General features: G+C 40.7%; 2 protein-coding genes across 9 annotated transcripts; one reads left to right on the top strand and one right to left on the bottom strand.

Moving 5' to 3' along the window:
* The first annotated feature begins 1,265 nt into the window (after nt 1-1,265).
* COG2 (component of oligomeric golgi complex 2) lies at nt 1,266-31,731 on the top strand. Of its 2 annotated transcripts, XM_065835724.2 has the most exons (18): nt 1,266-1,432; nt 2,208-2,369; nt 3,120-3,185; nt 4,067-4,147; nt 4,791-4,894; nt 6,176-6,284; nt 8,041-8,220; nt 10,026-10,150; nt 11,471-11,597; nt 15,401-15,540; nt 19,424-19,485; nt 20,728-20,879; nt 21,414-21,614; nt 22,460-22,532; nt 23,753-23,895; nt 26,190-26,329; nt 29,527-29,707; nt 31,282-31,731. In XM_065835724.2, exons 1-18 carry the CDS (start codon nt 1,361-1,363, stop codon nt 31,381-31,383), a joined length of 2,220 nt encoding a protein of 739 aa, XP_065691796.2. In that variant the 5' UTR covers nt 1,266-1,360; the 3' UTR covers nt 31,384-31,731. The 2 variants fall into 2 exon arrangements, with proteins under 2 accessions (XP_065691796.2, XP_071662426.1); XM_071806325.1 differs by lacking the exon at nt 4,067-4,147.
* A 3,646-nt stretch (nt 31,732-35,377) lies between these two features.
* Nucleotides 35,378-47,405, bottom strand: AGT (angiotensinogen). Of its 7 annotated transcripts, XM_065835955.2 has the most exons (6): nt 47,325-47,389; nt 46,263-46,443; nt 41,065-41,881; nt 38,569-38,833; nt 37,966-38,110; nt 35,378-37,113 (listed from the first exon to the last, which is right to left on the bottom strand). In XM_065835955.2, exons 2-6 carry the CDS (start codon nt 46,299-46,301, stop codon nt 36,922-36,924), a joined length of 1,458 nt encoding a protein of 485 aa, XP_065692027.2. In that variant the 5' UTR covers nt 46,302-46,443; nt 47,325-47,389; the 3' UTR covers nt 35,378-36,921. The 7 variants fall into 7 exon arrangements, with proteins under 7 accessions (XP_065692027.2, XP_065692030.2, XP_065692028.2 ...); XM_065835958.2 differs by lacking the exon at nt 46,263-46,443 and having other exon boundaries at nt 41,065-41,878; nt 47,325-47,405; XM_065835956.2 differs by lacking the exon at nt 46,263-46,443 and having other exon boundaries at nt 47,325-47,404.
* Nucleotides 47,406-53,893: the final 6,488 nt, after the last annotated feature.

A 53,893-nucleotide genomic window follows, 5' to 3' on the forward strand; every position in this document is an offset into this window, starting at 1 on the left:
GAGACTCATTGCCGTCTTCCATCCTAAGGTGGCAAAGAGAAATGCAAGTGATAGCAGGGAGGCTTTTAGAGCTGATTTTTTTTTTTTCACTAAGTCATAAGTTGTAAGGAGCCATTGAAGGAGGAATGTTGTTTTTACAAAACTGGGGACCTGTCACCTGGCCTCAGCAGTGGGGAAGGACCGAGAGACATCAGACTATGAATCCTTAATGTAAAGCAAAGTCTCTTCAAACTAATCCCGGAATGCAAATTGATTACTGTATTTAAAAAGTTAAGCTGGGGGAAAGGTAACCAAAGAGTCAGGAATCCATATTTTAAATAAATCAATAAGGGGAGGAGGTTGTTAGAATTAGATGAATGAGATAGGTAAACTGAGGCAGGCATCGGGTAGTCTGTAAAACCTGAAGTACCCAACCAATGGGGAAGAGGGAAGGGAATTTGTGGCTGGGATTTGGGGGAAATATGGGCAGGGGCTTTTTGCCCTAGTCCATGTGTCTACCTTTAGGTAGAACACCTGGTCTTGCAAAATCATTAATAAAATACGCTTTGCTGAGAGATCCTACCTGGGCCTATTAAATTGGCAAAGTGATAGTTTCCTACATGAGTGACTGTGAGCAATAGATTTTTGAAGGAAACAAGACCCTCACAGAAGACCCTGCTGAAAAGCAGAAGGATGGAGGAGATATATCACACTCTGGCTCGATTCCTGTTACTCAGGACCACATGGGCACAAACTACAATAAATTTAAATATAAGGAAAAGCTTTTTTTTGCTGTTGAGAGTGGTCAGACCCTGGCACAACTTGCCCAGAGAGGCAATACTCAAACCTCGAGGGGACATGGACCTTGGCCACCGGCTCAGGGTTGGGGGCCTGCGCCGTACCATCCCCTTTCCACCCCTGCAGCCCCAGGTTTCCACAGCTTGTGCCATGAGCCCTGATGCCATTTCCCGCAGCTTCATCTGATCAGGACAGTTTGATGCACTGGGGGCCACCATGGGGCGTCAGGCACTTCAGCAGCCCAGCTCCTGACTTCACCAAGCGACAGGAACCAGAGAAGTTGCTCCGAGGAGGCTGGGCAAGACAGCTTTAAAGGCCCGTGCTTGGCGCACACACATCCATCCCTCCCTTGCCGCCCCCCGTGCCATTTTGAGATTCCCGCCGTCCCCGCCCCCCCGCCTATTGTCGTCTGTAAGGGGCGCTCGGAGCCCTCCAGGGGGCGCTGTCGCGGCGGTGGGCGAACTCTGCGCCTCTCTTGGCGCAGGTTCCGGGCTGCCTCTGTGGTGCCGTGCTGGCGGGGGCGGTGTTGCTGTGGCAGCGGCGGGTCCTGCCGCCGCGTCGGGCCTGCCGGGCCGGTCCGGTCATGGAGGCGAAGAAGATGAACCTGCCGCGGGGCCCTGAGAACCTCTGCTTTGACAAGGACGAGTTCATGAAGGTGAGTGTGCGCGGGATGCCCCGGGGCCCTCCGGGGTGTGGGAAGAGGGTTCATCGGGCGATGAGAGGGGCCCGAAGCCTTGGTTGGGATCTTTGCTCCCCGCCACGGCTTCTTCCCCGGGCAGTGAGTGTGTCACTGAAGGGACGACTCGGGCTTTTAGCAGAACAGGACGACTGCCACCTCCGCGGCTGTGTCCCAGCGGGGCTTGAGCCTGAGTGCGGCCGGGCCCAGGCCTGCCCGGGCCGGCGAGTTTGCAACCGGGTGACCTGAGTTCTCTTGTCCCGGGCCGGGTGCTGCTGTCAGCGCCGAGGGCAGGCCCCGGTCGGACTGCCTCCGAACCATACTGTACGTGGCTTGGAAGCCAGGCTACAGATAGTCTGAAAACCAGCATTTGGGCCTCGTTGCTTGGAGAGCTTAAAGCAGTTCTTAACACTGTATTTTGGTTTCTCTTCGGTCGTTCATTTCGGTAGCGTTTTGTTGTCGGTTGGTTGGTTTGTTTGTATGCTTTTCAAAGTGTATACAGGTAACATAACCTCTCGTATTTCAGAGAGAGTGGTTTTGGTACTCCGACCCACAACCTTGTGTACTGTGGATTTATCTTAAAGACCAAGACTTAGGAACACTGAAAACTACTCCGTTAAGTAGCCTTTTTGCCCCCTAGTGCTTCAGTTTGGTGGGCTCCCTGGCATACAGAATACTTTGTTTTTGGGGTGGGACATGTTTCTGGCTTGAACTTTTAACTTACAGCCTTCTCTCTTTCCTGTTTCATTTTCAGCCGGATTTTGATGTCGATCACTTTGTATCAGACTGCAGGAAACGTGTGCAGTTGGAAGAGCTCAGAGAGGATCTGGAGCTCTATTACAAGCTCCTTAAAACTGCCATGGTAGAACTGATAAATAAGGACTATGCAGATTTTGTTAATCTTTCAACAAATCTAGTAAGTGTTACTAAATTGTACTGTGTACTTCAGACTTAATGTGGTGTAGTGTTTTTTTTTATTTTTCATATGAAAGGTATATGGCTTTTATTTTAGCATTATATTTAAGACATCTTAAACTGATCCCTTGCACTAAGAGAAGCTGAAAGACCATTCCTGTCGAACTTAGCTACTGTACAGAATTGCTGTTGGCCTGTAGAAAGTGTTTTAGATGTATGCTTTTTGTCTTGGAAAAACTAATTCATTAGAAAGTTAGACTCAAGGTCAACTTGTTTTTCAAACTGACAGTAGTTGCAAAATGGAAGGAAATAAATCATTAAAATACAATAGCAATGATACAAATAAGGCCATTCTGAAGAATTATTTTAGGAATCTATAAACAGTCAATACTGTACTTACTGTACAGTCAATACATCTTAAAAAAACCCAACCAACCTACTTGACTGAAAATTGTAATCACTTTCATATCAAAATGTCTTGTCCTCTGTGTCTCCTGCTCTTTCACTCCCATTCATCCAAGTTCCAATTATACGGGTTCTTGAAGTTTTCGCTTTGTGTGACAGGCAGCCTGATACCTTTATGCCTGTATTTGAGGTACCATATTTTTGCATTGCATTTAGAACTGGAGACTGTAAAGGGAGGTGTCTTTTCTCAGTTCTCTTTTAGTGTCTATAAAATGATAGTCTTTGTCATTAATTCACATAGCGATTTATCAAAAAAGTAATAATATTTTTCTGATAATTTCTTTAGGTTGGCATGGACAAGGCTCTTAATCAGCTTGCAGTACCCTTGGGACAGTTAAGGGAAGAAGTTATGGTATGCTCAAAACAATCATTATACACAGCTTGGTAAACTTCAGCTCACTTTCGTATGATGTACAGACTGTCTTTTACTCATGTTAATCATTATTATAATAACCTTCTCTTTGAAAACTGATGACTTAGATTGATGGTAAAAGAGGCACTGTGTTTTTTGAAGCAGTTGTAGCAGCAGTAAATTTCAGGCAAGAGATAAAGGACTCCTTAAACGTGGACTCCTGTGAAGACTAGTCTATGGAGAAATATTGAAACTGTTTTAATATATGAGTAACTTAAAGATGGTAGTAAATAACTCAAATGCAACACAGTCCTGTTAAGGACTTCTTTTTTTTGCTTAGTCCTGTGGCTTAACCATAAAAGATCACCCTCTGGTGGTTCTTGTTCTGGCTCTTCCACAGTGACTTGGTCTTTAGCAAGGGGGCAATTTTTTATCATCTTGGCAGACAGTTCAAAGGGACGTTTGCTGCCCAAACATGCCTTCAGAATATCAGAGCCTTGATGTCTAAAGCTGAAAGTAGGTTCAGGTAGCAGAGAAATATTGGTTATGTGAAAAATGCTACTTAAGTCTGATTTATTAAGATCATATTGGTATTATTGCCTTTTTCTGGGTGGAAGGCAGTTTGTTCTCTGTGGGGTACTAAAAGAATACTTCTGGTTGAAATTAAGCTGTGGTGGCAGTACTTAAAGAGTTGATTATACTTTCAGTTATTTAATTTTATTTCTGGCTTTTTCACTTAGAGGGCAGTTGATGTGCTATAGCTTTTATTAGTCCTATATTTTAATTAATTTGTGTCCTGTTTTAAGTTTAGATGTTTGAGTTAAGGTTTTTTAAACCTTAAGTGGGAAGCCAGCTTTACATGCTGACTTTCTCTCTTACAGAGTCTGAAGTCATGTGTCAGTGAAGGAATTCGAGCAGTAGATGACCGGATGACTAAACAAGAAGATATTAGAAGAAAAAAGGTACAATAGATAAATTATTGCCTTGAAATGATCTTGCTTAGAATGACTTTGTTTTTACCATTAACCCAGTGGAAAAGATATTCAAGAAGTTCTAGACTGTCTAGAGGCACACTGTGTAGGATTTTGTACTTTTAAAAAGAACTTGACATTTTGGTTGACTGACTTCATTTTTTACAGGATCTGGTTGATCACAAATCTTTATTTTACTTTATTTGCCCAAAACTTATATGCTTGATTTGGTTGGCTTTTTAAATTTGTTATTCTTGTTTCTGCTTGTAGTAGTATAGAAACTTGCTTGTTATTGATGTAATTGAAATACAGCAGTTTAATTTATAGGTGAGAGGGGACACACCAACATTTGTCTTTGTGCTTAGCTTGGAAAAAAATCAGGAATAAGAACAGTTATTCTGCGTCTGTGACAATCTTTTGTTTGTGGGTTTTTATGGACTTAAGTGAACCATACTTCAACTGAGACATGACTCAAGTATTAAGATGGAGTTAGTTACATCTGGGTGTGGCGGGGGGGTGTGGAAACACCAAAACCCAAAAAACAACCCCTACACCATCTAAAATATCTTCAAGGTTGTTAGGTAATGTAAATTGGGATTGGGGTCAGAAATGAAAAATCTTTCTTTAATTACAGATGTGTGTCCTGAGACTTATTCATGTTATTCAGTCTGTTGAGAAAATTGAGAAGATTCTACATTCCCAGGGCACAAAAGAATTGTCCTCATTAGAGGGAAACAGGTAAAAAAATACGTAACATTTAGTTTTGTTTGTAATTGATGAGACTAACTTAATTTCCTGGTATTGTTGTAGATTAATTTACAAGCATTAGGTTATATATTTAGAAATGTAACTGATGGAATAAGTGACTGTTATTTTAGTATTTTCTCAGTTTTAGTCTTCTGCAAACCGGTCATTCACAGAACATGTGATTCAGTCTCCAAAGTTCTGAACTACTTGTAGTGCTTTCAGTAAATGTGCTTTTTAAAGTTTATGTACAATTTTTTTTTTTTTTTCTTGTAAGTCACTAATCCTGTCATGTCTGAAATACTCTCTACGGTACAATTGATTCCAATATCATTTGGAATTAAAATGGGAAATAGCTTTTCTTGATTTCCCTGTTTACATATAACTGAAAGGACTGCTGGAAGAATACTCTAAGGCAGACAAGCCACACATGTAATACTTTTGGTACAAGAAAGATTTGTGACAAATTCCAGTCAGACTCCCATGTTTTGTTTTTTAACATCTTCATGTAGAGCATCCTCTGCCTTTGCTGAGGAATGGAAGATGTCTTTCAGCCAGTTTGGGAGCTGATGTATGAACCATGCGCTTGAAATAGTTGACTGTGATGCAAATGCAACTTAAGGTGAAAGAAAAGACAATTTGGTGAACCCTTTTGAACGTGAGACTGTCTTCAGTTCAGTGCACTGGATCACATCGTTGTGAATGGGGTGTAGTAGAGGAATAGGTTGATACTTAGAGGGACAAAGCTTATGCAGAGGTTTTCAGTCAGGGTGAGGCACTTTGCAGAATTACATTTGGAAGCAAGATTGTATTTGAGTGACTGAAAATTTGATTATTCAGACCTCAGAAAGGTTTCTAGAAATAGCTGTCATTAATTTTGCAATATCACAGAAAGGGGAGATAAGAAAAAAATCTGGATGTTGAAGAGCACTTACTGCAGTTTCTGAGCACTGTGTGCCTGACTTTTCCTGTGACAGTAAACAGCACTGCCAGATAGAAAACAGTGCATCATATCGCTGAAGCAAAAACTGATGTTCCTCTCAACTCCTGCTTCACACACTTTATATCTTAGTAGCTCCAAAACAACTCTAATCATGTAGTCTGTTCCAGATTATTATTGTATGATTGCAATAATTATAGTAGTACCTATCAGAATTCCACATAGTTAGCTTAAACCGCAAAAATTGAAGGATACTGTTATATATCTGCTGCAGATGAAAGGGAGTTGATTTGAAAGGATTTGTGTATACTCATTGTGTATCCTCTCTCTTCTAGCCCACTTTTAACTGGACAGGTTTTAGAGAGGATTGCCACAGAATTTAATCAACTACAATTTCATGCAGTGCAAAGCAAAGGAATGTCCCTTTTGGACAAAGTGAGACCAGTAAGTATTGCATGATAGCCAGCTTAACACTTGTAGGATCAAATAATATCAATATAATTGGAAGACTAATGCCTGTTTCCACAGAGTTTTATTGAATTAATTTATGGGGGGGAAAATGGGTCATTTTTATCAGTTAACTAGAAGTATTGCTTCTTCTGATGGTTTATGCTTTGTTTGGTAACTTCTTTAAGGATTACTTAGAATAAGAACAGGAAATATGGCAGATGTTTTTGTCAGCCTAATATGTCTTGCATCTTGTCTGCTTACTGGTATTGAGGCCTAGTTCTAGAGATTTATGTTGGTTTTGTTAGCTGCAGTGTACAGACCAGACTATAAATGGAGTGTGGCTACAGAGTGACTGGCTTGAATATATTCAGGTTTGTCTTTGGTGACATTTGTTGCCTAACTGGCTGTTCAGGTTGATAGGCCCACCTCCCTAATATCCTGTTCGTAATAACTTATCTACTATAAAAGGTGAATTGATATTTTGGTGGTGTTTCTTTTTTTTTTCCTTCTATCCATTAATTGGAGGCAGGGAACAAATTAAAACTGGTGCTTAAAGGTAGATATTATGAATATGGAGATGGGGTAAGGCTTTAACTTAGTTAATGTGGAGCTGTCATTCTTGATGGCTTTCAAGCTAGTGAGGTAGTTCATAGTTCAAGTTTTTCACTATGTACATATGCGTGTTGGCAATATAGACATGTTTCAGATCAAGACTTTCAAGGCACCGTGTTGATTCACAGGCAGTACAAGACTGTTCCAGCCACTGAGTTATGAAACATGGATAATAACAGGAGTAAGTGTGAGCAAGAGTAGTATTCAGGGTGGGAGAACCTTACTTACTTTGTTGTGGGACTTCCTTAATGGTCCTTGTCAGGACTTCTGTCCTGTGCATGTTGTGCTAAGGGTCATCTGATCGTAGGTTTCATGACTAGTCAGCAATTGGGTTACTGACTTTGAGTATTCAGAAGAAAATTCTGTGGAATCATTTTAGGATGGATGGACACAGTACAGCACACAAAAGGTCAGAGAAGAAATTTGGCTGGTTAAACTGGTAGTTCAGCTGTGACTACATTAATGTGTGTTGCTGAACTTACTTCAAATACAGTGTTGTAAGGGACTGTATTGGACCAGGATTATATCTGCAGGTAGTGTAGCAATGAGATGGATCTAGTGGAAGAGATGTAGCAGGATATCAGGAAAAATAGTTGGCAAAAGGGAGAATATATGTTGGCTGAAGCAGCTGTTGGGCAGAAGCCAGAAGGAATCTAATGACATGTAATTATTTTTTCCAGTGTCACTCAATGTCTTTGGTTTGCAATAATTTGAACAGTATTGCTGGGAACACACTATTGTTTCCGTTTTTGACAGTGGAGAATAAATGCCACAGGTATCTCTGGTGACTTAATGTAAAGCTTTTGTGATTATCACACATAGTGGTTCAGTTGAACAAGGAACAATTATTGACCTATTTCTTCAGGATGAAGAGGACCTTAGATAAGTTACTGCATAATGTACGCGTAGAGGAAAATAATTGCATTTAAACCATATTCTAATAAGTACTGTGTTAAATAGCATCAGTAACCCATTAAGCTTATGTTAATGTCCATTTGCTGACAGTTTTCAAAACTTGTGCACCTTTCAAATGAAAGTGGAAAGCTGAGTTAGGTATTTCTGGAAGAATTTACTTCAGCAATGATGGCAAGGCTTTGCTTTTTTTAAAATTTTTATATTTTGTGTCTCTTGTGTGTAGCGTATAGCTGGAATAACAGCTATGTTGCAGCAGTCTCTGGAAGGGCTACTCTTGGAAGGTCTTCACACTTCAAATGTTGACATAATACGTCACTGTCTTCGCACTTATGCCACAATTGACAAAACACAAGATGCAGAGGCATTAGTTGGTCAAGTGCTTGTGAAGCCTTATATAGATGAGGTAAGATAAAATCAAGAATCTTAAGAAAATGAATTGATTTCCAAACATACTTATTTTTCCTGTTAACCTCCAGCTTTCGTTAGCAGCTTCGAAATGCCTTTGTGGAGAGAGCAGGAGAACTGAGCCTCAACACAGTGTCAATTTGTTTGTTGTTGCTATTTAAGAAAAAAGGCTGAAGGAATTCTCAGTCTGCCTGTCACCAATTTCAAGTTATATCCCGCTGAGATTCTTTTTCTTGCTTACATTTTTCCTGGAGTGAGAAATCCAAAAAACAAACCTTAAACCAAGCATATGACTGGAGTAGGACCAGGGAAGTGGATCATATCTGGCATTTGCATTTCTCCATGGCTGGGTCAGTAGCAGGCAAATGCAGCAAAAATAGTTCTTATTGCAGTGTCCTTTTCTTCCCATTGTATGAAAAAGTAGTTTCTGCACTTCCCAACACTATCAGGACGTTAGTAAGAGCAGGAAGCCTTTGCTGTTGTTTGGTGGGAAAAATGTGTCAGAAGCCCCGTTTCTCAAATCATGAGAAACTGATTTTAGTAGACTATCAGTTTGCAGTACTAAGTAGTGATCAAATTTTCCGAAATGAGGGGACTTTCTGACATTTCTCTTGACTGCTCAGGCAGTAACCTGCTGTAAAAGTGTAGCAATCAGCAAGTCAGTCAGGTTTACTCAAATTTTCTTGCATGTCAGCACACATGCAGTTGCCATTAAAAACACTTCTAAGGACCTACAATTGTATGATGATAGCTCTAGTTTAAAGCTTTGAGTAAAAATCTAAAAGTTCATTTTAAGATACTTGATAGTCTGCTGTGTTGGAAATTACTTGATAAAATAGGTTTGTTATGTTTTTAATGAATCCGCTGAAGTGATGTTGTTGTAACAGCGAGACTTCTTTTGACCCTTCTCATCAGTGTGTTGGGAGTTATGTCCAGGTCATGTGACGATACCGTATAATTTCAGAGGATATTTGTTCCCTACTGAGATCTGAATCAATGCACTTTTACAGTGGAATTACGGTTGCTAACTGATTGCACTGTTGCAGGAAGTTTCCCTGGCTTTCACTGGATTGTCAGAGTATTTCATAAATGCATTAAATTCACATCCTTAAAGAAGAAATTAAACCTGACCAGCACCAGGGATATAAAGTTGTTGTTCTAAAACTCGCATCATGGATCTTTCAGCAGTATTAATTTTCTTGCTCCTCTGGGGAGAGAAAACTGTAAAGTACAAGAGCTGCCTTGGTGATTGCAAATATCCACTTGCTTGAATTTATGCATGTTGATAGAAGGCAAAACAGATCTTGCCCTCATCATTGCCTCTGTAATACATAGCACATTTCAGTGGCTTTGAGTCCCAAGTTATGCTATTGATGTATCTTTCCCTTTGCACAGAACATCCTTGGCTGTTGGCTTACCTGCATTTGGGATTGGACCAACAACATCTACGTTTAGAAGAAATTTTTTACTTTATTCTGAAGTTTGATTAGCTTTTTGCTAGTCACCCATATAACTTCACAGAGTGCTTCAGGTGACAATTATGTAGATGGGAGCCAGACATGGTGGCTGACATTTAAAAGCAAGGAGCTCATTCCCGTTCTTGAACTAGTCTTGCCAGTTAGAGTGCTATATTGAAGTAATAAGTTATACTTTGAATCTATAATATAAAAACAGAATATACTGACTATCCCACTATTTGAGGTTATAGTGTTAGGAGGTTTTTGAGTGAGTAAATTGTGGGTCTTGCATTATGGTATTTCATATTCACTTTTCTGACATTTATCATTGAACTCTTCCTGGCAGGTGATTGTGGAACAGTACGTTCAATCTCATCCTAATGGCCTTCAGGCTATGTACAACAGACTATTGGAGTTTGTTCCTCATCACTGCCGTCTCTTGCGTGAAGTAACAGGGGGAGCTATTTCTAGGTAAAAAAGTTGGGGTTTCTTTTGGTTAAACTAAAGTTACAGCCAGCATCATATAGTTTTGAAATGCTTTGCATAATTAGCTTCCATGCGGAAATTACTTATCTGGCCTTTCCTGAAGATTCATAGTCATGTTTGATTTCTCTTATGTGTGCGTTTCTCCAAACAAAACAGTGAACAAGCTTTCTTGGTGTTGCGGCCACGACCTTCAGAAGGAAAAAAGAGATTCCTATATTTCAGTAATAGAACTGAGTACTGTTCGTAATACAGTGTGTCAGATACCTTGGTTTTTTTGAGTCCATGAAATGTGATTGTATGCTTCATCCAAGGAGAAGAGCATAATAAAGCGGTTAAAAAATAAAAGTTCAAAAGTTATGGGATGGTTAATGCACATCAGAAAAGTGGGGTTGATCCCCAGAGATTTGACTGATTTATTGCATGTGCTGGAACTACAGGTTTAATTGATTTGGGCTTCCACTGTGTTTTCCAAAAATGCTTAATTCCTTATGGAATTAAATTGCCTGTTTTGAAGTTTAAATAATTCAGGTCTATTGAATTCTATTCATTTATTAATCTGTTTGCAGGCTGGTTAATATGGTAGGCTGCTGTAATTAGCAGAACTATGGATGTAGCCCCTAGGGACTGCAGAATTACTTTTCTAATTAGTCATCCATTGCTGAGCTTTTTATGACTCCTAAGTTTTGCTAACGTTTCAATTCTTCTAATCCCTCAGCAAGTGTTAATCTGTCTTCATAATAATGGAATGTTTCTACTTCTACTGTGGGGCACTGAACTGGAATTAAATGCTTGTATCTCTTCTGCTCTCAATTTACAAATTTTCATAATCAAGGTGGCTTTGAATCTTTTGTTTTGAAGCGCAATATCATGTATAAATACAGCTTGGAACAGTCATGAAAAAGTTCTGCTTCTTTCCATTGTATTAGTCCCATTACTGCTACTTGGTACCTCTTTGAAGTTTGGAGCTGTTAAAACTTGAAATATGCAAGTAAAAATAGGAGTTCTCAGCTGAAATTTACTCATTTTTCAGAACACACTTGCAAAAAATATAACTGATAAAATTTTTAACTTTGAGAGTTATAAAAAATACCTTGCATTTGATATGACTGTGGGATCAGATAAGAAACCTCAAAGGAAGAATAGTTTAAAGGAATCAGCATACCTATGTAAAAAACAACTTGATTACATTTTGATTACATTACATTTTGTCTAATCCAGTGCATGTCTTTTTTATTTATCCCTACTTCCAAATACAAGCCTGGTGGTAAAACATAAGCATGGATTAACTGCAATTTTTTTTTGCAGTGAAAAAGCAGATATTGTTCCCGGATATGATTTCTTGGTGAATTCAGTGTGGCCAGAAATAGTACACGGTTTAGAAGAGAAATTGCCATCACTGTTTAACCCTGGAAACCCAGATGTGTTTCATGAGGTAATTAAATTTGATTTTTTTCCATTTGTGATTCCTTAGACACACAAAAGAATTGAATTAGTCATGTTCTCTACCTTTTCTTCGTCTGCTGCTTTTGTGTAAATTCATGTTGCGTGGCTCAGAAGAAGAGATCATCTCAAATCTAAAATATTAGTTTTCATATAAATTAATTTCCCCTTCAAGTTTGTCAGGAAAGCTCATACAGAAGTTATTCAAAGCCATTTAGTCATGTGAATTTCGCTTTAGTATTTGTTTTAGGTGCAGATATTCTTTCCTAGTTGTAGAATCACAAAATAGGTGAGGGTGAGAGTGGATGACTCCTGTTTGCCCAAGACTTGGACTTCTCTATCACAGGGGCTGGCGTGTTAATTAACTGTCTGAGTTAAACTTGCTAGGTACTGTGGGAAGGTTAAAAAAAATACTTTGTTTCACTTCCATGTCTTAGCTTTTGCTCACTTAGAAACACAAGTCAACTGAAAGAAACAAAAATACTTGGAGGCAGCATGATAAGGTTTAGGACATAAAAGAAGTATTTTCTCTGGTATCACAATCAATTATGAAGCAAACTTACATTATAAAATTAATTTAAAGTGCTTGCTACTCTTGTATTTTCATTATTGGCAGTGCTGCTCTGCCTCCAAAAGATCATTTTTTACTATTGTTGAAACAGATTTCTCGGTCTAGTGTGAAGATTAGCTCTGGCAGTACTTTTTAGTACGTCACAAGTAGAAAATATGAGCTTTCTGCTTTTCTTTGTATCCTGTCTCTTTGTATTTAACCATAATGGCTAAAATACTTGGATTTTTTTTTTTTTCCTTGAAGCTTGATGTATGATTAGTGTGAAACCTTTTATTTTCAAGATGGAGATGGCAGGCAGTGATAAATTGGTTGAAGGAAGGCATAGTAGGCAGATCAGAACAGATGACTTGGGGAAATGTTAGATTGCTGGTGGAGGTTTATGAGGCAAATGATTCTTCCTGTGTTCATGCAAAACTGCTTTTACTAAATATTGCCATTTTTCTTGCAATTAAAGATCTCTTTCATGCAGATATATTCAATAACTGAAGGCAGGCAGGCAGGCATGACAGTGAATGTTTGCAGGGCTGTCTCTGAATAAGAAGCAAGTAAAAAGGATTTTGAAGAAAGCTGTGGTAATGCCATGTAAATGACACTGCAGAGTGATCCCCCCCCCTGGTGAGAATACTTAGTTTCCCCAGAAAGTTTCAGTCCTTCTTCAAGCTTTCACCTAATGCCCCGCTTGCTACAAACGGTGAGCCCTGCTGGGCTTTTGTCATCTGTGCTGCTTGGTTTATGCAAGGATGTATGTTATCTTCAGAAGAGCTGGGTTTACTGTTTTAAATGAATTATTTTTAAAAGGATGACATCTTATATTGACTAACAGTGATATTGTTTAATGAAAAAACAAACAAACATAAAAACCCAACAGCCCCCATGACTTTCAAGTAAATCATGTATTAAGTCTGAATTACTTTCCAGACTGCGTTTGACTACTTAAATGACTCAGAGTCTAAACCATTAAAATATTTTTTCTAAAAATCAATAAGTTCAAATGCCAAGTGTAAAAATGCTGTTCTGTCTATCTGAAGACTAATAGTTCTAGATAAAGAGAAAGGGAAAAAACCTTTAAAATTGTCTCTGCACTGCTGATAAGCCAAGTAATGCAACACAGATTTTAGACAGTAATCTGCCTCTGTGTTCTAGGTTCATAGAAATGCAGAAGAGTCTTTTTCCCCAGGCTTATTTGCACATGTATATATGTATAGGTTTAATGCTGAAAAGTTTGAATATTCAGTATTATATGCTAGGAAATTTTTAAATGTAGTGGAGAGGAATGGAACAATATTTGTGTTAAATCCTGTAAAAATCAGACTGGCAGCATTCAGCATGTAACTGTAACTGTTTACTTGTGCAGACTTGTTTGTTTTGGTTTGGTTTTAAATTGTTTGACTGTCATGCTCTTATTTCTCAGTCAGATGTGTAGATTTACAGGTATTTGAAAGGAATACTTCATTTATCCCTAAACATCAGTTTGAGATTAAGTTTAGATTCCTCCATTTGAAAATTGCTCCATTTTGTTTCCCACTTTAGCTTCTCATAAGTAACTTTGTGCAGTCAACAATGCAATCCTAGGAGCTGAAATGGGAACAATTTTGCAGTTAGTTCCCTCTCTTCGATATAATGTTATTGATAACTAGAGAAATGTCTCTTGGGTTGTCTTCTGTTTTGAAAGTGATAGGTCTTTTCAGAGTGTGTGATTTTTATCTCTGACTAATGCTTATGGTAGCAGAGCATTAAGGGTTTGTTTGTGTTTTTATAGTGCTGAGTTTATTATCCAAGAACAGAGACCTGAAAGAGCCCTAATCTGTCATTCATTCTGGATTTAACTCCCATACCTTTTACAGTTCCATTATGTTATAAATACAGCCGTGCTAGGAGAAAAGTAGTTGCTCAAAAGCTTTAGTGTGCAATTTCCAGAGTACTGTCTTGAAATGCTGAAACTGCCACGTCACAATAAAAATATTCTTTAATTATACCTTCAACAGAAAGTTATGAACTGACTGAGATACACAACGCCAAAGCATGCCTGTGTCAGTGTGTGTCCTGTGGTTGCAGGAGAATTTCTGAGAGCAGCACCTGGAAGCAGCAAGTCAGGGGCTTCTCCTGAGAGTGGTTTACTGCTTAATAAGAGGCAAAACCACATCGCTCATGTAGTGCCCTGGATTGTGATAAACTCCTTGCTGCTGCAGCCCTGCTGCTACACTTATTGCAATGAAGTCAGAAGCACCGAGAGATCCAGTCAGGCTTGTTTCATTAATTCAGCAGTGGCTTAATGAGCATGTATGATAGGTTTTATGGCTGTTTTCTATTTTTTAATAGAGGAAACTTGCAGTTAAGCCAAATTGTTTTCGTTGCACAGAGGTAGATTTTAACTGTAGCTGTGGTTTGATTTTTAGATTGATTTACATAACCTTTGTGTTCTGTTAGCAAGGTCTGTTTTATGTGAAATAACATTTTGCTTCTTATTTTTGCTCAACTGTTTGACTTTCTGCTTTGTGTATGATTTAATTTATTATTTCCTTATTTTCAGTTACTAAATTACTGTTGAGAGTAAGCCTACAGTGCATTTGAACATGAATGTAATTTCTCTGTGCTTGGAACTGACTTAATACTATTTGTAAATGTCTTAGTAGAAGTATAAACTGGGTAAAGTTAGTTTATCTGAAACTGTTTCAAGTTCTTCTGCTAATGTTTGATGTTTGCAAAGCATATTTTTAGGGAAACAGTTCCAGAGAGTTCTATAATACATGTCCTGTATAACAGAAAAAAAAAATATGCTTTCATTCTTGTGTGTATTTGGTTATGTGTACTTCTGGGTTTTGTTCCCAATTATTTCTGTGTGTTGTACACCTTTATCTCCTGTGGCTGACTCTGTTCTTAGTACTGTCCAGCACTGTTGTTTCACCCCAGTGGTTCAGCCCAGAAATACTGATGCATCTCTCTAACCAGTTCTGCTCGCTCAGGGTACTTGACAATTTTATGCTTTTTAGAAGTATCCTGCACTGCCTTTCTGATCATACAAGAACACCTACAAGTTAATTGGTTTTGGTTTCACTGCAGTCCAGGATTTTAACTCTATATGATTAGGTGATGGGGTAGTGTCAGTCCATTCTGAACCTTGAGCTTAACTGTAGTGTGATACAAGGGTTTTGCTGGAGGGGTGGTGGTCTTCCTTGTTTTCTGGGACTCTGTGCGTGATCAGAATGGTTGTTCTTTTTCTACAGAAGTACACTACGAGTATGGATTTTGTACGGAAATTTGAACGACAGTGTGGCACCCAGGCCAGCGTGAAACGGTTAAGATCTCATCCCTCTTACCACAACTTTAATAACAAATGGAACTTGCCTGTATATTTTCAAATAAGGTTAGTACGCATTTTTTGTTCACACTTTCAAAAGTAGAGTTCAGTCACAGCAAGGTGATCTGGCTTAGGATCACATCTCCCCGTCGTTCAAAGTTTCACTTGTCAACAAATCATAACAGAAGTCAAACCGAAAATTGAATTACAAAGTCAAGTAACTGTGTTGTATATCTTTCAACAACTTAGTGAAATCAGAGCCAGTTACTCTTCAGTATGTACTGTGTTGTTGCTATGCTGAATTTGATATGCTACTTATAAGACTTTGGGGAACAGATCTAGATAAGTCTCGAAATCTTGTTTCAAATTGTTTTTTTCTAGTTTCCCTTGAACTAAACTATTTGTAAGGATGCTACTTGTGCAAATCCAGAGGAATACTTACTGTGAAGGAAGAAATCTTTCTTCTTAGACATAGGAAATTAAAGAACTTGACAACTTTCCCAGATCTAGCCATGTTTCTGGCATGCTACATGTCTCACAGGATCTACTCTGCAAAGTACTGAGTCTTGTAGCATTGCCTTCCCAGCTTGCCTTGTGATTCCTTTTTCCTGAGGAGCTAATAAGTTTGAGCTTACTTTTCCAGCAGGTTTAATGTTCCTGTAATATTACCTTTTACAGATCTTGCAACTGGAGGAGAGCAGAGAGACCCAAAAGAACCCTGTTTTATGTAAACCCATGATTTTTGACAGTGTAGTCTGCACATCTGATTTTAGGGCTGGACAGCCAGCCGGCAAGAAAGAGAATTGTTGATGAAGTCTGCTATGACCTAAGGATGCTGTGTATGATCTCTCTTGCTCCAAAGCCTTTTGAGAGTTGCTTAAGGAGAAGGGAGGAAAAAAAAAAAAAAAAAAAAGACTAGAATTTCCAAAAGAAATGGGGGAGAAATTTATGTTTATTTTTAACCTGGATCACTTTAGTGGCCTCTTTTATTGCATGATTCTATAACTGGCAATAACAATACAACCATAGCTGCATTTATAGAGTTTCTTCAATCCAGGATAAATCTACATTGCTGCTGAAAAATTCCATCAAGAAATCTTATGAGTGCTGGAGCTAATAACAAGAGAAGTGGCAGGAGCATGGGACTGGGAGCCGGGTCTTAGTGTTTTGGTGGTGCACTGCATTTTGTAAAGTGGTAGCCCCAGCCTCTGACATCCTCGTCTGATTTTTTGCTACCATGTCTGTTCCTGTAGCTGTGTAGTGAACTGACATGAGGATCTGTTACCCTGGGCAAAAAAAAAGGCTGCAATCAGTTTCTCCAATCCACTTACTGTACAAACATTTGAGCTGACCCAAGGGAAAGGGCAGAAGTACTCACTGCAGTAGCAGTGCTGAGTGCACAGACTAAGAGTGTCCATGGAACTGTAGCTATTATGAACCTTTTAGCAGATGTGTATCTCTTATAGGTCTATGAGTCTAGCACTTTTGTTTGAAAGTGCAACCTTTCTAATAAGTGACCACTTGATAAAACTTTGATGCTCTTGCTCATAAAATGGAACTGGACCTTCAGCATATTCTTTCTGTTCAAAAATGTTCTTTCCCATTAGACATTTTGAGGTCTGACTGATTAAAAAACTTTTAAAAAAATCATTTTCCTTTAATCCAAGATTACTTTAAATTCAAATAGTGCACTATTTCAATAAATGGTTGGATAACAGCAGCTTGTTCATCTTTCACCATATTATTCCTCTGTATTGGAATAATCTGATGAACTTCGGAAGTGCCCATGGATTCCTTAGTGTACAACTGTCAAAATAATGCAACATGTTCAATTCAGTATATCAGTGAAGCTTTTTCTTTGTATGTTAATATCCTTAAGTCACATAGGATTTTTATGGAAGTATTATCTCACACTGTGGCATTTATAGTTAAGATTGCTGGGTTTTTTCTTAATTACAGAAATTGCCCAGAACAATCAGCCCTCAGTAAAGCCTTTACAAGTGATCCTTTGAGGAACACATGGATATACAGGATTTCTTCTGTAGCAGTGCTGGCACAAACAGCCCCAGTAACTCTTTCCCTTGCCATTCCTTCAATTATGTCAGTGCAACTGATTGTGGAACTGTAGTGAAACTCACATTGGGAAAATCTTTTCCTATGTAAGAAATGTTCAGCAAAAATTGTCATTTAAAAAGGTCTGATTCCATTATCTAATGCTTTTCACCATAAGACTTAAAGACACTGCTCTGTCAGTGGAAGTGGGGCATAGGCAGGAATGAGGTTTTGAAGCCATTTTACAAATATGTTTTATGTTTAGTTGCTAAATATGCATCTAGTCCACTAGGAGTTTAAACAAGAAAAGTTAGGTGGGCAGCTGTTCTCATCTGGAAATGACAGTCAAGAGGCTTTAAGAGGAGCCCTACAAGTTTGTAATTAGTAAGTTTGATAGACAAGCTGTCAAGGGTTTAGATTGCGGGGTGACAACAAAAACCCTGGCAGATGTATTGTTAACCTCCTCTCCTCCCCACTTCCCCCTTTTGCCCCTCCCTCTCCTCCCTTCCCACTCAGGACAGGCAATTGGGGGGGAAAGAAGGACAGAGAGAAGAGAGTTGGAAAAAGTTAAAGATGTTTTACTAATGCTACTAATAAGAATAGAGAAAATAATACAAAATATACAAAACCAATCTTGAAAGTCTCAGCAACTGCGGAGCCAGCACCCGAAGTCCTGGATTGGACTCTGCAGCCAACCAGAGCTGGATTCAGTCTCTCACTAGGCCTCAGTTCGCAAGGACAACTAGCAAGGTCCTCTCCTAATGTCAGCCATAAGCAGAAGGGAAAAAGGGAAAAGGGACGAGATCCTTGTGATCTCCCACTTTTATATGAAGTATTCACGTGAATAGAATGTTATACACAGTTGGTCAGTTTCTTGGTCACCGGTTTCTCATTGCCCCTCTTGCGAGATGTTCATCTGTGCTTATCAATAAATTTGCATTCCATTGCTAGGTTTACCAAAACATGTGTCTGGTTCTCCAGGAAAATGCAGCTAATATGAAGGCTTTAGCTGACAGGCAAAATTCACTAAAAGAAAAACTTGTTTTTCAACAAAACCAGAACACAAGCTTACAGAGTTACTGTGATGCACATAAAAGCAAGAAAGGGGAAACCAGTCACAGAAGAACTTCCTGTAGGGGAGCTGGAAAGGGTACCTTTGTTTCAGCATTTGGAGGGAAAATCTGGGTAAAGAAGAATTTTCTGCAGCTCTTGCTTAACAATTTTTAGATGAGGGAAATACTATGTCGTTTATCCAATATGCTTTAAATATGGAAAAATATCACAGGTTTTAATATTAACTTTGCTGTTATACCTAAAAAAATTGGGGGGGTTGGCAATTTTTTTTACTTTTTTGAAGAGTGAATTTTTAGAAAAGGGGGACTCAGGGCATCCTGTGAGGAACTATTGATTTTGATCAGATACAGAATTGTTTGCAGAACCTTATGCCACTGATCATGAACAAACACTAGAAAGCTGAAGCCTCCAGTGTCACATGACATACCTGAAGGTCAGCTAAAGCAAGTATGAGACCATGTGTTCACTTTTAGTTTAAAAACAGTAACAAAACAAAAAACTTCACTCCTCAGAGAAGCTGAGGACTTGTAGCTCTGTGAGTTACTGTTTTTATAAAGTTTGCAGATGTGACTTAGATAATTTCCCAAAGTATAGGCTTTGTATCTGCCTGTAAAATGTCAAAGGTTCTCTTTCAAGTGTCTGAATGTTGATCTGGTTTATATCCCAATTAAAAATGTTGGGCAAAAATAACCCCACATTTAAAATCTATGTATGTGCATTGATAGCACATTGAAATAATAGTGAAATAAGCATTGAAAAAATGTTTAGGAATCAATTTAAGCAATTGTTGAATGGTAATATTCAAAATTTTTCTGTCTCTCAGATTCAGAGAAATAGCAGGGGCCTTAGAAGAAGCACTTTCAGATACATTAGAGGAAGCACCAGGTAAGTTTTTATTGCAAAAAATAATTTCCTTGTTGTGAAGGAATCAGTGGTATAACTAGCAATTGTTACTGTCTGTCTATTGTGTATTTAGTACCATGCATCCCACGGGTTCACGTGAGCTTTCTGTTTAATGATGAACTGATTAAATAATAGAATACATATTTATAGAGAAGGCAATATGAGAGTACTGTTCAGTGATTACTTACTAAAAACACTGCTTTTGGCAGCGGCCATGAACATATTTGTGGAACTATCTCCTCAGTGCTACAGGGAGCTAAATTGGCATTTGGCATCTTCTCAGTGACAACCAAAAGGCTATGCTGTGTTATTGGGGCATATTTTTCTTAGTTGTTGTAGGGCTACGTAGAGGCAAAAACGGCAGTCTGTTGGCAGCATTTAGGCTTGATATGGCTTGTTGTGTTGGTGTCTGCTCCAAAAACATACACTGATTTAAGAGCAGATTAGGAGGTATGCATAGGAAGGATTAGAGTGGAAGGGAAAACCTAGCAGATTTATTAGAAGTATATTGTAATCGGAAAAACTTACTTCAGTTAACAGAGTAAATAATTCCGAAGAAGGCAGTTAAAAGCAACGCAAATATGTCTGTGTGTGTGTGTGTGTGTATGTATATACACATATGCTCTCTAAAGAGAACAAGGAGGAAAAAAAAAACTAACTAATGGAGACGAAACACATAAATCCTACCAGTTCAAGGTGTTTGCCTGGAACCTGCAGACACATTCCTTAGCTCTCAAATTGTATGCTATAAAATGGTAGCACATGAACTGCTTTAGAAATATTTGGTTTAAAAACAGATGTTCCTATTGTGTTTTAGGTAAATATTTCTAGCGGATATCTCAGATACAACTGTGGCAAGAGCATTAGTTCAGTACTAAGGGAGTATTAGTGATATGGCTGGCAAGCACTTTAGCCAAAAATTATCCTGGAAATTTTATCTCCTGATGTGGATTATTCTGTTCCTGCTTTTGTTGCAGTCAAATTTGTTGCTTTTGACTGCACAGCTACAGTAAGATTTAGTGGAATTTTAAATCTAAAGCAATGAGGAGCTTATAATTTCAGAGTTTGTTTCAGACAGTGCTTAATAAATCCTGTTTGCTATCTTTGTGGCCATGTCTCTTTGGAAGACTTTTTTTCTTTTAACCTCAGGTAATGCAATTACCTAATATTATGTCTTTAAAAATGTGCTTAGGAACTTGACATTTGTTGTCTGATTGTTTCTAGCTGGCAGTTCATACTGTCTTTTGGCCACTCACATGGTCTGGCAGAGTCTTCTGAAGTGCTGGTCAGATCAGATGTTTTTACCGTTATTAGCACACCGCCTGTGGAAACTTAGTCTACAAATTTTGTCACGCTACTCTGTGTTCATTGGTGAGGTAAGAGGATGGCATGTTTATGGTTTTGGTGATTGGGCATGTCCATCAATAATAGACCTTTTGAAACAAAGCATGTGAATAACTCAGTTCTCTCAGCTAAATTGTTTCATGAAAAGTTCTGATAAGTACCAGAGTTAAAACAGAGTAGTTGAGTGAAGCACATGCGTGACAGCAGAGGGCTTGAGGAGATGGGAGAAAGGGGTTGTTTGATAGCACTGCATGGTTATGACTTCTGTGTTCCAGCATATGAAAATAAACTGTTTTCTATTGAAGCAGATAATGATCCAATTTTTGGTCTTCCACATTACTCCAGTGCAGTGGTTCATTTGGACACCACACAGATGAAAATTCCTGTAGGACTGGACTTAGTGCACAAAAAACTGTTTTAAAAATATGTTTTTAACATAACTTAAGAATGCTAATATCCCTTATAGGCATGGCATTCTAATGCTGAAAACTTACAAATCCTTTATATACTATTTCTATTTTACTAACTTTAACTGCCTTCACTGTTGCTACGATTTGATGTTTCAGGTTTCTGTAAGGCCTGTTTCCTGTGAGAACACTAAGGAAAGCAAAAAATCTGTGCCAGTTGGTAGAAAGGAGTCTTCTGTAAGCCTCAACCCTAGTGAGGACCAAGGGAATGGGTCTTCTCCAGAAAGTCAGCCATTGCCTTCTATATCTAGTACTCAGTTGGTACATGTTGCTGCAGATCTGGACAAACTCCAGGATCAGGTTTGTGCTTGTGACTTCACTTATAAAACACTCTTCTGCGATCTGTGTGCCAGTATTGTTTGGAATCTTGTTTAGAACATTGAATTGTTTATAATAATATCCCATAAAGCTATTTTTTTGAATCTTAAATACTAAAACGGGAGTAATGTGATATAGAAAATGTCACACAAGGTAAATGGTTTACTCTGTGCTTATTTGGAATGGCAGGTTACAAAGAAGCTACTGAGATATTTAAACTCTTTATCAGTAGCTGCTGAACTTAACCCCTAAAATGTTTCTACTAATTTTTGGTGCAAAGCGACACTGTCCCAGAGCTTTATCTTTGTTGGGGAAATCTCTGTTGCAGCTTGAAGTGTGGTGCAACATTCAGCTTTAAGATTGTGTTCTCTTTTAAATATTTGCTACTTTTAATCTTTGAGGTTGAAAAAAGGTTTTATCAACGTGATTTTACTTTACTAATGATCCAGAATCTTGAAAAGAGATGTATGGTATTAATTTTCTCTCACTGGGGATAACTTCTGTGCATTTTTGGTCAACAAGGCTGAGATTTCTGTAGTTTTTGAAGCTGTAGGTTGCATCTGGGTTGATAATATTTTGTTGTTTCTAAAATATTTTCTCTGAGGACAATAGTAAGGTAGGGGATTCAGTGCACGTGTGTTAATTCCTGTGAATATTCTTCTAGTACTGGTTTCCCATAAATGCAGTAAAAATATAGAAAAGATTGAAAGTGTTTTGTGATCATTGGGAACTTAAAGAATGTAGGAAGAGTCATTAAAATGTGTTTATAACATGACTGTGTCTCTCTTGTTGTGGTGGTTTTTTTTGTTTTTCTTTTTTTGGTCCAGATTCCTGACATCTTAGAAATGATTAAACCAAAACTCGAAATGATTGGCTTCAAGAATGTATCTTGTATTGCAGGTAAAGCTGAGAGGCTGAATTCAGTCCTTTTTCCCCTTTCACCCAAATCCCCTTTCCCAATGAAACAAAATCCACTTTTACACACAGTTTCATTATTTACAACAAAAAATTTGAAAACATTTATGTTCTTGTTATTTAATGAAGCTGCTTTAGCTTTAAATTGTTAGATAGAAACTATCTTGAACAGACATACTGAGTCTGGAAAGTGTCTTATTAAAATTGAGTGAGTCTGAAGTGGTTGGGGCGGGCGGGGAATGTAGTTTGGTTTTGTTCTTTTTTGGAAGTAACTTGTCATTGTTCAGTAATTAGGATGCCTCTTCAGGAAGTAAGGAACTTTAAACAAGAAGAGTCAAATAATATCTTTGAACTTCTACTTGTAAAGGAAATGGCAAAAGTAAAGAGAGGCTTTCCATTATCCAATTGAAACTAAAATATTTTTCTAAAAGTTTTTCTCTTTCTGGCCTGATGAATCATGCAAGGAGGAGAGTTGTCAAAGTTTCATAGTTAAATACCTTAACCTCAGAGGAAAGCAGCAATTAAGTATTTTAGCCTCTTTTTTGCCATTGTGTGTAGTGTTTTGTTTTATTGTTTTTGTTTTTTAATCTGATCATTCTTTATGTGAAACATGGAGTCTGATTTTAATTTAGTAATTAAACCCAGGCATGTAGTAGCTGGGTGAGTGAACTAGTCCTTGTCTGCAAATATAGCCAGAAGTTCTGCACTGTGAATTCCACTTAAATCTCCAAATCAAAATTAATGATCCAAGTCCATAAGAGAGGTAGGAGCTTGTGCACATTCCCCACTCAGTAGATGGTCGGTTGTCAATCACAACTTTGAGTTGAGCATGTTCCAGTCACTCCATAGGGAATTTAGGTACTCTGAGAAAGAATTTCACAGCCACAGTTTCCGTGGTAGATCAGAGCGTTTTCGATTCGAGCCCCTTGCTACATTGGCCATGCTGAAAAAACTGTGAACCTGCGGAATGTTACTTTACCCTTTTTTCCCTTTCCTTTCCTCCATCGCTTTTTCTGGAGTGGTTTGTGCCACTGGAGATATTTTAGAAATGGATGATGTGTATTTATTTAGTAAGCATCCTGCATTTGACTCCAGCAGCCATCTAGGATAGTGAGTGAGACTGGGATGATGGAGGGGTTCACATAATTTATGCTGTAATTGGGCAGGGTGGCTCAGTTTAAATTTTAGCATTTTTACTTCAATAGGAGCCTTGGAAGACTCAAAGACTTCTTTATCAACCTGTGTGCCTACCTTGAATAACAGGATTATCCAGGATCTCAGTGAGTCCTCCTTCGCCTACCTGAAGAGTGCACTGGAAGTTCCAAGATTATATAGGAGAACCAATAAGGTCAGTGCTGGTTGCAGATGAAAAAATAGATCTCAGAAAGGCCTGTGCTAAGACTATTAACTGGGCAGTACCTTTATGAGTTTTCAGGCCTGTCTGTATGTGCTTGACAGCTAAGAGCACTATCAAATACCTTGGGATAATTTAGTGATTTACTGTTTGCCTCACTGAAAAGGAAAAAAAAAAAAAAAGTATTTTTAAAATTTGAGGTAGAATAACAATGATGAGGGCACAGGCCTAAGATAGAAGAAAGGGCAAGGAGTTGATGTGCAAAAGAAAAAAAGGTTAATGAGAATCAATGTGTTTCTGCCATGTCAGAATGTATATATAAGGTGCAATGCTACCATGTGAAAAGCATCTTTTGAGGGGATGACATTTCTACCTGCTATGTCAAGAAAATTCCTCTCAGTGAACTAGCGGCTTGGATTTGATGAAAGTAGTATCTTGCACAGGAAGGAACAAGATAAGAATGACTAAAAAGAGTAGTTTGTTGAGAAACTGATCAAAAGTAATGGTGAAATATGGTACCAAAAATGATTGTCTCGCTTTGGCTTGTTCTACTACTGTGACTTGCCTTTGACAGTCTACAGTTGTGTTGATAGTTAGCTTGGTATTGCTCAGGCAATAGAAAAAATATTTGAGTACTGGGAACCACAGACTACTACATCCTTGCCTAATTTGAACACTGAAGGCAGACTGAAATGGGCAAGGCCACAGTTCTTTCCCATTCACCTCTCTCCCCTTGCTATTTCTTCCTACTTGATTGTGAGGTGGTTTTGGTTGGCAGTGAGGGGACGGTTGTCTTGAGTCACCAAAATCAAAACCACTTTCTTGGCTATCACGAAGAAACTGCACTGCCAGCAACAGTGCTGTACTCTTTCAATGTCTAAATGGAAGAACTTAGAGCTATTAAGTCTATTTCTTTCAAGGATATTAAATTTTCTTTGGGTGGTAAACATTTAGGGTAATCTGGAAGAGAAATTGTTCCAAAAGGAGTAGTTTATTACTTCATTTTATTTCTGTGGTTTCTCATTATCTTAGTTTTAAGGACATACTTAATCAGAAATTGTATTTAAATGGAAAAAACAACTTCAAGGGACAAATTCATCTATGCAATGACTAGATTGTTCTGTCTTTAACAGAGAATATTTTTACTTAAAATTAAGGAAAGAGTAGAACAAAGTATAAGTCCAAGGAGGGTGGAAAACCCACCAACCCTACACTGCTTAGCTCAGTTATCTGAAAGCAATCTCTGCATAGTGATGTAGTGGACTGCCATAATCTTTCAAGTGTCCATGGGATGTTTAAGCAGATGGTGGAGTGACTGTGCCAAAACAAGGACAGAAACCCACCTTCAGTGGAGTCTTGTTGCTGGCTTGAGCTCTGTACTCCGTGAGTGTGACTGTGTTACTCTCTTGGCCATCAGTCTTAACTGGCTTCATGTGGTGTGAAACCTGAACTGATAAACAGGAGGGAAATTACTTGGGATAGAGAAGGTACATTCTTACAGTCATGTTAAGTTATGGCAATTTTATTTTTATTATGTCCCAATACATTGTTTTTTCAGCTGAATTCAGAATTTGACATACGGATAGTCTTTGCAGGAATTGGATGCACAAAGACTGTTTTGCCTGGCCAAGTTCTGAGATTTTAAACTCTAAGAGGTTAACGAGGTATTTTGGGTGGCAGGGATTTTGTGTACCCTGGCTATGTTCTGTTGCTTTGAAATGTGTGAGGTTCACCCAAGCAATGTGTGGATCATCCCTGGAGAGAGGAAGCATTCTGCAACTAAAACTAGCTGAGAAGAAGATAGCGAGGGGATGTTAGTTATCCCAAAAGCATTCTTCTGGAATATATACTGAGTGATCAAGATCATATAAGAACAGAAGGAGCAATGTCTTCAGTTTAGTGAATTATCGTATGAAAGAAGAGGTATTTTGACAAAGATAAAATGGGCTGTTGTAGACACCAAGTCTGCTCAGCTTTCTCTAAAATCAGTGTGAACAGAAAGTGCATTCAGGATCATGCCCTGATATAGTAGTAGCTATCTCTCAAAAAGCTTTGGTCACTTTGAACCTTGTTCTATATTATATCACATTGTATAACACAACTGAATTATTTTGTGATGGCATCTTTTCTATTTATGATGATCTCTTCATTGGTTTGTTGTGAATGGAATATTTATCTGTTTGCTAAGGTGCAGGCTTAGCATTTTATATGTGTGCTAGGATTTGGTATTGATACTTTCAGTAATTACTGGTTCTTTTCCCCCACATTGTTTCCCTGTCATCTACCAGGAGGTGCCAACTAAAGCTTCACCTTATGTTGACAGTGCTCTTAAGCCCTTCTACCGACTGCAGAATGAATACAAAGATATATTGAAGCAGCCCATGATTCATCAGTGGTTGGAAGGTGCCCTCTCTGAAAGCACACAAAAGTAAGAGAACCATACAGAACATTCTTTGCATTAATTAAAAACTCCAGTGTACATTGAATTGGCACAGGAAAAAAAACAAGCCAATATGAGTTAACACAACAGTAAAGAATATATCCCTCTTTTGGCAGGGTACATTCATCCAGATTCACTTTGGTATTGTGCATTCACCAGATGAAAAGCAGGGCAGGGAATCCAGAGACATGACTTCTGCTCAGATCTGTGCAAACCGTGACATTGTGGATAGGGCATTTGAAAAATTGATTAGCTCTAGTAATGCAACAGTGAACTAAAAATTTGTTTTTTTTTTTTCCAAATTTGCATAAGACCTTAACTTCATGCTGTTTTCAGTGAACAATGATTGAATTTTCAAGAAGCTGGAGTTCTGCTTTGCTTTGACTTTTTAAATGTATGTAATGATTATCCAACTTATTAGTGGTTTTAAAAAAAACCTTTGGATTGTTTTTTAACTGCCGAAGAGCTAACTGCTCCTAATTTAATAAGGGCGTCACAAAGCAATACTTTCTTCAGTAGAACTTCTGTTTCCAAGTTAGCATTTTGAGGACTTCTTGAGCATGAATATCCATATGCATTAAGTTCCTTAATGGATTTTAAATGGATGTTGCATTCTGTGAGTTCAAGCAGTTAAACTGTGTAATATGAAAAGCAATACTTGCTTTTGTTTGGAATTTGTGCCAGATAATTTCACTGGATACCCTGTACTTCTTGCATTATGGATAATTTAGTCTTGTGCCTGCTATATTTTTTTTATATCTCTGTAATCTTGCTTCAGAATAGAGAGTCCTCTTTCTAAATATTGATGTTTCTTTCCTCTTCTTATCTTTATGGTTGTTGTTGCTGGTTTTCTTTGTCCTTTCTGGTCATAGATGGTATGATCAGAAGAGTCCATGTGGGTTAAGGTGTGATGCTGGTATTTCTGTCTGTCCTTACGTGGTTTTCCTGATAATTCTTAGCATATTGTCTTGTCTGTTGACTGCTGCTGTTCATTGGATTGGTATTTTCCGAGAATTAGCCACATAATACTAAGGCTTTAAATTGTGGTCAGAACATGAGTTTTTTCCTTCCTTTTGCCTCCTTATCCTTTCCTGCTGCTCCACTTCTGGCACCTCTCAGGTCCTTATTAATGCCCAGTGCATCTGCAGCACTTTGCAGTCATTTTTTTGGTTATTCAGAAGAAACTTAAAATTATAAGACAATTTTGACACTGAAATATTCACCAACTGTCCGTAAAATTATTCTTAGGTATTTTGTATGGGGTTAAGAATAGATTGGACTGGATTCCATTGGTCACGTCCATTTTGCACAAAACCTGCTTTGTCAAGCTTGATGTCCCTTCTTTTAACCAGTTATTACTCCATGAAAAGAAGGTTGCTGTTAACCCACAGCAGTTAGGTTTAAGTTACGTTACGGAATGACTCCAAAGATTTCTGGAATGTCACATCACGTACTTGTGCAGCTAAAATATCTTAGAGTGAATTCTTGTGTGTCTGTCTATTTACCTCTCTGTGTCTAGTCAGCCTTGGTTTTAAAGCTTCAGTAAATCTGGTGACACCACGCAAAATAAGTATCTGTTCTGTAGTTTCTTGGATCCACCCAGAGCTTTTTTTTTTTTTTTCCCCAAAAAAGCAGTTTCTCACTTTCCATGTCAGCATTACCAAAACTGATTTAAGTGCTAGGTTAAACATAGTTGTAGTGGTTAAACATGGGTAAGATTGGCACGTTCAATTGTTGATTCCTTAGAATTTTCTGTTGAATTCTGTTTACATAATGTGCTGTTACTAGTTTTTTCTGTTTTGTTTTTTAATGTCTTATCCTCACTGAACAAGAGAAGAGACAAACTGAATGTCTTAAATGAAGTGATATTGCAGTTTCTTCATTGAGAATGTGGATGCAAGTAATTAATTTAATTTCCCGCTGTGGCAATATCTCCTTGCATCCAAATGACAAAAACAGGAAAGAGCATAAACTGGTTAAAAATCACTGACGACTAAACTTGCTTAATGGCAGAAGGACTTTGAAGTACAGTGGAAGTAGGAAGTCTTCACATGTCAGTGGGACTAGGAAATACCAAGATATGAAAAGGCATTATGGTTGACTTTTATGGGTATACTTTTACTTTTTATAGATTGGTTTCTTTAAACAGTTTCCATGGCACTGGCAAGCACTTTTTCTTTAGTCATTCCTTTCTAATTATCTCCCTAAAAAGCCTGCCTGCTTTCTGTTGCCTCCCTGATTAAAAGCAGGCATCAGAAAGATTCTTCCAGCTTTTTAAATTCTTGTAGTAGTAGTTTGATCACTGTCAGAGGGAGGATCTTTGAAAGTTACTGATTTTAGCAGATTATAGAACATAGCTCAATCTGGTCACTTCTCTCATGGATCCTCTAATTGCCCACTGTTGCTCTGTTTTCTCCTGTTGCTGTTCTTAACAACTCGCTGTCCTGGGCATCTGTTAGTTAATTTATATGATATTAGGCCCTTCCCATTTAGGCATGGGATTTCAATCCATAAGGCTTTTTGAAATTTTGTTGATTACTTGATTTGTTTACCTTGTCTGATTCTCTGCTTTCTTTAATGTGTATCCCAGTATGTAAGAAGTGGAGTTTTATTCCATCTGTACCATTTCAAACTTGACATTATTGTTCTTTTGATTTTTCCTGCCAGCTTCCCGAAAGTCCTGTTTAGATCAGTTTCTTCATTTTAGAAATAGGCACTTCAGACTGCTGTGAAGTTGCATGCTCTCATATACATGTACACTTCTAAAACTTGTCTAAAATTATGTAATTTTTGGTCTGTCAGGCTGTTATTCTTGTCCTGCTTGTAAAAGGAATTTTACTTACTGCTCCATTGGTTGTAAGTAGAGGCTGATTCGGACTGTTTGAAATTGAGCAACTGAATTCCTTGGTCTCTGTTGAATTCAAGCATCTTGAGCAGATCAAAAATGTTGTGCTAAGAATGAAGCTTCAACGCTGAATGGCAATCTTCAGATTGACCTCTGGAACTAATGATGGAAATGCTGATTAAGTAATAATGATGGAAACACAAGTAGCTTCCTCACAAGGAAAACCATTCGTCCCAGCATTGTTCAGCATTTTTGTCAGGGCCAGTGATATACTGATGTGTATGCTGTAGGCTTTTCTGTAAAGTGTATTTTTTTTTCTCATTAATCTTCTTTAATTTAGGTATTATGAAACAGTATCTGATGTGTTAAGTTCTGTTAAGAAAATGGAAGAGAGCCTAAAAAGGTTGAAGCAAGCCAGAAAAACTGCAGCTTCAAACCCTGTTGGTACAAATGGGGGCATGAGTGATGATAACAAAATCCGACTGCAGCTGGCCCTAGACGTTGAGTATTTTGGAGAACAAGTAAGTTATGAGAAATAAGTTTGTCTACTGTTATTACTGGTTTTGGAAGAGAGTGAGATAGAGGAAGAAAGGGAAGCTTGATTTAGTTTTTGGTTGTGAAAGTGTTGAAGGTGTGATTTTTGTTGGACAGGGGAGTGCCTTGTTTTTTCACGTCTGTGTAATGGAGGTGACTTGAGACCTTGGTGGTTGTAGAATGCATGCTGGTATTTCTTACTATTTAAAAATCAAGTACTGCTTAGTGCTTAGAAGCACAAAGAAGAAACACTGTGTGGACAGATCAAAGGGCAGGGACTTGCCTTAACTCTGATGGAAACGTCTTTGTGGCCTTGCTTTTGTTTGCCTTCTCTCTGGATGTGTCCAGCCTTGACTTCACTGCATAGCCAAGGGTCTATACCCAAGAGCTTTGAAGATGTTAGCTTTATTTGTTGTGCTGCAGAATTGTAAGTTCCTTTCAGTGCCAAATATGAAGCTGTAAATAACAAAACAAAGAATATTCCAGGAAATGTGTGCAGTAGCTACATGAAATTTTTTAAGCATACTATTTTGTAGTAATTTATTTCTGAAGACTATATATAGAAATAAACAAACTTCCAAGTGCAAGTCCACATCATGAGTTACCAAGCAGTTGTCATCAGTCTTGTTTATGAGCAGATGCTGTTGCTGCATTATAACAGATAAAGTCTGCCTGTGTGTGAGCAGATGCTTTTCTCATATCTGAGACTTATCACAAAGGAAGAAGATTTGGGTAGAAGTATGGAAATCTTACCAACAAGAACTATTATTTAGTAGTTTTTGGCTGGGGTTGGGCTTTTGTTCTTTTATTCCTATTACGTGTGTCAACATCACTGCAATATGAATTTTAGCTGAACTGGGATAGATTATTCGTAATCATTTAGGAGCTGTTTTGGTACATGTAGGTATTACAAAGAGTTCCAGCAGCAAACACCTTTTCAGAATCATTTCATTATGGTTTTATTTAGATCCAGATATTTCTTTCACAGTGCACTTTGAGGTTTCTTATGGCTGCATTTTTCTAAATATGAGAGCAATAGATTTCCTGGGTAAGAAATGACTCGTAGCAACCTCTCTATTTGTAGAGTTGTTTTCATCCCCCAGGAAGTTTGAGGCTGGAGCCATAGGCTCTGGCAGCCCATTGAAATGCTTTCACCATCATGCTCTTGGCTGTTCTTGGATGTATTCATGTTTATCTTTAAAGTTTTGCCCAGAAACCTCATTTGGGGTTTGAAACAAATTCAGTTGAGATCAATGCATTAAAAACAAAATTACAGCCAAATTTCTCTTCCTGACTGTTTCATTGGAAAACTTCCAACTGGCTTTAGTTGCATGTTGCCTAGAAGATGGTTAAATATTTTCCTGCAAGACACTACATTAACTGCAAAAACTTAACTGAGTAAAGTTGGATACAGATTGTTTTTTATAGTGTGCACTATATGCAGCTTTTGTCACACATTGATACAGGACAAATCCCATGCTTTGCTAAATGTTTTAAGTAGAATAATTAATGACCTTTAGATGTTTTAAAGAAAATTCATGTTTTTTCTATGTCTTTTTAGATACGAAAAATGGGACTGGAAACAAGCAGCATAAAAAGCTTTTCGGCCCTTACAGATCTGGTTCTAAATGCCAAGGATCAGGCTACAGCAGAACAATCCTAGACATTTTTGAAAGCGTGTAGCTGAAGATAAAGAATGTCCCTAAAAGAAAGAGAATTTAACTCTTCTTTGTTTTACCAAATAAGTAGCAATGAAGTGCTTCCTCATGGATCTCAGCAACAAATCAGTGCATCTTCTGTCAAGAGAGGCTTGTTTCACCAAAAGACTGAGAATTTACCATAGTTTTCCATTATATGGAAAGCAATCCAAAGTTCTAAACTTTCTAAACTTTCTACTATAGAATAAAAGTGGAATAAAATGTGGGGTTTTTTAAATTCTTGTTGTACATCATAAAATGTAGAAGAATGAACTTATATGATGAAAATAATAGGTAATAAATTGTCTTCCTGACTTTTGGTGTCCCATGTGTTTTTGAATCAAATGTGTTCAATTATGGTTGTCAAAAGCTTCCAAAGGGACTTTATTCCAGCTCTTCTGGGATAAAGAAAGTGATCACAGGAATAGAAATCTGCTATTGCTTGTTATTGCCTTGTACTTACCTGCTTTGCTTCATCGTGAGATATGGTTAGCTCTTGTTTGGGTTTTGAATGAATGTTTACATGATACTGTTTTTTGGTTTTGGTTTGGTTTTTTTTAATGGACCTTGTTGGTGAGAAGTGCTGCATTAAAAAAAAGCTCTTAAGTTTAAAAAATAACTTCTAGCATCAGTATTTAACTTACTGGCTGTTACATTCAGGCTACCTGTTGTCCTTCAGAGTTAAAATTCACTAAGCTGGAATTTTTTCAGAGTTGGCATATTTCTGATTTGTATTATATTGGCCATTAGAATTCAGGGGAATATTTTGCCTGAGTACATGTAGAAGTCTTATAACTTCAAACATAGTTGCTTCAGTGCAAGGTGCATCTTTATATAGCAGGAAATTTAAAAGTGTTATTAGGGTTTTAAATGGTGGAAGGATTAACACGGAGCTCTCTTGAACCTGAAGTGGTTTTCCTGTTGACATTTCTCTTTTATGTGTGAGGGACAGATAACACACTCTGGGGTCCGCAGATGGTGAGTTACAGGCTTTCAAACGACAGAATGCCCTATGTGAGTGAAGGAAGCTTCTGTTTGCAGTTTTGGGGGTGTTTTTGTACTCTGTGAAAACAGAACACTGTAATCCTAGTTCATGTTTATTAATTAAATATACCCATTTCTTCCTAAACTCTTCAGAGAACTTGGGTCTTAATGCGGGAGCCAAAGATGATGCAAATCTTCCAAGTACTCAGAAACACGGAGTTTGCAGCACGTGGCTGTTGTGTAGCGTTGAAGTTGCAGCAAGCAAGTCTTTCACAGTATGAAGGCTTTTATTCCTCACTGTTGAAGAACTGATGATATTTTAGTTGAGAAGACACAACTATGTGATCACTGTGCTTTTGAAGTGATTAGGATAGATGATGATTATGACTTTTCTAAAATTAATTTTATGAAGGAGGGCAGTGGGGTAAGTATTACTGTTTAAAATTATGTTGGTTCTGCTTGGATTCAATTTAAATAATGGAGAGCAGGATTTGGCTCTTCTAATTTGCTCAGCACCTCTCTGTTCATGGCAACATGTACAGCTGAGAGAGCATCCAAATTTGTTGCTAAAGAAAGAAACTGAAGTAAAGTGAACCAACTTGCCAGATGTCAGATATGTTTGTCTCATTCAGGGATGTGGAGACCCTCAGCCAGCACCTTAAGTGCACACTGCTAAGTGAAGATAACTTGCTGCTTATGTGCAAGTCATTTGTTGTTTGTGTAATATTTTTCCAGGTTTCTAATTGATGAATCTAGAAAACTTGGATTCCTTGCATCCCTTCATTTGCTTTTCTTAAGAGTCAGGAGTAGAAACGTCTTGCTACCACTAGCTGTTGTTGTTTTCAACAATGTTTTCTTCTTATAAAATGAATGTGTAAGTTGTAGTATGAGACTATAGTATTGCAAATGCATTGTGCAATTTATTTTGGAAGATGTGTATCTCTATAAATTTAAATTTCTATAACAGCTGTCACGAAAGTAGCAGATTCTGGGATCTGTGCATACTAATGATTGAAGATAGAACAGCTTTGTTTGTATCCTCCAAAATCAGGAGAAAGGATGCAATCTGTGTACCAAACCAAAAAGGCATAAAGAGGTTATTTGCCCTCTTCTTGCACGTGACTTCCCACATCTTACTGCAATAACACCACTTCCTTCTTGTCAGCATCAGCTTGTTGAGCATACAGGCTGAGCTCTCTTCTTTCCTGTTGAAGACCAGCTTTAATTTCAGAGCAGAAAATAACATTGTATAGCAAATCAAAATTATTGAATGGCCCTATGATTGCTGTAAATGTCTACATCACTGGTTTTATGTCAGCTCCTCATCTTTTCTTTTCGTTCACTTGAATAGCATTTGATTTTCTTTCAGTGGAATATAACAGGAGTTTCACAGATATTTTTAACTAATGTTGAAAGAAAGGTGTAAATTAGCTTTGTCTTTGCTAAAATGAATTTTAGCATTTTCAAATACTGTATATCCATCAGGACGAAAGGATCTACCAAGTAAGTGTGTTCTGATAGAGATGTCTTTTGTGACTAATCCTTGTTCTTCTATTCCTCAGATATTTTTTGTAAGTGCACTTCATGACAGTAATGCAGACTTTGTGCCTTTTTCTTCTTCCCCTTTAGGACTTCTAGAAAACTTGCTGTGCCTTCCTAAGTCTGGAAGGAATTTAGCTGGAAGAGGTTTTGTATAATAGCATTGCGGAGGTGAAGAGTGGTAGCATGTTTCCCTCTAAAATGGTTAGTAGACTGTTTTAACCTAAAGGTAGCTACCAACATGTGCATCTGGTTGGAGTGCCCAATATGGAGGAATATTTACTCTCCTTTTCCATCAGCATTTTTATTTTCATGCTTGAACTGGAGGGATGAGGAAGCCAACTGCCTAATTTTTTTTTAAGCATAACAACATAATTGTCAGCTATGCTTAGGGATAAGCTATGTTGTTTTGAAGATACTTTAAAAGACTGTCTCTTGTCTTTGTTTTCTTTCTCCAGATCTGTCTGTTAAGAGCATGATTTGTGTGCTTCAGTCACTAGACTGTTCAGCCATAGACCGCAGCTGAGCTAATGGTGCTTGGGATGCGCATCGCTGGGGACCTGGCAGAGGGATTTGGTGGAGCTGGAGGAGACCACTGGAGGACAGTGGAGAGTATAAAAAGCCATAAAAATTTTGGATGTAAAACTGATGTCAGAAACAAGTCTTGGGAGAGTATATATTGTTGGGGAAGTGGAGAGACTTAGTTGGGGTTTTCTGAGGGGGTTTTTTGTTGGTTGGTTGGTGTTTTGTGTGGTTTGGTTTTTTTTGTTGTTGTTGTGTGGGGTTTTGGTTTTTTGTTTTGTTTTTTTTTTTACCATATTAGTGTCTAGGAGAGTGGGTGCATGTACAGATAGCTTATCTTTTTGGTACTGTAGCACTTGCTCCAGCATCTCTCCCCAGTCCTTGCTCTGGCCAGTATACTTTTAGTTCCCTTTCTCAGCTTGCTCTGCCTTCCTTTTCTAGGGTGTCAGTAGAAAGGTGCTCTCCATGGTGAAGTTTCTTTTCTGAAAAGTGGTTGGTTTTGTGGGTGGTAGGGTTTGTTTGGTGGTTTTCTGCCTGTAACCACTGACCAGGGTATGGAGTCCTCCAAGAGCATGCAGCCCACACCTGTCAATAATGATATTTTGTCCCAGAACTTACTGGCAGCATGGCCAGGGGCTCCCTTTTGTTATCTTCCCTCTTCATCATAGAAATGAAACATTTTGTGGTCTGAAATTTTATTTGTGGCTGACGCTATCTTCTGACTTCAGTGAGTAAATGGGATAACTTTTAAATTGGTATGAACACTTGGAAGCTGCCTCATTTGTGCTTACAGCTATATCATTGGCTGCATTGCATGATAATTTGCAACTTACTGTCTTAAAAAAACATCTGACTTGGAGCAGATTTCAGAAGCCAGAACAAGGAATGCAGTTATGGACATAAATCCAGCTGAACTGTGGCAAAGCAACTTGGAAGTGGTTTTATTTGCATCTTTCTGTCTCTGCATATTTATAGTTAATTGCTTCTGTATATAATACAAGTACAGTATTTAGATGTTAGAGCATCTGGAATACATACAGTATAACTGGATAAATACATGAATGCCACATCACACCACTTGAAATCTTGGTATTCGCGAGAGCGAGTTGTGTTATTTGTTAGTCTTTTCCATCAAGCTGGAGGGGTCTGTCATGTATCTACATCACCAGTAGTGAGCCACTGGTGTTAGTGGGTTCGGATTAGACAGACATTTGGGCCACTATGGATGACAAGGAGCTACTTTGCTCTGCAGCGTACATCTGGAATCATATATCAAAGAGGTTTGCAGTTATTTACTAGAGGCCATCAGTGCGAAAGACAAATTAAGGATGAGAGGTGGAAAAAACATTCTGCTGAGAGGCTTTCCTTACTACCAAGATTGCACTCCCAATTCTTCGCTTGCTAATTCAAGAAACATCTGATAATCTGTTGTTCCAGTTTCATGTTTCAAACCTTTATGACTCTCTTAAGAGCTCGATTGGACCACTGAACCCTTTTCATTTATGTGTAGCAGCACATCCACCATTTATACTGGTACAGATTATTGCCATTAATACTATTTTTAAGAACATATGGTTTGGTTATGTTAAAGTTTACAGATCTGGGCTCTAACCGGTAATGCTCTTTTTCACTATAAGGCTGTAATAAATGCCTCTCAGGTTAGAAAGTTATAAGAGGAATGGAATTATATTGGAATAGTAGGCTTGTTTGTTTTTTTTTTTTTCTTCTCCCCTTAAAACAAATTGAAGAGAATTCTGTCAGGCTATGAGAATGTATCCATCACAGTTCATTAATGCTACCAAACCCTATTTTTAGCTTTTCCATAGAGTTAAGAAATGAATGTATCCATCTGGGCTGCAGAAAGAAGAAACTTCCTCTAAATGTGTTTTTGCTTCCAAGGCGAAAAATCTTGTCTCAGTGGAACAACTGAAACCTGCCCGTGCTCTTGGCAGCATTTTAAAGGAAAATGTTGCTGACAAAGCTAGAAATCTCTGTGGATAACCCTGCAACTTTCACTGTAACATGAAAGGCAGTCTCTTGCAAAACAGACCCAGCTGAAAATTAAAAAGTTAGCTCTTAGGAATGATGAAGTCCTTTTTTATACCTTTCTATATTAAATGCCGCTTGTGCTTATGAAACTATTTTTTAAAGTCAGTGCCCTGCTGGCTACTGCTTTATCCCCACTGCATTGAAAAAGGGAGCTGGGGGCAGAAAGGAGACAAAGTGGGAATAAGGAAAGAAGAGAAGCTGGAGGAAGAGTTTGAGTCATATAAAATAGATGAACAAGAATGAAATGTTGCAATGTTTTAGCTTTCAAAAAGCTGTATTTCAAGTACTACCTGCTTCATCTCAAAGCTAAGTAGGGCACTCAACAAGATCACAATAATAGCTGATGAATAAGAAAAAGGTGATGGGAAATGCGCATCATTCCCGTCCCTCCCTGTCCCCCGTGCTTGCATTTAAACCCCATGCAGTGGGTTTGTCACTCTGCCAAGAAAAAGCATCGCCCTGGACTTCTCTTCAAGAACAGCTAAAAGGAACGGCTTGTTCAGTGTTACTTCCAGGAACACCAAATCTTCCTTCTGTGCTGTGGGTTCTTCTGGCTGCTCTGGTCCATCGCTGATCAGTTTGAAAAAGGCTTTATTTATTACCTGTAAGGCAAAACATATGAGTAAATCCAGAGTCATGAGAGCATCATAGTGAAGAGACCAATGACGGTTTAAGTGCTTCCTAGCACATGAAGTAATCAGCAACTTAGACCAGGTATAAGCAGCACAGGGTAGACACCATGGATGTTTAAAAAAAGACTTTGGAGTACTTTTTCCATAAATATGAAAGAGCTTAACAATTGCTTGTACACTTGGGCTGTATGAAATCCTGGTACCCTTGAAGCCCCTTTCAAGGTAGGACACCCCCTAAAAATAGAATTAAAGGCACTTGAATTATACTTTTGGAAAATAATTTGTGTTCTTTTTATGAGAGCTGGCCCTGTCCTCCAAGCTCTCCCTTCTTCCCCTTTGGACTTGAATGCTGGAGCTTTTAGGTGCCATTGTGTGCTGCACACACCTCTGTGTTTGCAATTTCTGGGAGTAGTCTAAGGATAAATCTCTCTCTAAGTGAGGGAGGTTTCTTCTCAAAGCTCAGCAGCTGCAGCCTCTGCCACTCGCTCCAGCTGTGGTGCCTGAAGGTGTTTGAGCTGTAGGGGGTAATGAATGCAGTCTTGTTTGTATGTGGAGTACCTGGTGTGCTCAGACCTCGAGCTTCATCTCTCTGGCACATTGTGTTTGCTGCAGTGCTGAAATTTGAATAGTTTAAAGCAAATCTATTCCTACTGATGGGTTACTCTAAAAAGTATTCACTGTCATTCCTTCATCTAGAAGGTGCCCTACTAGCATGCATCCCACATGGCTCTGACTGGTTTGTTCTAGGTAAATTTATACACTTAAAGAGGCTGAAACTGAGCAGGAAGCATATTTTTTGCTTGCCAGTGATGTGCACCGTACCTTTCCAACTGTTAGGTTGGTGTAGCTTATTTTACTGAGATCTGCCCCCTTCCCCAGAAGTGCAGGCAGTTCCATATCTGCAAGAAGCTCCTGTAGGTCGGAGCTGTCTTCTATTGTGAACTCTGGCAGTGTTAATTTGATTTCTCTGCAAAAAAGAGAGAGAGAGAGGTGAGGGTGTGCTCTTGGGTATCAAAGCATGGTGTTTGGGCAGCTCTGTGGAACACACATAAGAAAACACCTGTGAGAAGTGCTCAGGATGTGGGGACAGACATCTACCCAGGACTGAGTGGTGTTTTGTTACTGCTTCCAAGTGGAAAGTCACCCTAAATCTGCCCTGGGTACGCTATTAAACCCCAGATCATCCCACTTCATGTGTCCTGTGTTGTCAGCTATGGAAAGGCGCTTGCTCATTTCCTTGTAATACCCCAGACAAAAAGCTGATCATCCCACTGAGTGGTCCCTGATTTTTGCAGGCATTTCTCTTTGTGCTTGGTGTTAAACCCTTCCTGGCAGGATCCAACATCCGTCCGTGAGCAGGTAGATCCACACGGTGCACCCCGTCCCATTCATCCCTAGGGGAGGGCACCCAGGCCTGATCTTTACCTTGGGGACAGCTGCTGAAGCCAGGCTGAGGACTGCAGAGGTAGCTTGGACTCCACCTGCTCCAGGTCGCTGCCATCGATGGGCTGCAGAAGCACCAGCAGCGCAGTCTTGCTGATGGGGACTTCCACCACAGAAAAAGTCCCACTGTCATCAGTTTTGTACTTGAATGTCCCTGTGACTGACAGCATAGGGACCAAGACCTTCGTGTTTGAATCCACCCAGAACTCCTGAGGCTCCTTGAGCTGGGAGGCTTGTTTAACATTTACTGAAAAACAGATTGAGAAAGAAGAGATTGGTTCTTCTCTTCATTCCTCCCCTCTGTCCCTTAGCTGTTTTATATATTTGTTTAACAACAACACACTGTGCATTAGACAAGGGCAGTGTGTATTAAATAATGTTTAGCTACTGCAAACATACCTATTGTGCCTTTGATATGCCTTCTGGTACCATCAGGCAGAGGCTGGTGCAGGCTCATGGCACAGGGACCACGACCATCAGGACTGTGGCCAAAGCTGCTCTATTTCTAGGGGCTTTGCTGCTTTTCCTGGGTGCAGCATTTCTTCTTGCTTGGTTACCTGCTTCCTCACAGGCTGCCATGTGGCTCCCAGTTGGCTTACAGGCCTGTGTGGAGGGTCTGCTTGGATTTCCTCTCCATCCCCCAAGCAACCGTGATGGCACATTTGGGAACTGCTGCCCAGTTAGGCAGATAAGATGAAAAAATCTCCAAACTGCTGCTTGGTGGAATTAGGAAAACAGATGTTCATGTTGTGGTAAAGGATGTCCTTGCATTATAGTAATTAATATGGGAGTAAAATAGGAGCTGCTCAAGCTGTACTGTTAACTAGTCTGTTCTGCAATAAATCCAGATAAATGCTGGCCCTAACATATTTAATACATAGTAAGTGGTTTTGCATAGGAACATTTGCCTCTTAAATTAGTTTGTATAAAAAGAGCATTTAGGCACTTTCACCTACTAAACTTCACCAAAAAGCAGCAGCAGGTAGGAGATGTGAAAGGTGTAAACAAAAAAATACAGAAGTAGAGTTGTTCACCTTTTTTTTTGTTATAAGAACAAGGGATGCAAGCAGGAGCAGCTTTCACTGGGTCTATATAACCTGCAGAATTTATTCTCACAGGATGGTGAAAGTCAAGACTGTAACAGACTTAAATGAAAGGAAAAAAGTATTGAGCATTCAGATAGATAAAACTTGATGATCCTTGTGGGTCCCTTCCAACTCAGGGCATTCTATGATTCTGTGTATCAAGGTAGAATAGTAATTGGTTTTAAATAGTTTTGGGAAAGATATTGCAAGATCTCAAAGCACTGCTATTGACTTTGGGACTGAGTCCGTTAATATCGTGCCAGTTACGAACCAGGACAAATCAGCACCCCTGTGTCTGAAAGGGCTCCCTCTGGCCTTCTGCCAGGTGAGGGTCTGGGTGTCTGTGCCCTCAAACGTGTAACTAGGTGTGTACTCCCCTGAAAATGCTCTGAAAGATATGTTAGTAGCCTTAAGATGACTATTTGTTACTCACAGCATATTTTTAAGATATGAGATCTATTCTCTAAAAAAAAATATGCAATCCTGCTTTCTGCCTCAGACACCTGGAATGTACAGCAAGGAAAACTGAAGATGGACATCCTTTCTCTAGAAGGTGATAGAAACACTGGAAGAAATGGTTTCTTACAGTGAGATCTCTCATATCAGAACACAGGAGCTGTGCGACTGGGCAATCTTTCAGCAACCACATCAGATCTAAAGCATGTGATCTCTGGTATTGCATTCAGTTCCAAGGATGTTGAAAAGCAGCTACACTCGGAAGAGGAGGCTCAGTTGCGGTACAGGGGGATTTCTGGGACAGCAGCATGGAAAGACCCTAGGTAATTAAGGGATTGCCTTAATTCTTTCTAATTTTGTATATATTCCCAGCTTCCATAACTGATAGCTTGTTTGGTTGCTTCCTGAGCCAGAAGTTGCCTCCAGCCTTCTGTGTTTAATAGGCACTAGAGGAGCCATAGTCATTATCTTCTATAGCCTTTCTTGAATCTGTACCTCTGACCTCTTCCCCTGCAGAAATAAAGGTTTTAGGGGAAAAGTTTTGGTTTGTTTTTGGTTTTGTTTGCTTTAAACCTACTTCCTGATCATTTTTGCTGGAGACTCCTCATGACTTTTAGATCCTTTGCAGTCAGAAATTCTGCATAATCCTCTCTTATTCACCTTCCCACACCTTTCCTAATCCTTAGCTTCCTGGATGAGGAAATTTTCTTGGAGGCCATCTCCCTCTGTTTCCTCCCTGTTGCCCTTGCTGGCTGGTGGGAGGGTGCAGGCAGGACCCACAGCACAGCGGTGAGGAGCAGGGTACTGCACAAGGAGCAGCATTCCAGCCTTTCATCATCCAAGCCGTTCCCTCTCCCCGCTGCCCAGGTGTGACCTTGCTTCCTTCTCAGGAGCAGGGTCGCTGCCTGTCCCCATAACAAGCTCCCCTGCCTCGTACCTGCCAAGCGGACGTCCATAGCAAACAGCAGGTTGGTGGATGGATCGATGTCTGTCAGTAAGCACTTGCTTTGGCCCTTGCTTTTTGCTTCCATGAAGGTGTTAATTTGTTTCACTGCCTCGCTTAGGTTTGTAAAGTCAACAGCTCGGGTGTAGAGAGCATCAGTGGAGACGAGCAAGTCCTGCACAAACGCTTGGGACAGAGGGATTCCAGGGGCCGAGAACAGGCAGAGTACCTTAGAAAAGAGCAGCTCCTCATCCCTGCTCTTGAAGAGGTTTTCGATCTTCCTCAGGCTGGAAAGGACTTCGTGTCCATTCACCCTGGAGGTGCAGTCAGGGTCTCCGGAGGGTGGAACAAATCCCAGCAAATTCTGCAAATAAGTTGCCGTCTGGTTTGAGGCACCCAGGTAGAAAGATACCAAGGAGCTGTAAAGACTGGTGGGGGACAGGAGAATGTTATGGTTCTGCCGTGCTTCTTGCACCTTGCAGTAGAACCGCATGCCCAGGACGTACACCAAGTCCTTCAGGTAACTCAGCTTCTGCCGCCCCTGGCCACCCAAGCTCAGAGTTTCCAGTTTGTCCTTATTGTTCAGGTCATCTTCATAGGCAGGAGGGGTTTGGGACTCAATCGAGACAGGGACAAAAGTTTTCTTTCCCTCTTGGACCAGGCTTTCCAGCTCCTCACAGGTACTCTTATTGAAAGAAAACAAATTGAAAGGGTGGACGTAGACCCGGTCACAAGTCACTGCGGTGAGGCACGCCAACAAACAGAGATCTGCTGCCAGATTCATGTCGAAAAATTGCTTCCACGGTGTCTGCTGAAAGAAAATGTGAGGAGGAAAGAAGACAGATCAGCCTGTTGTAAATACAGTTTCTCTTTGCTTACAGGCTGAGGTGGTATTGCTCTGTTGAAGTTACAAAGGCAGGAATTTCAGTATTTAGTGCTGGCTGGTCTGACTCTGCCCCCTGAAAAGCCTAGGGTGAAATGGTCACCAATTTCAATGGTGGTAGCTGGGGAAAGGCTAAGCACGGATTTGACTCCATTACCTGCTGCAGTACCCGAAAGATTCAGCTGGAAGAAATATGGTTGTGTGCTCTGACTAGTTAGGCTTGCAAACTAGCGTATGCTAGCTCTGGCAAAACATTATAATAATGCACGTATATTGCTTTTCAGACCTGGTCAGAGCTATTTCTCCAAACTGCTGCACTAAATCTTGCTGACACACAGATGGGCTAAGTGATTTGCCTGCTCTTACATGGGAAGTGGGTTTGGAAACCAGGTCTCTCAAGATCTGAGCACTGAACTGTATGTCTTGTCAGCATAACACTTGGCACTAGCAGAGCATTTTGTGTTTTCATAGCCCAGTCCAAACATTCATTCTAGCTTCTAGGAAAACACGCTCAAGGCTTTCTTATACCAATGTGCTAACTCTGCTAACATTTTAATAGAACCACCTTTATTTGAATACAGAGCTAGAAGGGGTAAGCTGAGTTGTACTCTACTGTACAAGCAGTCTTCTGTGGGAAAAGACCACCTGTTGTTTTTTCTGATGAGAAGTATGTGGATGTCACTGATGTTTTGGCACAAAGGATCTGGTGTATATTGGGGATAAGAAAGTCATGGGCACATCTATACATACATACACACATGTGCAAACACACTGAAAAATTTTGCATTTTTATAATTCTCACTTTTCCTATATCCAGCTTTTTTATAACTAATATCTCTGCTGCACCTTCCCTGGATTTCTAGTATATGATTTTGAATTTGTGTATTTGAAATCCAAATGCACTGGAAATTAGACATCTACAACACATTAATCAAACCATTGGTTTTCAGTGATGTATTTTTGTTCCACTAGTTATTTCTTGTTTATCATAGCTCTGTTCACCCTTTTTTGCCCTTTCCAATCTCTGCAGAGCTCACTGGATGGGTAAAATGCTAACAGCCTTGTCTGTAGCCAAGCTCTCCTTTCCATCTTCTTTCTCCAAGGCTTTTTGAGTCAAAACAGCCTTTCAGGTATTGTAATTCTGGCAGCCTCAGCCTTTTGAAAGGACACAGTGCAATGTCTGTCTCACCAACACTTTAATTTACACGGAGTGGAAGTGTCTGGGTTTAAATCCAGCCATGTCACCTTGCAGCCTGATTTATGATGTATAACCGTATTCACTTCATTGAGGCATCCCCAAATATTTCTTGCCTAATAATACTCATGTTGGCAGTATCACCGCTCTCTTGCAAATAAGAAAACTGAGATGCGCAGGTGCTTGGGAATTAGGCATACCTTGCCTACGTACATACACCTGCGTTCCCAGGCTGTAGGCCCCTATCTAACAGCTTGGTTTGCAAATGGAGTTTCTGCTGTTGTGATGGTCCCTCAGGATGTCTGAGCATCTTCCTAGTGAGTACCTGTGGGTCAGGCATGAAATTATTTGTTCCCCAGAAGCATGCAGGGGAGGACCTGCTGTATATCTCCAGCCCTGTGCCTTCATCCAAGTGTTGTTTTTCCCCATTAACTCCCACCCCATCCTCTAAGTTGGTCCGTAGGCAGCAGCAGTGGTGCTGCCATCCCCTCCGCTCCCTGCCCTGTATTTGCCTCCCCAGCTCTGGTTTCAGCAAGTGACATACAGCCCTGCAGGGCTTCTTCATTCCTTACAGCCAGTAAAAAAAATTGTCTTGGGAGGTGTCTTCCCAGCTTCATCCTCACAGTTAGCGTGGACACTGTGCTAGTGCATTCCTAGTCTACTCTCTGCATTTTCTGCATTGGGACAGCTCAGGAAAACAAACCCAAAAGCCAAGAATTAGAGGTGCTGCCCTTCTCTCTACATTATACAAGTCTTTTGAAGCATTTCTTAATCGTTCCTGTAGCAGCAGGGAGGATGCCTCTGTGCCACCCAGTCAGGCCATGCCATTAGGCACTGTGGGTGCTCTGTGATTACTCCTCTAGGGCTGCCAGAGCCACCATGACAACTATTTTCTCATGAGCAGAACCAAGAGGGGCAATTCTCGCTGACAGCACTTAGACTAAGCCAAATCTGTGGAAAGCAAGCGTGTTTTATTCCCTGAAGAAGTCAGCCCAGAGCCTCTCAGAAAAGCATGAAAACCTGAGTTGAAAAGCTGACATTCCAAGCAAATCCAGTAAGTGTGCTTACTCGCCTCCGTCCTGGTGTGTGTGTCCCCTCGGGCAGGCTCCTGGTGACACCTCTTCCCCCTGGAGCACTGCAGTGTGATTTATGGTGGACTTACACCCTTTCCATGGAGGGGGGAGGAAGGCCCTTCCTACGTGTCTGCAGTGGCATTGCGCAAAGCTACTTTACATCACAGGCTGAGGGGCCTAAAAAAGCCAGCTCAGGCCAGACAGGACCTGATGAAACCTGAGCGCAGCTCAACACTGGCTGCATAGAAAGTTCTAGGGATAGATACACAACCTTTAACCAAGCCCAGCACATCTGCCTAGCCTGTGGTTACATATTTACTAAAATGGACACAGGCATTTTACTATACAGAAGTAGTGATTATAGGAGCTGAAAATAACTCAGTCTGTTTTGTGCCAGGCTGAAAGAAATGCAGATTTCTTTAGTACCCGTATTTGTTGTAGTCAGACCAGATTTTTTTCTTCTCAGAGAAATTGCCTTTTATCTCTACCTTGCAGCCTGGGTACCCATCAGTGAGTGGGACCTGTATGCTACTGCAGAGTGAAATGATTAAGCTCTCCATTTTTACCCTTTCTTTCCCTCTTGACCTATCCAGAAGATCAAACGTTTGTTCTTTTTCCTCTTCAAAACAAAATGTGTTGAAAAGGAGAGGATGAAAGCTAAATGGATGAGGTTACCGCAACCAGATTACTAAGACATCATCCCTCCCATTTTCAGCTTCCGAAGTCCTGTTTGGCAAAAGGGGGCCATTCGGAGTTCTTTCTGCTGCGTTTTAGATGATCCTCCAGTTTGTTATGCCCCTTCTTCCTCTTCCAGCAAATTAACAGTGTATCAAACTGAGGATGATGAAGTTGGGTTAGACTGGGTCTCATTCAGTGCCCCGTTGTGGTTAGTTAAAATCGCATGGTTTTAATGGCAGTAGGCCTGATTTAACCTCCATGCCCTGATTTTGGAGGGCCAGTCGGAACTGGCTTGTACTGCAATGCCCAGATACACGTTGGCTTCAAGGAGAGAGCTGAGAGAGAGGGATGTTTTCAGTGTACCTGAGCAGTCAGAGCTGGTGAAGCTGAAGGGGGAGACAGGGACAGCTGAGTCCTGCTGGGGATGGGAAATTTCTGTCTCTGCAGGCCTGCTTTTCATTTAAACAGTCTGATTACCTTAGCTCTAATGAGGTCTGAAAGCGGTTCTGAGCACAGGACCATATGACATGCAATCACGCACACAAGGCTTAAACAAACAGTTTGAAATATTTAAGGTGCTTTGTCCTCTTGTTGCCTGAGCATCTCGCTCGAGGACGCATCTGGTAACAGAGTAGTTCCAGCGCATTTGTACAAACTCCAGACTGCTATAAAATACATGCTGCCAAGCCATGCATCCAGGCAATAGGAGAAGTAGTTCCTCCATTAAAAATGCATTTTTGGTCAGCTAAATGCCAAAGAGAATGAGCTGGCTTTGGGGTTGTATCCCCCTTCTTTCCCTCTCACCAGGAGGGTCCTTCCCACAGGCAGGCCAGGGGAGAAAGCTGGTCCCTTAATGGCCAGTGGAGGTGTGGGTGAGATGTGTAACAGCGCAGCCCAAATCTGGGTCTTCTGCACCACCACCTGCCCAGGTCCACATGAGGCAGGAGGCAACAGTGATGTGCACGAGTGGCCAGACCATGCCGTGCTTGTGAGCTGTAGCTCGTTTGCTACATCCTCCCACGCAAAGCCTGAATACAGGGAAAAACAAACTCAGCCCAGCAGTCTCAGTATCTAGTACACAGAAGCCAAGGTTGTTGCAGTGAAGGACACATTGTGCTCTGTAAAACTCTGAAAAGTATCCTTATTTACAAGAATTATTGACTTTGACTATTAAGCTACATGTGATGATAATAAGACAAACAACAGCTGTCACACTTATGTGTTTACTGTGGACAAATAAATGCTGGAAGAGGGAATCACATAACCTACAGTCCCTGTACTTTTTTTTCCTTAGATCATTATGCCCCTATGTGTGATTCAGAAGTGCTGCTTTGGTACCCAGGGGACATTCTTGTTTTGGTACCTCCAGCTTCCAGCTCCCCGTGATCCATGACCAAGTCATGCTGCAGCTCCTGGTGGTCTCCTTTAGCTGTGGGCACCAGCCCCAGAGCAGGCATCCCTGGCCGCAGGGGATGCTGCCCCACAGAAGCAGGGGAGCAGAAGGTGGCTGAACAGTAACTCCTGTGTGTGGTGTTCTGGTGGCTCTGTCACATTAAGAAATTCAGGTTTCAAAGAACTATAGACATAGGTTTTAGTTGAAAGTTCTCAGTTCCGCCCGTTCTGCCCTTCCCCCTCCCCCCCCCCAATAAATAAAGTGATTGAATTAAAATACCCAGCTTTCTCCAGAAAAAAGTTTCACCAGAAGGTGTTCAATGACCGCTTTCATCACAGTGCTCCTCCTGCTTCAGACTACCAGGAATTTGGCTGGCCTCAGTAGTAAGGGAGAGCCTTTGATTTCAGCTTATGTTTATGCCCTACTACAAAGCTCAGACACAGCCCCGACTAATTTGCTGGTCACATATACTCATTCAATTAATATTCCCCTATTAAGATGCATCACACACTAGCACACTTCTTAGATCCTTGTCTTTTATCTTCTCACAGTTTCTACTAAAAGAGAAGTTTTTAGACTATGAAGAACACACACTGCTACACCTGGAATGTATTTTATCCTAGTAGGACTTAATTACAGCTAGTTTTTCATTTTACTTCTAAGCCATTTTTAAGCAAGAGTGCACAACCATTATTTCAATTACTACATATGGGCCCATTTGTTGGGCTTTTTATTGTTGGGTTGCCATGGTTTTAAGAACAAGCATGTCCTTAAAGATAGAGCTTCAGCTTCAGAGAGAAGAGACTATCCTGCCTGTCAGCCCTGGTGTCTGAGGATTTGGATCCTCAAAGAGAGCTGTACCAGAAAACCTGCATCAGCTCAAACCTGGGTGAAAAGCTTTCCAGCAACTAGGAACCAAACAAGGCAGTTCCCAAAGGCATCACCTGTGCAAAGCAAGCCCAAGGCTCACACACATTCCCTATCAAATCCTGCCTTGCAACAGCCACAGTAAAGGTACAAAGAAACACAGACCTCTCAAACCTGCTCTTCAGAGAAGAGGTTCACGTTCTCCTTTTGCCCCACTCTTCCTGATTTCAGAACGGGGCGGGGGGGACTCTGCTCCCCCTTTTATATTCCCCCTTGCATAAGCGGGGCCCTCCCTCCTCCCCCCTCACTGCCCTCATTTCCCTTCAAAACCTGCCTCTGTTTTTCCTGCTTGTTATTCATGGTCACTGCTGAGAGGGAGCAAAGAGGGGTGGAAAAACACCGGTGCTGTGGTTACAGATTCCCTCACAGCCCTGCTCCCCATCTCTTTGCTCTGCTGAGATATTTATCAAGAAGTGCTAGCAAGGAAGCGCTCCCCTGCCCCATAGCTAGCGCTGCTTCATGTAAAACTGTCAAATAGGCTTCAGAAATTCTAAACCTACAGCTGGCAGCAAGTAATTTGGTCTTGAATGGGAAAATCATTCTGTCCAAGCTAGAATTTCTATTGATTGGCCAGGCGGCTATTCTTTCACTGAAGAACATCGTGTCTCCATGCTGTCAAAAAGTGTTTTCATTGATCCAGATAATTCTGGGAAAGACTGTATAAAATTCAGCACTTTCTGTGGAGACAATAGTAAATATTTTATTCTGTTTTATTGAGTTTGTTTCCCAGTTTTGCCAAATTTTGCTCTGAGATGTGAACTCAAAGGAGGCAGACATAGTCCTGTGATGATATTCTTGTCTCCTGCGAGGTTATGGCGAGAGTCATGGAGGAGGGATGATAAACTACTCTGCTTAGCCTCAGACCACAGACACAGGCTCTTCCTAGGTTGAGTTGGCATGTCTGACCTACATAGATTAGGAATTAATATATGGCTAACTCAGACATAATAGCATGTACATGGTCATTATCATTCTTTACTAAATTTGAGGGCTTCTGTTTTTAAAAACTAAAAGTACCTTGAGTGAGAAGTAGGCCAAAACCTGTTCATTTTTACAACTTGTGGGTCGATGTTGGTAATCATTAACTTCTACATCCCATCAGCATTCCTAATGTTCCCTCTCTCTTCTGCTTTGGTGAGGGAAGACAGTGTGGATTCTGAAGAAGGCTCCCAATTGAGAGGGCAAATATACACTGGGAAAAGGAAAGGGAAAGGGAAAGAAAGGGAAAGAGAAAAGATGTTCATGTGGGAGGACTGGAAGAAATGAAGACAGAAAATTCATTGGCTAGTGCAGTGGTTGCCCCAGGTGTGGCAGGCCATCAGGACAGCAGAAGGACCACGTTTTTGAGACATCCAGGAAAGCTTTGAGGAGCAGCCAAGTGCCTGTGGAAATCAAGACACTTCAGTTTGGAAGAGAAACCACTGGTACAGGGAGTATAAACATAAAACGATGAAGGTAAACAGAAAGTCCTGGGTCACTGTTTTGTCAGAACGCCAGAATCAGTGGGTTCCCAGCAAAATTATCAAGCAACAGATGTAAATGAAAAGAAGGGCCCTTTTGCATGTATAAACTGCAGGAGGCACTGCTGTAGGATGCTGCAGAGACCAAAACTCTTAACTGGTATAAAAAGAGATTAAATGAAATCACAGAGGGCAGTGGCATCGGAAGCTGCAGAACATGATGGCTCAGGTGCGATCGCTAACTTGGGAAGTCCCTGGACAACCAGCTGTCACGAATTTTAGCTGGATCCATATAACAGCTTCTCTCTAAAGGTTTGTCTTCAACTTGCCGTGGAAATAGAGATGTCTGAGCTGAGGCCAGCTTATGCTGGCTCATTTTGCAGCACAGCTTGGAAATACTCTTTCAGCAGAGCTATGCCAGGGAAACATCACACCCAGCAAACCTGATCCTCACCCCCAGTGTTGCTAGGCTGTGCTCCTGTGCACAGCACGTTTAGGAACCACTGCTATGCTTTCTTCAAAATCACTACAATGGTCTTTCAAAGAGATGGACTGCTTTGAAATTTGGTCCACCTTTTTGAAAGACCCTGTGTAAGCCCTGAAAAATATGAGCAACTTTCAAAAACTGTGGGCAGGCTCTTAGTATTAATTAACCACTTCTCAGGTTTTTTTTTTTCTGTCTTAATCAGGGTACATGTACCATCCAGTGGTTGAGTTACTGCCCTGGAATCTGAAATTTGTCTCTGTCTCCTGCCAGACCTTTGGGCTCTGTTCTCACTTCAGATGCACACAAAGTACTTGGTGCCTTTTTGCAAAGCAAATAAGGAGGGAAGAAGTGGTACAGCTCTGCCAATGGGTCAAGAAGGTTTGTATACATTAGTAAACCAATTTTCTCCCATTCCATGAGAACTATGGCAAGCTGCCATGGGCCTGATTGTATTTGTTTATTTTTGCTATCTCTGCTGGGGAAAGGCTGTGCAAAGTAATTTTTTTAACCATTTTAATAAAACTTTGATAAGGAATAGGTTTGCACGTCATTTTTTTCCCATGGTTTCTCTGTACACCTAACCTCTGCCCTTCTTAGCCCAAAACACTTTTTTGTAAAAGCAGCTAGTGAACATGGGGGATGTACTCAACTTGCCCAATTTTTTTGTGTAAAGAGGATTGCAAAAATGCTTTTCAATAATAGAATTCAAAGTACAGATGATGAAACAGAGAGATTATCTCACTTCTGCCACAGGTTTTCCAGCAAGGAGCAATGGAAAAATCAGTAACATGGTTGGTACAAACCCCCAGGACTACGCGTGTCAGCCCTGTGCTGGGACAGAGGGACGCGGCGTGCCAGTCTGGACGATGCCAACATGCACGTGGTGAGTGGGCAGCTGGAGAGCTGAACTGGGTATCCAGGGTCTCCCCAAAAGGGCCCACGTGTGGCACTGTGCCCCCTCCTTGCAGGAGGAGAGGTGACCTGGCTGTGCCGGCTGCCCCAGCAGCCACCGCCCTGATGGTGCTACAAACCTGCTGTGAAGGAGGAGAGAGCATCACCATCTCCCCATCTCTTTCTGCTGCTCAAGGAATCTTTAGTGACCAATGACAGAACCCGGGGGAATGGCAGGAAGATGTGCGGGGGAGGTTTAGGTTGGACATCAGAAAAAGGTTCTTCACCCAGAGGCTGATGGAGCACTGGAACAGGCTCCGCAGGGAGGTGTCACAGCCCCAAGCCTGACAGAAGAGACTGGACAACGCCCTCAGACACATGGTGTGAGCTGTGGAGTTGTCATATGCAGGAACAGGAGTTGGACTTGATGATCCTTGTAGGTCCCTTCCAACTCAGGCCGTTCTATGATCAACCACTTCGAAAGAGCCCAGCACAGCAGGTCTTGCAAAGGTTGCAAAGGCATGGCTGTGTGCACGGTGTGTGTGGGCAAGGAGAGTTTCCCACACTGAGGATCTCAAAAAACTTCACGGTCTAATGATTCTATTGGTGATCTACGGTTGATTTTGGGTCCTTCCCTGCAATAGGTGGTGTGCTTGTGAGGAGAAAGAGACAATCTTGGACCAAAAGAGCCAGGACAGAGCATGTCTGTCTGAAGAGGGAAAGCGGACGTGAAGAGGTGACATGATTCACCTTCAGCCATGTAGCAGTTTGGTAACATCTCAAGGACAAGCATACATGTCTCTTAATGTCCAGCCTGGTGTGTTACCTGTTTGATCACGCTGTATCTGCATCCCTCAGGTGAGAACCGCAAGGCAGATGAGCAGGCATGGCAGTGCCTGCACAACGAGATGGCTGCCTCAAAGAGCTGGGGCCAGCTTTGTTAACACAGTTGTTATGCTTTTTGTCATGCTCTCCTGCCAAATGTCTTTGTATCAGGGAGGGATTTTGCACTGTCCAAATATTTCTTAGCTGGGTCAGCCACTGAATTCTTCAAGCTGTTCCCCAAGATGAGAGGAGCAGCCAGGTGAGCACCCTCTTGGAGACGCCAAAATATTCAACTCCAAAAGGCTCTACCACCAAATGTCTCACTCAGGGAGTGGTTTTAATCATATAAGGTTTATGCAGCTCATCAGTGAGAAACTCACTGGCTCCTTCCCCGCTGTGGAGGTTATGGGACTTTCATTTTCTGGAGTCATAGCCACTGAAAAGCAGCTCTCACCCAGCCAGCTAAATACAGGGGCAAAACTGTGACTCTTTTGGGCTGGCAGCAGCAATTTTCACTACTCCAAACACAATCTATAGTATAAAAAAGGACAGACCAATTTTGTGACCTAGAGATAGGGGTGTGCCTTTCTGATTTGCTTTAATTTGAGGTGTACATGACAAAATTGCTGGCCACATTGGACACCCTCCTGCTTTCAGATCGTGGTAGAAAGATGGAAAGGAAGGAAGCAGAGAGACAGAGACTGAGCCAGGCAGCATTCCCCTAAGGCTGCCCAGGTTGCCAGAGGCTTGCAGGGTCTCTCTCCTCAGGGCTGTGGTGCAGACCCATCCCTTCTTTCAGGTTCAGCTCCAGCCACTCAACACAGAAGTGGGACTCAACTTCGCATGCCAGGGCTGATGTGGAGCTATTCACCAGTGCGAAGCCTGGAAAAGAAGTGAACAAGGTGAAGAGAAGCACTAATCAATCCAGGCAGCTGCAGAACTGCAGGGATTGCTGCAGATCCCTCTCTCCTTAGCCAAAGCTGCCTCCATGTGGAACGCTTCTGCATCGTCGCTCGGCAGGGGCTGTGCTGGGCACCCGCCGGTGCAGCTGCAGGGCCAGTCGCATTTGGAAATGTTATTACGTTACCTCACTTTGTTAAATCAATAATTCTGAAAGCAAGAGGAGGGAATTGAATTTTCTGTGTTTTCAATAAGTGGCAAAAATCAGTCTTCACGCAGATCAGAATTTCCTGCTCTTTTGTTTTCACTGGGCTATTTTGACAGAAAGGCTCAAATGTTTGCTGCAGTTTTGGGTTCCTGTTATTTTTACTTTGCTCTTTTTTCCCATCTTTTCAATGGTAAGTGTAAAAACATGAAATAACATTTTAGCCTACTGCTTAAGGGATAAAGCTGAAGAGCAGTAAATTCAGCCTAGGATATTACTAGCGAGAAAAGAATTAAGATTGCCTCCTGGTCAGGATGCTGAAACACACCCCGATGAAAGCCTCTGCAAACCATAAGCTCCCAAAAAAAAAGATCAGTGGGTGCTCTTACAGCTATTCTCCCAGGAAAAGTTAAGCTCCCATAGGGATTTCCTCTGACTCGGGGGTGGGGGGTGGAAGACATGCTGCAACTTGGCTCCTCTCCCACACTGCCACTTGGTGTTTCACAGTCTAAAGAAAGAATTAAAACAATCTTAAAAGCCCTCTTTTGTTTGTAAAATGGCCCCTCCTCCGAAGTAATGAATTAATGCAGCAGTGTAGGCTTAGCTCTGACAATAGCCTGGAACAACAGCCTGGAAAGCTGCGCCTGTTTGGCTGGATAGAGCACTTAGATGGCTGTCTAATGATGATATTTCAGCTGCCAGCACAGATCATGTTGTCATTACTTACTAAAGTACAGAAGAAGACACGTTTCGTGTGTCTTTCTGGGTGCACAAAAAGTGCAGGAAGCCCATGGGGTGAGGCTGGGCAGAGAGGGGACAGGCGGAGCAAAGATGCCTCCCAGGCCTGGGGTGCTGTAAGCATTGAGGTAACCTGGGCAAGGTGGGCTACAGTGGGCAAGCTGCTCCAGGAGGTCACCCCAACTCAGGGTGACAGATAAGCACCCACCTCCCCTTGGCCCTGCAAGATGTCTGGTCCATGTCAGGTTTCCATAGTCAGGCATGGCAGTGGGCAGTGATGGCAAAGCTGCAGGTGGTGTGAGCATGGATTAGTCATAAGACTGCATGCAGGACTGACATTGCTTTAAGAAGAGGACCTTGTGCTGTTACACAGCACAGTGAAAGCAGCCAGGTTGTGGCCTCTGGCCTCCCACTGCTATGCAAATTGACAATGGACATTCACTGTAGTTTTAGGATTCTCCTTTGAATGAGATTTTTATATCCTGCAGTTCCTCCAAGATATTTTTTTCTTTAATCAGCTTAGGGCAGGATTTTCAAAGGGCACTTCTTAAAACCCCTCCCCCTGATTTCCAGTACCCTTTTTCTCTTTACTCTCCAGCACTTTTCACTAGGCTGCTCACAACATTTCACAGGGCAGTCCAGTCTTCAGGCCTGGCTTGCAGTCCCTGCACAACCCCTGAAGCCCTGCATGATCTTTCTCACATCCCCTCCCTCTGCCTAACTTCTGCCTTTGGAAGTGAGGAGGATGCTCCAGTCCCTCTGTAGCGAACCCTGGAAATGCCAGAGGAAGTGTGTACTACCTTATTGCTGAAAACTGAAGGAAAAGTCCTTAAAAAGCAGCCTCAGGCTGGGCTCAATTACATCTGGTTTCAACTGTTGTTAGAGCAATATAGCATGTTAGCAAAGACATGTGCAGGAGCATGTGCAAGCCCTGCCAGGCTGCAAACCACTGGGCAGAAGTCCATGCTCTGCATTGAGCCAAAGCAACGGAAAGTAGAAGAAGCAACATGGTTTCATGTGACCGTGACTGTGGCATTTGGATTCAAATCAATGCAATGTTCAGAGGGCGCCAAGCAGTATGAAATGAGACTAATCTCAGAGGCAGAACAAAGATGTTTTATATAATTTCATACAAATTCAGAGGAGGAAGGAAGTACAGAGAGCTGCT

This window comes from Patagioenas fasciata, chromosome 3 (genome assembly GCF_037038585.1).
Source record: "Patagioenas fasciata isolate bPatFas1 chromosome 3, bPatFas1.hap1, whole genome shotgun sequence".
NCBI classification, from domain to species: Eukaryota; Metazoa; Chordata; class Aves; order Columbiformes; family Columbidae; genus Patagioenas; species Patagioenas fasciata.

What these genes read in the sequence shown, in the direction of transcription:
- COG2 (XM_065835724.2), top strand. Translation starts at nt 1,361, where the DNA reads ATGGAGGCGAAGAAGATGAACCTGCCGCGGGGCCCTGAGAACCTCTGC. An exon ending in CCTGTATATTTTCAAATAAG is followed by an intron (nt 15,541 to 19,423) that starts GTTAGTACGCAT and finishes TCTGTCTCTCAG; the next exon opens with ATTCAGAGAAATAGCAGGGG. An exon ending in GAATGTATCTTGTATTGCAG is followed by an intron (nt 22,533 to 23,752) that starts GTAAAGCTGAGA and finishes TTACTTCAATAG; the next exon opens with GAGCCTTGGAAGACTCAAAG.
- AGT (XM_065835955.2), bottom strand. Translation starts at nt 46,301, where the DNA reads ATGACTTGGTCATGGATCACGGGGAGCTGGAAGCTGGAG. An exon ending in CGGGGAGCTGGAAGCTGGAG is followed by an intron (nt 41,882 to 46,262) that starts GTACCAAAACAA and finishes ATTTTCTTTCAG; the next exon opens with CAGACACCGTGGAAGCAATT. An exon ending in CCAACCTAACAGTTGGAAAG is followed by an intron (nt 37,114 to 37,965) that starts GTACGGTGCACA and finishes TTTGCCTTACAG; the next exon opens with GTAATAAATAAAGCCTTTTT.